Source organism: Cetorhinus maximus, chromosome 34, assembly GCF_964194155.1.
Source record: "Cetorhinus maximus chromosome 34, sCetMax3.hap1.1, whole genome shotgun sequence".
Classification (NCBI taxonomy): Eukaryota; Metazoa; Chordata; class Chondrichthyes; order Lamniformes; family Cetorhinidae; genus Cetorhinus; species Cetorhinus maximus.
Window position 1 is genome coordinate 8,430,062 of NC_135912.1, and position 72,089 is coordinate 8,502,150.

At 44.6% G+C, this 72,089-nt stretch overlaps 1 protein-coding gene and 1 non-coding gene across 2 annotated transcripts; both read right to left on the minus strand.

Moving 5' to 3' along the window:
- Window positions 1–20,064: 20,064 nt before the first annotated feature.
- On the minus strand, window positions 20,065–39,670 carry LOC144671734 (lysophosphatidic acid receptor 6-like). The gene is made up of 2 exons (XM_078533742.1): window positions 39,431–39,670; window positions 20,065–22,543 (listed from the first exon to the last, which is right to left on the minus strand). Exon 2 carries the CDS (start codon window positions 22,531–22,533, stop codon window positions 21,394–21,396), a length of 1,140 nt encoding a protein of 379 aa, XP_078389868.1. The 5' UTR covers window positions 22,534–22,543; window positions 39,431–39,670; the 3' UTR covers window positions 20,065–21,393.
- Window positions 39,671–59,988: 20,318 nt separating this feature from the next.
- On the minus strand, window positions 59,989–60,126 carry LOC144671867 (U11 spliceosomal RNA). The gene has a single exon (XR_013574036.1). It is a non-coding gene; the product is annotated as a U11 spliceosomal RNA (small nuclear RNA).
- Between the last annotated feature and the right edge of the window lie 11,963 nt (window positions 60,127–72,089).

Consider the following 72,089-nt stretch of genomic DNA (forward strand, 5'->3'; position numbering starts at 1 on the left):
AGGAGAAAACAGGTGACAAGTAACATTCGTGCCACATAAGTGCTAGGCAATGACCATCTCCAACATGAGAGAATCTAACCATCGCCCCTTTACATTCCATGACATTACCATCGCTGAATCCTCCACTCTCAAAATCCTGGGGGTTACCATTGACCAGAAACTGAACTGGACTAGCCATATAAATACTGTGGCTACAAAAGCAGGTCAAAGGCTAGGAATTTTGTGGAGATTATCTCACCTCCTGCCTCCCCAAAGCCTGTCCACCATCTACAAGGCACAAGTCAGGAGTGTGATGGAATGCTCTCCACTTGCTTGGATGAGAGCAGGTCCCACAACACTCAAGAAGCTTGACACCATCCAGGATAAAGCAGCCCCGCTTGATTGGCACCACATCCACAAATATTCACTCCCTCCACCACCGACGCACAGTAGCAGCAGTGTGTGTACCATCTACAAGATGCACTGCAGGAATTCACCAAGGCTCCTTCGACAACACCTTCCAAACTCAATACCTCTACGACCTCAAAGGAGAAAGGCACCAGTCACATGGAAATGTCAGAGTTCCCCTCCAAGTCACTCCCCATCCTGACTTGGAAATATATCGCCGTTCCTTCACTGTCACTGGGTCAAAATCACGGATCTCCCTCCCTAACAGCACTGTGGGTGTACCTACACCACAGGGGCTGCAGCGGTTCAAGAAGACAGCTCACCACCACCTTCTCAAGGGCAATAATAGCCTGTGATGCCCACACCCCATGAAAGAATAAAAAAACAGGCCCTAGATGGCTCTAAGGCAGATGCAGACAGCTCCTATACAAACTCAGACAGCTCCTGCACAGGGCCAAAACCACAAAGAACCTGAGATCTCCAGGCAGGTCAAACTAACACAGTTTGAGGTACGCCAAGTCAAATTCAGACAATTCCCCTCCCGACCCACACAACCCCTATGCAGACCTGGATGGATCCTACCAAGACCCAGACAGTTACTGCACTGAGGTGGAAACTTCCTATCAGAACAGACGTCATGATATCAGGACATTCTAAAGAACTCCACAGCCTATACGGCGCCTTTGAAGTGTAGCCACGGCATTCCACTCCCTCACAGTGAGCTCCCACAAAGAGCAAAGACTGGCCGAAGTGTGAGACTTTCCTCTGCAAATAGCCGCTGATGATAAGTAAATTCTTGCAGAAAAGCGCTATATAAATGCAAGTTGTTCTCTCCTGCTCAGGCAGCCCCTTCACAGTTACACGCAGATCCTACACTGAATGACCCAGCTCCTGTCCAACCTAAACTGCTTTACGCAGGCCCAAATCTGTCTTAGACAGGCCTCGGTTCTGGCACACACTTTGGCGACCTCTGCACAGGTTTAAGGAGCTGCAGCACAGGCCAGGAGAGCTCCTACTTCGTAAACGTGCAGCTCACACACAGATCTAGACAGTTCCTATATTGACATCAATATCTCCTAGCCAGGCCAGCAGAATTGTTACAGTGCAGAAGGAGGCCATTCAGCCCATTGTGTCAACGCTGACTGTCTGAATGAGCAATTCCCTTAGTGCCATTCTCCCACCTTCTGCCTGTAACCCTGCACATTCTTCCTTCTCAGATATCAGTCTAATTCCCCTTTCAAATGCTTCGATTGAACCTGCCTCTGCCACACTCCCAGGCAGTGCATTCCAGGCCTTAACCACTCGCTGCATGAAATAAAAGATTTTCTCATATCGCAAGTCTGTGCCCTCTCATTCGCGACCCTGGCACTCGTTGGAACAGTTTCTCCCGATCTACTCTGTATGCAACAGCTACTTATTACACGGAGATCACCCCTCCAACGAGAAAACCATTTCCTTCACAAATCCAAATGGGACAGAGAACCAGACAGTTCCTACGCAGACCCAGGCAGAGGTGGATCCCAAACTGGCACAGACAGAGGTGGCTCCTAAACTAACACAGAGAGGGGAACCTCCTGAACACAGACAGACAGAGGTGGCTCCTAAACTGACACAGACAGAGGTGGCTCATAAACTGACACAGACAGAGGTGGATCCCACACTGACATAGACAGAGGTTGAACCTAAACTGACACAGGCAGTTGTGGATCCTACACTTAAACAGACAGAGGTGGCTCCTACACTGTTACAGACATGGGTGAGTACTACAATGACACAGACAGAGGTGGATCCCACACTGACACACAGAGATGTGGCTCTGAAGCTGACACAGACAGAGGTTGCTCCTACACTGACACAGGCAGAGGTGGATCCTTTAATGACACAGGTAGAGGTGGTTCCTGCACAAACACAGGCAGAGGTGGCTCCTTTAATGACACAGGTAGAGGTGGCTCCTTTACTGTCACAGGCAGAGGTGGAAACTTCTCTGACACACACAGAGGTGGTTCCTTAACTGACACTGACAGAGGAGACTCCGAAACTGACACAAGGAGGTGAATCTACTAAATTGACACAGACAAAGGTGGCTCCTACAGTGATAATGAGAGAGGTGGCTACTAAACTGACACAGACAGAGGTGGCTCTACACTGACACAGGCAGAGGTGGATCATAAACTGGCACAGACAGAGGCTACAACACTGACAGAGGAGGCTCCCTAACTTACACAGGGAGAGGAATCTCCAAAACTGACAGACAGATGTTGATCCGACAGTGACCATGAGCGAGATGGCTGCTTCACTGACATAGACAGAGGTGGATGCTAAACTGACACAGACTGAGGTAGAGCCTACACTGACATAGACAGTGGTGGATGCTAAACTGACAGACAGAGGTGGATCATAAACTGATACAGACAGAGTTGGATCCTACACTGACACAGGCAGGGGTGGATTCTACACTGACACAGACAGAGTTGGATCCTACACTGATACAGACAGAGGTGGATGCTAAACTGACACAGACAGAGATGGATCCAACACTGACACAGACAGGGGTGGATTCTACACTGACACAGACAGAGGTGGATGCTAAACTGACATAGACAAAGGTGGATCCTACACTGAAACGGGCAGAGATTCATCCTGCACCGACACAGGAAAGTGTGTATCCTAAACTGACAAAGACCGAGGTGGATCATACACTGACAAATACAAAGGTGGATCCTAAAGTGACACAGACAGAGGTGGCTCCGACACTGAACCTAGCATAGTTGGTTCCTACACTGACACAGGCAGAGGTGGCTCCGACACTGAAACAGACAGAGGCGGATCCTAAACTGGCACAGACAGAGGTGGATCCAATACTGACAAAGGCAGAGGTGGATCCCACACTGAAAAAGACAGAGGTGGATCCTAAACATACACAGACTGAGGTAGATCCTACACTGATAAAGACAGAGGTGGAACCTAAACTGACAGACAGAGGTGGATCATAAACGGACACAGACAGAGGTGGATCCTACACTGACACAGGCACAGGTGGTTCCTGCACAAGCACAGGTAGATGTGGCTCCTACACTACCACAGGCAGAGGTGGAAAGTTCTCTGACACATACAGAGGTGGTTCCTTAACTGACACAAGGATGGGAATCTACTAAACTGACACAGACAGAGGTGGCTCCGACCCTGACACCGACAGATGTAGATCCTAAACTGACACAGGCAGAGGTGGATCATAAACTGACAAAGACAGAGGAGGCTCCAACACTGACACTGACAGAGGAAGCTCCTAAACTTACACAGGGAGAGGTATCTCCAAAACTGACACAGACAGAGGTGGATCCTACAGTGATAATGAGAGACGTGGCTACTAAACTGACACAGACAGAGGTGGCTCCGACACTGACACCGACAGATGTAGATCCTAAACTGACACAGGCAGATGTGGATCCTACACTGACACAGGCAGAGGTGGATCATAAACTGACACAGGCAGAGGTGGATCATAAACTGGCACAGACAGAGGAGGCTCCAACACTGACACTGACAGAGGAGGCTCCTAAACTTACACAGGGAGAGGTATCTCCAAAACTGACACAGACAGAGGTTGATCCAACAGTGATCATGAGCGAAGAGGCTGCTTCACTGATACAGACAGAGGTGGATCACACACTGACACAGACAGAGGTGGATCATAAACTGATAAAGATAGAGGTGGATGCTAAACTGACACGGGCAGAGGTTGGATCCAACATTGATACAGATAGAGGCGGATCTAACACTGACAAAGACAGAGGGGAATCCTACACTGACACAGGCAAAGGTTTATTCTACACTGACACAGGCAGATGTGTATCCTACACTGACACAGACTGAGATGGATCATACACTGACACAGACAGAGGTGGCTCTTACATTGACACAGACAGAGGTTGATCCGACACTGACACAGACAGAGGTTCATCCCACACTGACCCAGGCAGAGGTGTATCCTACAATGACACAGACCGAAGTGGATCATACACTGACAAAGACATAGGTGGCTCCTACACTGAAAAAGACAGAGGTGGATCATAAACTGACACAGACTGAGGTAGACCCTACACTGACATAGACAGTGGTGGATCCTAAACTGACAGACAGAGGTGGATCATAAACTGATACAGACAGAGGTGGATGCTAAACTGACACAGACAGAGTTGGATCCAACATTGACACAGACAGAGATAGATCCAACACTGACACAGACAGAGGTGGCTCCAACACTGACACAGACAGATGTGGATCCTACACTGACACAGGCAGAGGTTCATCCTGCACTGACACAGGCAGGTGTGTTTCCTAAACTGACACACACCGAGGTGGATCATACACTGACACAGACAGAGGTGGATCCTACACTGACACAGGCCGAGGTGGATCCTATACTGACACAGGCAGAGGTGGATCCTACACTGACACAGGCAGAGGTGCATCCTACACTGTCACTGGCTGAGATGAATCCTTCACTGACACATACAGAGGAGGCTCTGAAACTGATACAGGCAGAGCTGGCTTCCACACTGGCACAGGCAGATGTTGCTCTGAAACTAACACAGACAGGGGTGGCTCCTATTCAGACAGAGGCAGTGGTGGCTTCTACACTGACACAGACAGAGGTGGCACTTACACTGACACAGACAGATGTTGGTCTTACACCTGCAGTGACAGAGGTGGCTGCTATACTGTCACAGCCAGTTTCCTATGTGGAGTCTAGGTGTTCATTTGCGGAATCGCACAGCTCCTCAGCAGAACCCATTTGCTCTTACACAGACCAAGGCAACTCTTCCAAACAGTGGCACACGCAGACATTGACTGAGGACATGTAGAGCCACACAGGGCTCTGAAACAGTGATAGCAGCTCAACAAATCCAGCCATCTTCTGAGTAAAGCCAGTTGGCTCTTTTAGATATCCAGACAGCTGCTATCCAGACAGGAAACCATTATAAAAACAAAAAGCTAAAAGCTACTGCGGATGCTGGAAATCCAAAACAAAAACAGAATTACCTGGAAAAACTCAGCAGGTCTGGCAGCACCGGCGGAGAAGAAATCAGTTAACGTTTCGAGCCTTCATGGCCCTTCGGCAGAACTGAAGCATAGTTAGGAGAAGGGAGAAATATAAACTGGTTTAAGGTGGGGGGAGGGGGGCGGCGGGGGTGGAGGAGAGAAGTTGAGAGTGTGGTGATTGTGGAGATAAGCAGTGTTAGGAGCAGATAATCAAAAGATGTCACAGACAAAAGGATCAAAGAGGTGTTGAAGGTGGTGATATTTGTCTAAGAAAAGTGCTAATTAAGAATGGAAGACAGGATACTCAAAGTACAGCTCTAGTGGGGGTGGGGTGGACAGACTAACAAGGTTTTAGTTTTAGATTTAAAAATAATGGAAATAGGTGGGGAAGGAAGAATCTATATAAATTATTGAAAAAAAAGGGGGGTGGGGGGAGAAACGAGGTGGGGATGGGGGGAGGGGGAGTTTAAGATCTAAAGTTGTTGAATTCAATATTCAGCCCGGAAGGCTGTAAAGTGCCTAGTCGGAAGATGAGGTGCTGTTCCTCCAGTTTGCGTTGGGCTTCACTGGAACAATGCAGCAAGCCAAGGACAGAGTTGTGGGCAAGAGAACAGGGTGGAGTGTTAAAATGGCAAGCGACAGGGAGGTTTGGGTCTTTCTTGCGGACAGACCGCAGGTGTTCCGCAAAACGGTCGCCCAGTTTGCGTTTGGTCTCTCCAATGTAGAGGAGACCGCATTGGGAGCAACGAATGCAGTAGACTAAGTTAGGGGAAATGCAAGTGAAATGCTGCTTCACTTGAAAGGAGTGTTTGGGCCCTTGGACGGTGAGGAGAGAAGAAATGAAGGGGCAGGTGTTGCATCTTCTGCGTGGGCATGGGGAGGTGCCATAAGTGGGGGTTGAGGAGTAGGGGTGATGGAGGAGTGGACCAGAGTGTCCCGGAGGGAACGATCCCTACGGAATGCCGTCAGGGGGGGTGAAGGGAAGATGTGTTTGGTGGTGGCATCATGCTGGAGTTGGCGGAAATGGCGGAGGATGATCCTTTGAATGCGGAGGCTGGTGGGGTGATAAGTGAGGACAAGGGGGACCTTATCATGTTTCTGGGAAGGAGGAGAAGGCGTGAGGGAGGATGCGCGGGATATGGGCCGGACACGGTTGAGGGCCCTGTCAACGACCGTGGATGGAAAACCTCGGTTAAGGAAGAAGGAGGACATGTCAGAGGAGCTGTTTTTGAAGGTAGCGTCATCAGAACAGATGCGACGGAGGCGAAGGAACTGAGAGAATGGGATGGAGTCTTTACAGGAAGCGGGGTGTGAGGAGCTGTAGTCGAGGTAGCTGTGGGAGTCGGTAGGCTTGTAATGGATATTGGTGGACAGTCTATCATCAGAAATTGAGACAGAGAGGTCAAGGAAGGGAAGAGAAGTGTCAGAGATGGACCATGTGAAAATGATGGAGGGGTGGAGATTGGAAGCAAAATTAATAAATTTTTCCAGGTCCCGACGAGAGCATGAAGCAGCACCGAAGTAATCATCGATGTACCGGAGAAAGAGTTGTGGGAGGGGGCCGGAGTAGGAATGGAACAAGGAATGTTCCACATACCCCATAAAGAGACAGGCATAGCTGGGGCCCATGCGGGTACCCATAGCCACACCTTTTATTTGGAGGAAGTGAGAGGAGTTAAAGGAGAAATTGTTCAGTGTAAGAACAAGTTCAGCCAGACGGAGGAGAGTAGTGGTGGATGGGGATTGTTGGGGCCTCTGTTCAAGGAAGAAGCTAAGGGCCCTCAGACCATCCTGGTGGGGGATGGAGGTGTAGAGGGATTGGACATCCATGGTGAAGAGGAAGCGGTTGGGGCCAGGGAACTGGAAATTGTTGATGTGACGTAAGGTGTCAGAGGAATCACGGATGTAGGTGGGAAGGGACTGGACAAGGGGAGAGAGAAAACCATTATAGTTGTGATCTGGAATGCTCTGCCTTGAATTGTGGAGCATGCAAATTCAATATACTGGAAATCTGCAATATAAAAACAGAGAATGCTGGAAATTCTCAGCAGGGCCATGTCAGGAAGCATCTGTGGAGAGAGAAAAGGCATTAAAGTTTCAGGTCTGATGAAAGGTCCTAGGCATAAATAATTAACTCTCTTTTCTCTTTCTCTACACAAATGCTGCCTGCCTTTTACTTACTGATGACTTCCTGCATCTCTGTTTTTATCATGAAGGAACACAAAGCAAGTGAGCTCCTCCACGGACCTGCACACAGGCAGCTCCTACACAGGCCCAAAAATATCTGACAAAAAACACACTTAGCTCCTTCACAGGCCCAGTTAGCTCCTGCACAGGTCCAGCCCTCTAACTTCACTGATCAATGCAGCACAGTTCCAACTGCTTCCCATGCAAGCCGAACCGACTCATACCAATGTTCAGGTAGCACCCACACAGGCCTAGGTTGTACTGACAGAGACATAAATGCACTGACCCAAACTAATGCATTTCCTAAACTGCTCATGGCAGCCCCATGCAATGACCCGGAGGACTCTGATTCAGAGCAGAGTGTGAAGATACAGACCGAGACAGCTATGGTACAGAGACAGAGACAGAGTCACTTCCTATACTGACACAGCTGCCAACTCCTGCATACATGCACTAAGATGCTTTCACGAATACCCAGAAGTAGCCACCTCCTCCAAAGATGCAGAGACCAGATTCACAGATGCAGATAGCCTGTATGCTGACCTGGAAAGATTCTCCACAGGCCTAGGCAGTTTCTGTACAGACCAGTCACTCCACCCAGTCCTAGAAAGCTCCTACACAGATCCAAATCTGCCCCAGCCAGTTCGTGCACAGGTTGTGGTAGATTCCACTTCGATATGCACAGACACAGACAGCTCCAACCCAGAGTGTTTCTACATAGAGCTTGCCTTTATTAGCCGAGGCATAGAATAAAAGAGCAGGGAGGTTATGTCGGAGCTGTATAAAATGCTGGTTAGGTCACGTCTGGAGTACCGTTTGCATTTCTGGTTCCCACACTACGGGAAGGATGTGAGTGCATTGGAGACGGTGCAGAGGAGATTCACCAGGATGTTGCCTGGTCTGGAGTGTTTCAACTATGAAGAGAAACTAGATAGGCTGGCGTTGTTTTCCTTAGAACAGAGAAGGCTGAGGGGGGACTTAATTGAGGAATACAAAATTATGAGGGGTATAGATAGGGTAGATATGAAGAAACTTTTCCCCTTAGCGGAGGTGTCAATAACCAGGGGGCATTGATTTAAGGTAAGGTGCAGGAGGTTTAGAGGGGATTCACCCAGAGGGTGGTTGGAATCTGGAACTCACTGCCTGAGGGCTAGAGGCAGGAACCTTCACAACATTTAAGAAGTATTTAGATGAACACTTGAAATGCCATAGCTTACAGGGCTATGGGCTAAGTGCTGGAAAATAGGATTAGAATAGAAAGGTGCTTGATGGCCGGCACGGACATGATGGGCCGAAGGGCCTGTTTTTGTGCTGTATGACTCTGTGGCTCTATGGTGACAGACACTAACTGGAACCCACATGCACTGCAATATCGCAACTCTCTTACCCTCCGGCCCAGGAGCCTCCTGCCTCAACCAAGGCGGCTCCAAGGCAGACTCCGAGACAGTTCCTACCCATGTGCAGGGAAATATTTTACAGGCCCGAGCAGCTCTTACATAGACCTGGTCAGTCCTGCAGAGGCATACAGTCTCTGACACGTGATTATTTAGCAGCAACAAAGGCCCAATTAGCCAATAGACAGGTCAGGCCTGTATCATACAGGAGGGGCTGTACAATACCATACAACTCCGGCTCGGACCCAGATAGCTCCGAGATAGACTTGTACAGCTCTTGGACCTAAAACGTTCATCCACACACACGCACGCAGCTCACACACAGATCCAGACTGATCCTTTGCTGTACTAGACAGCTACTCCGGAATCAGATAGCTTTCCTATTAAATCTGGAGTCAGGCAGGGCTGTCCTCTCTCACCTGTTCTTCTCGTGTGTTGCATTGAACCTTGTGCTGAGTCCATCAGGAAGGATCCTGGCATAAGAGGAGTGATGATCCCAGGCAGTGGAGGCACTCAGGTAAAAGCCTCCCTGTACATGGACGATGTCGCCGTCTTCTGCTCGGATCCGCTGTCAGTGCGCAGACTGATCCACATCTGTGACCAGTTCGAACTGGCCTCGGGAGCCAAGGTAAATTGTGGGAAGAGCAAGGCCATGTTCTTCGGGACCTGGGCTGACCGATCCTTTGCCCCCTTCACCGTCAGGGCTGATGGCCTGAAGGTGCTGGGGATATGGTTCGGAGGGACTGGGGCATGCGTTAGAAACTGGAAGGAGCGAGTGTCTATGGTGAAAAGAAAACTGGGCATGTGGGAGCGATGCTCCCTCTCCATTGTGGGTGAGAACCTGATCATCAGGTGTGAGGCACTCTCGCTGTTGCTGTACGTGGCGCAGGTCTGGCCCATTCCACACTCCTGCGTGGTGGCGATCACCTGAGCCATCTTTCGCTTTATCTGGAGGTCGAAAATCGATCCTGTCCGCAGGGACGCGATGTACAAGCCTCTAGATAAAGGGGGAAAAAACGTGCCCAACATCGCCCTCATGCTGATGGCCACCTTTGTGTGTGGCTGCATCAAGCTGTGCATAGACCCTTGGTACGCAAACACCAAGTGTCACTACGTGCTGAGGTTCTACCTGTCCCCGGTGTTGCGAAGGATGGGTCTGGCCACGCTGCCGCGGAACGCTCCAAGTAGTTGGACCGTGCTGCACCACCTGTCCCTGGTGGAAAAATTTATGCAGAAAAACACCTTTGACCACAAGTCCATCAGGCAGTGGTCAGCACGTAACATCTTAGAGGCCCTGCGGGAAAAGGAGAGGGTGGATCCTGTGGGATGGTTCCCCGAGCAGACTGTCAAAGTCATTTGGCAGAATGCCTCATCGCCAGAACTTTCCAACAAGCACCAAGAGGTAACTTGGCTGGTGGTGAGAAAGGCCCTCCCCGCCAGATCCTTCCTACACGCCAGGAGTCTCACCCCCTCGGCACGTTGCCCTCGAGGTGGCTGTGGTGGGGACGAGACCGTTGTTCACCTCCTTGTGGATTGTGCCTTTGCAAAGAAGGTCTGGAGAGAGATGCAGTGGTTTCTGTCGAGGGTCATCCTGAGCAGTTCTGTGACACAGGACTCTGTGCTCTACGGACTGTTCCCAGGGACACACACCGAGACAAACATCAACTGCAGCTGGAGGATCATCAACTCGGTGAAAGACGCTCTTTGGTCTGCCCGAAACTTGTTGGTCTTGCAGTGCAAAGAGTTGTCCCCGACCGACTGCTGCAGACTGGCAGATTCCAAAGTCCAGGACTACATGCTAAGGGATGCACTAAAGCTTGGGGCAGCCGCTGCAAAGGCGCAATGGGGAAGGGTCGCTGTCTAAGACCTTTCTGCCTCAGTGCACCGAGGGACTGGGAAATGTATAGAGCCCCTCGGGCTGAACAGCTAAAAATGAATGTCTGCAAATGATTGTAATATTCATTGATTGTATTGATGCACCTCGTGATACATGTTGTAAAAGCTGAACCTGATTGTACTTTTGTGATGGTGACTTTGAAATGGGTTGGAACGTTCTTCCAGATATTTTATGAATAAAGTATATTTTCCCAAAAAAAAAAGACAGCTACTCCGCACCCAAGAAAGCTCAAACACATCCCCGGAAATGTTTTGCACAGACCCGTTCAGCTCCTAGTCAGACCCACGCAGCTTGTGCACAGACGCAAGCCGCTCTTAAGCAAAACCAAAAGAGTTCCCACGCAGATCCAGGTACTAGCTCACAGACCCACTCTCCTACACAGACCCTGACAGCTCCAGACTTGAAGCCCACACAGTTCACCAGGACCTTAAAAAGGCTCACTTGAACGCGACACATCGACCTGAGTGAATTCACTCGAACGTACCGAGATGCAAATTGAAGTCCGAAAGTTTCACTTGCCACATCCCCTCGAACTGGACAAGATTCGCAGTTATCACCCGAACCCGAGAGGATTCAGTGAACTGCAGGAGGCTGGCGCTAAACATAAGAAATTCAGCCGAAGCGCGCATCAGCCGACATACATCAGGGTGAGTTCAGGTATACCTGTGACTGAAGGTGTTTGCCTGTATGGGTGCAGACACACATTATTTGAACTATAAACAGAAAAGAACTGTTGGAAACACTCAGCAGGCCTGGCACTATCTGTGGAGAGAGAAACAGGGTTCACATTTCCAGTCCAATATAACTCACGTTAGTGAGCCGATCGGTGGTGCATCAGACAACAAACATCTCGCTATTTTGCCCGGACACCTGAATTTATTTGGAGCGTGTTCAGTGGTTGAGATTGGTAATAGTTTTTGACTTTATTTGTTGCAAGTAATAAGTAACACAGTGCGGTATATAGTAGCGGTTGACAATGTACAATTCAGGACTCTGTTACCCTCTTTGTCCTTTGGGTGGGAGCTGAGCCTCTCTCCCACGATTTCCTTGACGATTTCGTCCTCGCTCACTGGCCTGCTGTCCTCTGTTCCCCCATCTCCCCCGAGTAAGTTTCGAGTTGCCTTCTAACTCCCTGGAAGTTACTGCCCGCGCACCGGTCGCCCGAACACGTCCAATACCACAGAAAAAAACTCAGCAGGTCTGACAGCATCTGCGGAGAGGGACACAGTTAACGTTTCGAGTCCGTGTGACCCTTCATCAGAACTAAGGAAATGGAGAAATGAGGTGAAATATAGGCTGGGAGAGGGGGGGTGGGACAGGTAGAGCTGTGTAGGCGGCATTTTTTGTTTCGTAGTTCCAGCATCCTCAGTGTTTTGCTTTTATTTATGCCCAATGCCATGATTCCAGACTGTCAGAATGCTCCGCCCGCGCTTTCCCAGAGGCCGTGGGAATGATGGACAGGCAGCTCACCCTGGAAAGCTAAAAGCAAAATACTGCAGGTGCTGGAAATCTGAAACAAAAGTGGAAAATGCTGGAAAAGAAATCAGCAGGTCTAACAGCATCTGTGGAGAGAAAAACAGAGTTAACATTTCTACTTTCTTACCTTAATGCCGCTATCAGCACATCCTTTAGTCCTTACCACTACCTTTAATACCCCCTTTGTCCTTTCGTTCATGACATCTTTGTCAATCTCTCCTTTGTCCCCACTTATCGCTGGCCTTCTATCCAACTTCACCTGCTCCACCCTCCCTGAAACAGTATAAATTTTTATCACATTGAGTTCAACAACTTCAGATCATGAACTCTCTCAACCATCCCCACTCCCTTTCTGATCCCCCTTTTTCCAATAATTTATTATTTTTTAAATTTATTTTTCTTTTCCCACCTATTTCCATTATTTTTACATTTATTTCCGTCCATTGTTTTATCTCCGCCTTTTAGCCTATGTCGAACCCTTCCCCTCCCCACCCCCACTAGGGCCATCTGCTACTTGCTCATCCTGCTTTCTACCCTTAATGTCACCATTAGCACATTCCTTAGATAATATCACCACCGTCAACACCCCTTTGTCCTTTAGTCTATGACATCTTTGGCAATCTCTCCTTTGCCTCCACCTATCACTGGCCCTCTATCCAGCTCCACCTGTCCCACCCCCCTCAAACAGCTTATATTTCGCCTCATTTTTATATTTCCTTAGTTCTGATGAAGAGTCACACGGACTCGAAATGTTAACTGTATTCCTCTCAGCAGATGCTGTCAGACCTGCTGAGTTTTTCCAGATATTTTTGTTTCTATTTTAAATGTCATCACAATCCTACTTCTCTGTAGCTCTGAAGAACAGTCATGTGGACTCGAAATGTTAACTCTGTTTCTCCCTCCGCAGATGCTGTTAGACCTACCGAGCTTTTCCAGTTCATGATAAAAAAGCTCCTAGTTGTGACACCCTGGTGCAGATGACGAGCAACAAGACATTTATAATGGAAACAGTCTTCTAGACAGGCTTATGCCCTAATATATTCATGGCCTGCAAGTGCTTGCAATAACATGCTACATGTGACTACTGAAAGAATGTTTTCACTAGTACTTTAGGGTACAGCCACTGGTCTGGCCTTGTCCGGGCAACTTCACGTGGTTTTGATCTCAGGCACTCATGTTCGGGGTGTCACAACTTTTTAGCCCCGAGCTCTTCTGAATCTGCAACAATTTATCAAAAAGCAGTTTATTTTCGGAAGCAGGAGATCCAAACAAAGCTTTAGCTATTTAACCCTTTGGAGCCTTCGAGTCGAAGTTCCCGGGAAATTTATATTTCCGCCGTGTGTGTGTTAGTTAGGTGAGTCGATGTGTATGTGAGGGGGTCACAGACATGAAACTTGGTTCAAAAGTGATCGAAACTACATTAACTGGACACCAGCTGGACATTTTCCATAATTGTGTTCCATTTTAAAAAAGAATTGTTGCAGCATTTTGTTCGCTGGCTATTCAGACCTTGAACGAGAGGATGCCAATTCCCAGCACTTCCCAGGCACAACAGAGCAAGCCAGACTGTCCGCTGAGGGTCTCAGCAGTCTGTTCCAGCTCAACTCTTGTGATGGGTATCAGTGTGAGCACAGCAGTGGGGCTCAGTGTTACTGGGGTGCGGGAAGGTACACAAATCAGCCAAGGGTCCCTGAGAATATGTCTGAGAGAGGGCATATGCATGAAAGAGGAGGTCTTTCCGAATGTGTACAAGGGTATATATGTGTGTGTGTGTGTGTGGGTGTAAGCGCGAGCTTGTGTGAGTTGGGTATGTGATTGGTTGAGTATTAGCTGTGTGAGAGGGAATTTTGTATGTGGGCATATACATATGTGAGTGTACAAATAGTCCTCTGGTAGTACAGAACTTGAGTGTTGCTGAAAAAAGAGACATGTCGAAGCTTTTTGTCTGACTCATCAGGACACTTCTGAAGAATACCAATATAGGGCGAAGACAACAATTTATACCGTATGCGAAGAGAGTGCTGATTGGTTGGCAAGTGGACTCTGATAGGTAGAGGCATTCCATGGAGAATGGACCAGTGATAGTGACTGACAATTAACTGCCAAGCATTGCTGAAATTTAAACCAGGCAGCTTGACCTTAAATGGTCAAGGCATTGCCCTGAGGAATAAGTCAGCGAATGGCTGTCACTTATTTTGTTTAGCTGCAACAGGCGCAATGTGTGTACGTTCTTTCTGTCTGCAAAGAACAGGGCCCTGTGTGTACATGTCCTTGCAATCAATGCGTGCTTGCAAGACTCAAAAATGCAGTGTCCAGCATTAGATGTGGTTGTGTGATTGGTCAACAGTTGTTAAATAATCTTCCATGTGCTAAAAATGATGTTGACAACTGTTGTGGTAGCTTTGACCAATGGACCACAGGAGGCTCTGATACAGGTTACGATAGTTTATTCGAGCAGCTGCAAGGAGATATCCACCTGAAGCAGTTTGAGGTAGCACGCTGCCAAACTACAAGTGTACAGCTTATTTTATACACCACTGATCACGGACAAGAACAATGTTCAAATTCTAATCTTGTCAGCATATAGGTTACATCAGACATGCTCTTTTACGCCAGACCTCTCCCTCTACCTATGCTGGAAGCATCTGTCCTTTCCTTATCTGTTGAAGGGCACACTTAATCTATGTTGTTGTCATCCTCTGACTTCGGTCTGGCTCCCAAGGCCTTTCTGTTGTTTACAGGCCCTAAGGCTGTGCAAGGTTCATCTGGTAATTTTTAACTGTTAATGTGCTTGGTAGCACTGGCTGCCTGGAGAATTTAAGTAATTCATTCCCTTTCAATACATTTCTACTGTATTTCCCCTATTGGCCCTGGGCCTAGCCCACGGTAGCCGACTACAGTGATACTGTCCATCCCATTACGTACCGCCACCCATTGATACTGCCCAGGTATCCGGCTTTGGCACATAAAATGGTACTGGTCAGATCATCTGGCCCTTTAATTCAGGTCTCGGACTTGCTAAACCTCTTCTCCACCTGTTAAAACTCCCCCAGCGCCACCTGGTTTGTGACCTTTGGGTACTAAGAATCAAGTATATTAAATATATAATTAGTATCAGCTGAATCACAATCAGGGCATGGGAGATAACCCGAATCCACAGGTGTATTTGTACTTTTGAACCCCAATTCCTCAGATCCTGCCACCATGTGGAGGAATCTATTTGCTCGATATCCTCTTTCAAGGCTCTAACCTATTGCTGCAGTGTAGAGTAAGTTCTATACATCTGCTGAACCTGTCTCGAATCACAGTTAGGTGCTCTAGTCATAAGGGAATTTCATAGGAGAACTGGTTCAAATACTGCGTCAGATTATCCTTAAGGCTTTCCATGACCTGAATAGTAGCTACTCCTCTCTTGTATATTTGGACCAGTTCCGCCTTCCCCACCCTTGCCGGCACCTGCGGGTGTAGGCAGACTGAATGATTGTGGAGGGGGCACATCCGGTTGCTCCCTTACTGGGTCTTTTGCTGCCACGTGGTAATACAATATCTTCCATTCCCCAAATATGCAACATGGGTCAGTTCTTTTGCAGCCCATATAGTTTCCATTGTACAGTTTGCTGCTGCCTTAAACTCACACTTAGCTTCTTTGTCTCATATATTGGATGTGCACATACTACTGTGGTGGCCTCTATACTACACCCTTCTAATGTGGTGCTGACTATATTCCTTTCTATGTCTGCTGCATATGGTGGAATGTCATGGTACCTAATATAATAATCCCCCCATATCACCCCAATATTTTCTACTCCATATAATGTTCTGCCAGGTGTTGACATAGGTATAACAGGTATCACTAAGACAATGCCTTTTAGCATATTATTATTCACTATACATTCAAAATTCATTCTTTATACACGTGTTAAATCTCTGAGCTGGTAACAAGTCAAGTCATGATCCTGATGTTGTGAATGATTAAATAAATGTTAATTCGTTACCCATAAAGGAACTATTGCTTCATTAATCTGTCTTAAATTCTCTCCGGCTTGTTCCAGTGCCCAAGATCCATAGGTGCTGCAAACGTCATTTCTGCTCGCTTCATCTGAAATATTTTTCCCTATCCCGATCATTTTATTGATAGCCCCCGCATGACCTTCGAGCATGGTGGTCAGGTTTTGAATTAACCATATCATGTCCTGGTCTATGTTTAATTGGGTGTTGTGAATTCCCTGCCCCGTTCTAAAATTTCCTTAAGCTCAAGGTCCAGATCTTCTGGTCAACAGTTGCCAGGTCAATAGAATTAACCATTGATGTGCATGTCATATTCCTGACACTTCCATGCCCGATCTGAAGCAAACCCTTGCTACAATTCAAAACCACTTGCTTTTCTACTGTTACAGTTAGCATTCCCTGTTGTGTGTCGCCTTTGGCACTGCCCGTGCTGTACCAGAGTCCCTCCTGCGGTGCGGGGTGAGCCGTGATAACCCCAGACCTTGTTGCCAGTGTCGCCATGCCCACGAGCGTTGACATTGTGATTAACATTCTGTGAACTTCAGCAGATAACTGTCCCAGTCGTCAAAGGTCGGTTGTTGAGGTTAGTTCTCATATGGTCCCACCCACATGGGTGCAAACCCCATTCGTTCTGGGTTTATCTTAACCATCACCTTGGTCCCCCCACCGGTGGGGGTGGGTGGGGGGGTGGGGGGGTGGTCTGTTGTTGTCTTTCGGATTTATCTGTTTCCATGTCCTTAATCATCTGTCAATTCCTGACTTCATTCCTTAACTCATGTAATTGCTTACTATTTCCCTCACATAGTCTCACACCCTTCCTTTTAGTGGTCCAACATCTCCCCCTGCTACTACGATTCCCTCAAGTAACTGCATTGCTCTCCTTGTCATTAGTTCAAATGGGGTGAACCCGGTGGTCCTGCTTGGGGTAGCTCTAAGGCGCATCAGAATATTGGGCAATACTGTTGCCCAGCTGTTCACTGTCTCTTGAATTGCTTTTGCTACTGATTTTTAAAAAAGTTCAGTTCATCTTTTCCATCATCCCTGAGCTCTGTGGGTGGTAGGAAAAGTCGAACTCTGTTTAATACCCATAAATTTACACATTTCTCTAATAACCCCTCCTGTGAAATGAGTTCCCTGATCTGAATCCATTTGTGTAGGCACTCCCACTCCTCCCAGTCTCCTATTTTCTGCTGCTGTCCCATGTCAGACCTCAATTCCTTAAGCTGTCTACACAACTTTACACTGCACCTTGTTATCCTATCTTTCAATGGCTCATCTTCACTTCCAGTGGCAGTTCTCTCTGGGAGCCACTTAACCCTGTCTTTCATCATGATGTTAATCCTGTGGTATTACTTTTTGTAGCTTGCAGGCATATTAATATAGTGAGTAATCCATCTAATTCGCCTTTTCCAGCTTTCCCTTCACCTGTATCCATCTTGTGGTGAATTGTTGTTAAGTATTATTTCTCCTTACCCTTCAAATACCTCAACTACAGATTCCACATAATTTTACCTCTAAGTTTTTTTTCCTGATCATGATCATCCTAAGATTCTCTTGAGGTCAGTTTCTTTATTCTCTTGATAATTTTAAATGGTTCCTTACTCTTTGGGCCATATTAACTATTCCATTTCAACGGGGATCTCTGTCTCTAGATCTTTGCTTATCTCCCCCCGTGTGGTTCCAATGTCTTAGTTGATGGCTAGATTGTCAAATTCAGTTCCCTTAAAACAGTTTGTATATTGTGTCCTCTTTCCCTAACTCTTTCTCCTACTTTCCTCATACCATTGCACACATGCAAAAGCTACCATCTTGTCTTGTTCAGGTTGTCTGGAGAGACTTTACAGTCTAATAAAGTATTCTCATAACAGTTTTGGAACAGAAACCAGGCATTGACATGTCATGCTTCCTTATTTTCTTCTCAAACAACATCTTATTGTCTCAAAAATAACCCACTATTTTTTAGAATGATCCCAGATTCATTAGCTCGGCCAAAAATTGGATTTCTGCCAAACTTTGTCAAGGCCTTGAGCTTAACTTTATATTTTGGGAACAGACTGACAATTACAAAAAGCTTGCAGCATTTGAATTAGATCCAATTGTTGTCAAAAACCCTTTAAAATGTAAATTCCCTTTTGAGAACTTTATCAGAAACCAAATCTCAAATTTTTAAACTTGGTAAGAACTGTAATTTACACTATCAAAATGAAACTACTTCTTTCTCATGTGTATTGATTTGTATCCAGGTTAAAAGTCCCATATGTTTATCAACACATTCTTTATCTTGGATAGTATCCTAGTTATTCAGAAGTAACTCGTTAAATTACACTGTACTTTTCACCTCTCAAAATTGTCCCAGATTCAAATAACAGTATTGTTGGGATGCAGATTTTCTTTCATATTTAATTCATCTCTTCAAAAGAGACCCTTTTTATCCATTGGAACCACCTATGCCTTTTGGTTTTTCTAGAACCCTTTGAACTTCAGGTAATTTTTTCCCTCAGAATTTAGAATACCAACTCGTATGTATCAATCAGCTTGGAAGCTGGTGATACTAGTCTGCAAGGGGATAGTGCAAAGGTTGGTTCATCTAACCCTGTTTTAGCTTTACAATGCCTTCAAATTGCGATTTTTGCCAGAAATCTCAACTCAAGCCTTATACTCAAAACTTTGGAATGTTTGAGTATACTTTTCCTTTAATCTAACATGGGACTTTTGGCTCTAATGTGTTGAATTACATGCACAAATGACAATTTAGGGAAGAAAACACATTAAAGCTCACATACAAATGCTTCCTTGCACACAAACACATATATAAAGGTATGTATTTATATTCCATGAACTTAATGACTTAAAACTCTCGTACTCTAACCAAAATTTCAAGCAGCAGTGGGGGGAATAAAGGGATCTTGGAGGCTGTACCTATAGGGACAATCAAACTGACTGAAACTCACATTTCCTCTACTCCTGCATGTCACTGCTCACTAACGCCCCTGGGGTACCCCCCTTCTCTCTCTCTCTCTCCAGCACAACAGCTCTTGTAACTTAGATCAATTCATTTTATTAAGCTATAGAAAATTCAGTAGGGGACCTTTCTGGTTCCAATCATCCTCCCACATTTTCTTGATTAATTTTGACCGTTGTTCCGCTATGAACCTCGTGATGGAGTCCATGGCTCCCCAGTCGAGTTCCATAGCACTTTCCTGTTTTCCTGATGGCATTCCATTCTTCTATTCCTGTCTGTCTCTGCACAGTTAGTTCGTGCAGCTTTGACAACTTAGTTAATCGTGGTACGTGCGGTCTACTTATTTCACCAGGGGTCTGGCTTCCCTCCGCAGCTTCAGCTATGGTTTATTTCAAACCGCAACCCGCCAGCACTGCTCTGCCTCCTATCTGTGGTAGTGGTCTGGCCTCCCTGAAGGGCTTCGGCACCACTAGCCGGCTAGTGTGGCTCTGCCTCCTACCCCAGCGCCTCCTATCCTGAGCCCTCCTCCCGATTCTTTTGATACTCGACCGGATTGTTCTCGTGTAGGCTTATTGCACTAACTATGGGTGGTATCTAAAGTATACTCACCAACTTTGCAGAGCTGTCCCGAGGATCCGATCTTAATATCCTGCCGACTATGCCAAACTGTTGTGGTACCTTTGACAAACGGACCACAGGAGGCTCAGGTACAGGTTACGATCGTTTATTCAAGCAATTGCAAGGAGAGATCCACCTCAAGCAGCTTGAGATAGCACACTGCCAGACTACAAGCATACAGCATATTTTATTTATTTTATACACTACTGATCATGTACAAGGAAAATGTTCAAATTCCAATCTTGTTAGCATATAGGCTACATCATCCATGCTCTTTCACTCTGGCAGTGACCTCTCCATCTATCTAGGCTGGGGCCATCTGTCCTTTCCTTATCTGTTGAAGAGCACACTTAATCTATGTTGTTGCCATCCGCTGACTCCAGTCAGGCTCCCAAGGCCTTTCTGTTGTTTGCAGGCCCTAAAAGTGTGCATGGTTCATCTGGTAATCTTTAACTGTTAATGTGCTAGGTAGCACCGGCTGCCTGGAGATTTTAAGTAATTCATTCCCTTTCAATAAATTCTTACTGTAACACAACCAATTTAAGATTGTCAGTTGGGCTCATAGTGTGGTGCATTTGCATGTACTGGAAGCTACATATATTAATACACAGATCCCTGTTCTTCACAGACAGGAAGAAGATGTACACATATTGTGCTTGTTTCAGCTAAACAAAATAAGTGACATCCATTTGCTAACTCATTCCTTAGGACATTGCATTGACGAAGCAGGGTCAAGTTGCTGGGTTTAAATTTCAAACAATGCTTGACAGTTAACTGCCCATCACCATTGCTGGTGCATTCTCCATGGAAACGCCTCTACCAATCAGAGTCCACTTGCCAACCAATCAGCACTCTGTTCGCAGACAGTATAAATTGCTGTCTTCCCTCCCTAAATTGGTATTCTTGCGGTGTCCTGAAAAGTGCAAGACGAAAATCTTTGACATGTCTGTTTTTTCAGCAATATGTGAGTGTCTGAGAAGGGAAAGAATATTGTGTGTGTGGGTGTGTAAGAGAAAGCTTGAGTGAAATGAATCATGTTTGAGAGAAAGTGTGAGTCTGTGTCTGCCAGAGAAATATTTTGTATGTTGCGTGTGTGTGTGTAAGAGAGAGAGAGAGAGAATGTTTGTATGAGTGTGTGTCTGCTAGATAAATTGTGTGAGTGTTGGTGTAAATGTTTGTATGTTATAGAAACCATGTAAGTGCCAGTGTGGAAATAATTTGATAATGATGTAATTACAATCTCCCATCACTGGAGGTGCTGCAACGCCTGTTGCGAATCAGTAACCACCATGGACCTCCAACCCTTTCCCTCATTCCCCCATCCCTTCCACACCCCAACAGCATTCCCACCCCCCATCATTAAACGTTCTTCAGCATCGGCACGGCCAGGGCACCGAGAAGGAAGAGGCCATCCTGGGGTCTCAGTGACGAGACGCTTGAACGACTGATGTTCCAGTTCTTCTCTCCGGCGTGTCTTTTGATCGAAAGGTGGCGTTAAATAGAGGCTTCTCTCCACAGCACAACCTTCTCCACTTGAAGGTGTCACTGGCGAATGAATAGATCAAGGGGTCCAGGCAGCTGTTGAGGCTGGTCAGGGCCATGGTGACTCGCCGGGCCGAGTAGGTGAACTGGATGAGTTTGCAGGTGGATAGCAACTTGATGCGCCTGAGGGTGTGGACGAGTTGGATGAGGTGATAAGGGACAAAGCAAATGATGAAGACCACCAGCACCAGTAGCACCATACGGAGGGCTTTCCTCTTCACCATATGCACCGTGTCTATGCCGGTTTTGTGTTCCAGTAGCTTTCTGGCAATGAGGGGGTAGCAGATTATGATCACCGCTAAGGGGATGAAGAACCCAATGACTGCAGCGGCGATGCTGATCCCAGAGATGCGCCGATTCCAGGACCTTGAAGAGAAATTCTCCAGGCAGGCGGTCTTGCCATTGGGAAACTTGCTGGTCAGAGGCCCTTTGATGGTCAAGTAGAGAAGGCTGGCGGCCAGAAGCAGCCAGATGAGGCAGCAAATGACGATGCGATAGCGAGGCCTACGGAGGTGCAGTGATTTGATGGGATGGACCACGGCGATGTACCGATCCACGCAGATGCAAGTGAGGAACAAAGTGCTGCCGTACATGTTGGCAAAGAATAGGGAGCCGGTGATTTTACACGCCAGCTCCCCGAAGACCCAGTCATTCTCCAAGACATGATAGGCAACTTTGAATGGAAGAGTTGTGGCAAAGATGAGGTCTATCACGGCCAGGTTGACCATGAACACATCAGAGGGAGAGAAAGCGCCCTTCTTCCTGAAGAGATACCAGAGCACACAGCAGTTGGACACTGTGCCAAAGATGAACACAACACTGTAAACCACGGGAAACATGATGTACTGGAAGTTGGCACTGACTTTGCAGTCACGTGTGTTGTTGGCATCTGTGAGGTTGGCACTGCCTGAAGATTCAATGCTGGGTGGAACCGATATGTAGGAACTCCATCCCGAGGACCAGCCCCTCTGTGTAAGAGTGAAGTCAACTTCAGGTGTCAATCCTGTCGGGTCGACCATGGTGAAGAATCTGAAATTGTAACAAGATGTAGTGATGGGGGGGTTAGAATGTTTGGGTTTGCGGTTTATTCCACCAACACTTCTTTCTCAGGCTGCTAGATGGCATTGGCCTCAGTCTACATGCTGCATTTTTAGAATCTTTACATTATCAGAGCTGTCTTCCATTTGGAATGGAAAACTAGCCTCTTTAAACAATATCCTTAGTAAATAAGAGTCCTTTTGATGCAACATTAGAAACAGGAAATGCTGGAATTGCCCAACAGACTGTCCAGAGAGCAGACCATTTAGCGGTGTGGATTCTGTGTCAAGTTTTCGACAGAATAATTCGCCCACAGCCTATCTGGGCTCATATGGATGGCCCAAGAGTGGGATTGATGCGTGTTTATTAGGTCAGGATATTTAGGGATAAGAAGTAACTTCAGTTAAATGTTGTAGGGTTTCTTTTTCTCTCTCTCTCTTCACACACAAACGCTAAGGATCAAGCTGTAGTTATTTTCTAATGCATCCTTGATGGGCTGTTATTTAAATTTTTCAAATCAGATGGTGAACATAATATCATTTTTGTGTTGCATTAATTTATTGTGCTAAAGGCTTTTGAATCAGTTCCTTAGCCCTTGTTTCTTATCAATGTATTTGTCAGCACTATGCTCACAAAGAAATCGCAGAAATGGTGTAAGTTAGAAATTGGTGACAGTGGGTATTCAGGGCTAGAGGAAAGAGGGATGTTTCTTTGCCTCTACTAATGTTTCCTGTAATCTTCAGACTGTACTGTTCTCCAGCGTTTCTGTGTTTATTGCAAGTTAATATGTAGAAAGCAACAATCTCAAAAGTATTAATAAACTACATAAAACATTGGTTCAACTAGGGTGTTATGCCCAGTTCAGAGCACCATACTTTTGGAAGGATGTGAATGCATGACAGAGAGTGCAGAAAAGATTCATGAGATTGGTTCCAAGAATGAGGAACTTGAGTTACGTGGACAAGCTGGGGCAGTTTTCATTGGACAATTGAAGATTAAGAGGGTATTTGACAGAAGTGATTACAATCATGAGGGGTCTGGACAGAGTAGATAGGCAGAAACTATTCCTGCTGCCGAAAGGGTCTAGAACCAGAGGACACTTATTCAAGGCGATTTGCAAAAGAAGCAATGATGACATGAACACAAATGTTGTTATACCACAAATAATTAGGATCCGCAATGCTTTGCCTGAGAGTGTGGTGGAAGCAGATTTAAATGGAATTGGATAACTACCTTAAGAGAATCAAAAAGACAGAGCCGGGTTAAGAGGCAAATGCACAAAAGTGGGACTCGGTGAGTTGTTCCCGCAGAGGGTCAACATGTACACAACGGCTGAATGGCCTCCTTCAGGCTGTAACCATTCCATGCACCTATGATACTATACAAATATTCTGCACTCAGATATGGCAGAGCAGGTTGTGTATGTTTACAGACAGAGTAATACTGGACAGAGTGAATACGTCTGCAGTAGAGGGCTCCATCTTGAATCTCTCCAGCTCAGAGTCATTAAACTACAGTGTGAGTTGGAGACAGCCTGAACACCTAGGGTAGGGATATAAGCACCTGGACAGTGTTCTCCAACTCTCAGACATGCCTCACAGAGCGGCGCAGTATCAGGACAGAGTTGGTGTGGCCATTAGTGTAAAGAGTACGGGAAGCTCAAGTTACATCGAGAACGAGCATCCACAGAAACCAATCATATCCAACATATACAACGTGCTTCCTACCTGTGAGAATATGGGTAAAGCAATCAGGACAACCATAATGAGGACTATGGTACCTTGGAGCAGGATATTGTCCAAACGTGGTAGCAGGAGGAACAAGAGGAAGAATTGAAGAGTAATATGGTAGCTATTGGAGATACAATGAGGGGATGGATAGCGTCTTTTGTAAGCAGGATTGAGAGCCTCACATTGTATGTTGTCTACTTGGCGCCAGAGTGAGGGACATCTCTGACCGAGATGAAAAGATATTGAAGAGGGAAAGGGAGGTTTAGCAGTTGTGAGCAATGTGAGAAGCGACAACATAGGGGAGAATAGGCAAGAGGTGTTGCTGGGAGAGTGGAGCGGCTAAAATTGGGGATGCACAAGAGACCAGGCTTAGAGGAGCGCAGATATCTTGGAGGTTCATAGGGCTAGAGAAGCTCACAGAGATAGGGAAGAGCGAAAATGTGAAAATGGATGAACATTTTAAAACCAATGCACTGTCAGAGCTGGAGAAAGTGCAGGTCAACACAGGAGTGAACAGTGAAAGGGTCTCGCTGCGAGTTAGGATAGGGGCAGCAGAGTTTTCCACCCACCGTCACCGGCCTTCCCGTCATCCGCCTAATTCTGAAGTTTTGGGATTCCCTCCCTAACCCTCTCTTTCTAATTCTAAGACCATTTAAGAACAGGGGAGTGGAACTAATTGGACTGCTGTTTTAAAATTCCAGAATAGGCAAGTGAAACCATTTGGTTTCGTTTTGATATGTGCATATCTATGAATTCCACCTCCTTTTGGTCACCTGTCCAAATGTACCTTTCGTGGATTGGTGTCAATTTGTTTTCCTAATTACCCTCCTGCGGGGTACGTGGAGCAATTTACTAGGTTGAAGTTGGTTTATATGAATTGTCAAACAGCACTCACTGGCAGGACTCAGCTCACAGTCAGAAGGCCTGATATCGATGCACCACTCCTGAGATTTGTACTGATGCTGCCACCTTGGGGGCAGAATCAGACAATCACGCAATCTCAGAATTTTTACAGCGCCGAAGGAGGCCATTCGGCCCATCCACTCTTCACTGGCTATGTGGGAGTGCCGAGGGAGGGAATGGAAGAAGGACCTTGCATACGCTTGCGAACTCTGAAAGCATCCCAAACACACTCCACAGCCAGTGCAGTATCACTAACGTGTGTCACTGTTGTAATGTAGAAAAAAAATAGTAGCAGTCATTTCGCACACAGCAAGATCCCACAAACCGCAATGAATCAAACCGCTTTTAGGCATTGGTTGAAAGATACACATTGGTCAGGGGATTGGGAGAGGTTAGCTCAGTGACAGTGCAGGATGAAAAGGCACATGGTAGTTATGGAAGGCCCGTGATTCGGACCTCTCCTCTACCGGAGTAATTGAGCCATGGAGTCAGAGTATAATACAGCGCAGACGGAGACCATTCGACCCATCAATTCTGTGCCGGCTTTTTGGAAAAGCTGGTTCCACTCTCCACCCCCACCCTCCCCACCCCTCTTTCCACATGATCCTACATTTATTTTTCCGGTTCAGGTATTTATCCAATTTCTTTCTGAAAGCTACAGATTAAATCTGTACCCACCACCATATCAGACAGTGCATTCGAAGCACCAGATGTGAAAGGCTTGCTTGGAGTGTCATTCAGGGATATTTCGCGCCTACCTTCTATCAGCAACAGCCTTCTTAAAACTCACTTGCTAAGGTTTGTGCTTGACGATGAGGCTCGACTGCATTGGAAGAGGTTCAATGTTGGGGTGGGGCTTCCCTGGAAATTTGAGCTACAGGCCTGGGTTATACCACAGAATGGGTGACGAGCGGGGTGGTTAAACACCGAGGAGGGGCTAAAATTCCAGGCGGGGATGGTGGGAGCAGGGTGGTGGGGTGGTCAATCTCCCAGGACGGGGGTAATCTAATAGCAGCGGTCAGTGTCGAGGGAACAATTATTATCCCAGTTGGATTAATTCTACAATTGCAGCTAATGATTCAGGAAGCATTCCAAACTGCGGGGAACATGCTGCCCCAGAGCAAGTAAATGTCCCAGCATGGGTAGGGTCCCAGGAAATGCGAATACGTAAGGAGGGGTGCTAAAATCCCAGAAAGAGTTACTGTCACCGGACAGTATAGGAGTTCATTCCTTCAGGGGAGTTGGTGACCCAGGAGGGGTGCGTGTTTCGGGAACTATTCATGTGAAGGGGCATTTAGTGCCCCAGTTTGTGTAAATGATCTAGGGGAGGTTCGTGTTCCGCAAGGGGGCACTGTCCCCAACAGTTGTTAATGTTGCAGGAGGGGTTAGTGTCCCTGGGGGAATTAACATGACAGAAATGCTTAGCTTCCGAGGAAAGGGTAATTCCCTGAAGCTGTGCCAGTGCCCCAGGACAGGCTCGGGATGAATATCCAGGAAGTACCAACGTCACAACAAATGATCCAGAAGAGGTTTGCACCCCAGTGACCAGGCTAATGTTGGGATGCTCCAGATATGGGTAATAATTTTGGAAAAACTGATGCCCCAGTGAGAGTTTAATGCCTGGGGCTGGATGAGCGTGCCAGGAATTTTAGTATCCCGCCAGGGGTCAGTGTCGCAGGAGTGTTCAATGTTCCAAAGGGAGTTAACGCAACAATGAGTTGAGTGTCCCAGAAGTGCGAATGGCCGAGAAGAGTTGGTGCCTGAGCGAGTTGGTGTCTCTGGGCGAGATATGTTTAAGGTTTAGGGATGGGTTAATTTCCGAGGGGGATCAGGTTCCAGGAGGAATTAATGGAATTTGAGGGGTTAATGTCCCAGCAGGGTTTGGTATCACAACTGACCTTGAAACCTCAAAGGGGGATAATGTCTTTGCAGGGGTTAGTGTCTAAGACGTGGAATTATGAAGTCATAAAACGATACACTACTGCAAGTGACCATTCAGTTTTTCGTGCTTGCATTGTCTCTTTGGTTGTTATCCAATAAATCTTACTCTCCTGTTTTTCACTATATCTCGGCGTTTTTCCCTTCTTATGTTTATAGAATTCCATTTTTATGTTCTATAGAATCTGTTTCGACCATTCTTGGAGGCAGTGCATTCCAGATCACATTGGCATGTAATCCCTGTTTACCGACAAACCCGCCATTGGAAACAGTTTCTCCTCAGTTAGTCTACTTAAACCATCCATGCTTTTGGATACATCCATTAGGTCCCTTGTTAACTTTCTCTTGCTCAAAGGACAGCAGCCTCAGATTCGCCAAATCCCCATGTGTTAGTGTCCCGGGAAGGGTTAACATCCCAGGAGGGATTAATAGTGGCTCGTGCCCCAGGGAGCGTTAAAGTCTTGAAAGTTGTTAACATCCCAGCAAGTGTTACTATTCCCGAAAAGAATTAACCTTCCAGAACAGGTTAATGTTCCAGGAGGGGAGTGAAGTTCCGGGGATGTGGACGGGCCAAAGACACAGAAGGGATTAATGTTCCCGAGACGTTATTGTCCTAAGAGGGGTTTATATTTCAGGGGGGCTCAATGTCCAACAATGAGATAATGCTAGGAGAGGAGTTAATGTTCTAAGAGAGGTTAGTGATGTGGAGGGTTAATATCCGGGGATGGGCTCATGTCTGAGGAGAGCTGGTACCTTGCGAGTGATCAATGTCCTGTGTAAACTTACCAGCTCTCAGTATCACAGGTGGAGAGTATTTCACGAGTGGTTCTTGTCCCAGGCGGAGTTAGTGTTTCCGGGTGTGGCGTGGCTTAATATTCTCGGGATAGCCCCGAGAAGTGTTAATATCCTGGAAAACCCCTCCCTGGGTTAGGTAACCCACGGGTCTGGTAATTTATTAAAGTCCCAACAGCGATTAACGCCCCTGAGGTGTGACTGTCCCGGGGAGGCTCAGGTCTGAGGAAGAGTTAATCCCATCGTAGGGTTTGCTCCTGAGAAGGCTGAGTGCCCTGAGATGAGGCAATTCCTGTGCGCTGGGCGTCAAGGTGGAGAGATTGTCCATCCTCTGGATTGCCAGTATCGGTTCGGCAGAGACACGCAGAAAGGTAGAGTTGTGCAGCCAAAGCAGACTCCGATACCTGAAATTTCCCGGCCCCTCTCAGGGATCTTTCAACCGCGCTCTTCATACTCCGTGTATTCTAACTAATATATTTCTTAACATATTTATTAATTATTATAATTACATTATCTTAATTAATATATTTATTAATATATCATAACGGAAACGAGAATACAAGGATTGCCCCGTAATCGGGAAGAATTCGGTGGAGATGAACCCGGCCCTTGTAACTCAGATCCATTCGCTCACATACCACAGGACAGCTCCAAGCCTATTCTTTCAATCTCTCTCTCTCTCTCTGTGTGTCTCTCTTTCCCTGTATCTTTGTCCTCCCCTTGTCTCTTTCTGTTCCTTTTTCTGTTTTTTTCCCGCTTTCTCTCTGTTTCAGTTTTTTCTCTGTCGTTATCTCTCTTTCTGCTACCTCTCCCTCTCTCCACCTCTTTCTCTTTCTCTATTTCTTTCCCTCTCTTTTCTTCAGCGTGCCTCACGCCCTATTTCTTCCTCCATGGCTTATCTCTCTCCTTATTCCACTTTCTGTCCTCTCTCTTTGTCTCTCATCTTGCTCTCATTTTTATTTGTTCTCTATCTTTCTCTCTATGTATTCTTTTTCTATCTATACCTTTTCCCTCTTGCTTCCTCTCTCTGTCTCTTTCCCTTTATCCCTGTAAATATGTCCTTCTCTCCCTTCTCTTCATTACACCTCATACAGCCATAGAGTGCTGAGGGCACAGAAGGAGGCCATTCACCTCATCGAGTCCACGTTGATCCTCTGCAGAACAATCCAGTCCGCCAAGTTTCCGTGCTTTATCTCCTCAGCCCCCTACGAGTTTATTTCCCTCAAGTAGCCATCCATTTTCCTATTGAAATAATTGATCATCTCCGCTTCCAAAATCCTCACAGGTAGCGAATTCCAGGGCATTACCTGGGAAAAGATTTATCCCACATCGGTCCTGCATCACTCACCCAAAACGTGAAAATCTATGTCCACAAGCCCCTGTACGATAAACTAATTGGACCAGCTTATCTTCGCCTTCCTTATCTAGACCTATCATAATCTTGTCCGCCTGTACCAAAGCTCTCCTCAACCTCCATAAGACCATAAGACCATAAGACATAGGAGCAGAAATTAGGCCATTTGGCCCATCATGTCTGCTCCGCCATTCAATCATGGCTAATAAGTTTCTCAACCCCATTCTCCCGCCTTCTCCCCGTAACCTTTGATCCCCTTACCAGTCAAGAACCTATCTATCTTGGTCTTAAATGCACTCAATGACCTGGCCTCCACAGCCTTCAGTGACAATGAGTTCCATAGATTCACCACTCTCTGGCGAAGGAAGTCTCTCCTCATCTCTGTTCTAAAAGGTCTTCCCTTTACTCTGAGGCTGTGCCCTCGGGTCCTAGTTTCTCCTACTAATGGAAACATCTTCCCCACGTCCACTCTATCCAGGCCCTTCAGTATTCTGTAAGTTTCAATCAGATCCCCCCGCATCCTTCTAAACTTCATCGTGTATAGACCCAGAGTCCTCAAATGTTCCTCATATGTTAAGCGTTTCATTCCTGGGATCGTTCTCGTGAACCTCCTCTGGACCCTCTCCAGGGCCAGAACATCCTTCCTGAGATACGGGGCCCAAAATTGCTCACAATATTCTAAATTGGTCTGACCAGAGCCTTATTAAAGCCTCAGCAGCACATTCCTGCTTTTATTTGCTCCAAAGAGAACAGCAGCTACTCCAACCTAACCTCGCAGCTAAAATCCTGCATGCCCGAAATCTTTCTGCTCAGTTACCTCTCAAGAAACCTCACAGGCTTCCGAAAGTGTGGTGACCAGAACTAGACACATTACTCTAGTTCTGGCCTAGCCAGAGCTTTACAAATGTTCAGCAATAACTTCACTGGTACTTTTGTACTCAACATTTAAAATTATGAAGCCCCCACCCAAAATGTTTTGCTGACTACTCCCTCAATATGTCCTGACACCATCAAGGATCTGTACGCATGAACCTCCAGGCCTCTCTGTTCCACAGTCTTCAAAAGTGTGTCATTAACATTAGATTGCCTCTCAATTTCTCTTCTGTCAGAATACATCACAACCCTGTTTTCTATATTAAATTCCATTTGCCACTTGTCCGTCCATTCTGCCAGCCTATGTCCTGTTTCAGTGGATTGATATCATCCTCACTGTTTGCCACATCACCACGTTTGCTGTCAGCAGCACATTTTGGAATTTTGCTCTATTCCAAAACCCAAGTCTTTTATACATATCCAAAAAGAATTGAATCTAGAAATGACCCTAAAGCAAAACCACTGTCTATCACCCTCCTGTATGAAAAAGAACCATTTAGCATGACTCACTCTTATCTGTCCTTCACCCATTCTTTTTATCAAAGATGACACTGACCCTCCTATGTCATGAGCCTCGATTTTGTTAATCTCACTTTTATGTGGCGCTTTGTGAAAAGCTTTCTTAAGATCCATTTGGAAAACATTCATTACATTCCCTTCATCAACCTTCCCCATTACTTCCTAAAAATGCCAAGCATGATCTGGCTTTTACAAATCTGTGCTGCTTTTTCTTAATAAACCCAAACCTCTAAGTATTTATCGATTTTTTCTTATTCATTCTTGGGTTGTGGGTGTCCCTGGCACGCCAGCATTTATTGCCCATCCCTAATTTCCCTTGAGAAGATGGTGGTCCGCTGCCTTCTTGAACTGCTGCAGTCCATGCAGTGTAGGTACACCCACAGTGCTGTTAGGGAGGGAATTCCAGGATTTTGACCCAGCGACAGTGAAGTAATGGCGATATAGCTGCACCATCAGCATGGTGTGTGGCTTGAATGGTGACTTGTGGGTGGTGGTGTTTCCAGGCGTCTGCTTCTCTTACCCTTCTAGACAATAGAGTTTACAGGTTTGGAAAGTGCTGTTGAAGGAGCCTTTGTGAGTTCCTGCAGTGCACCTTGTAGATGGTACATGCTGCTACTACTGTGCATTGGTGGTGGAGGGAGTGAATGTTTTCATCGGCCGATGGGGTGCTGAACAAACAGGCTGCTTGGTCCTGAATGGTGTCGAGCTTCTTGAGTGTTGTTGGAGCTGCATTCATCCAGGCAAGTGGGAAATATTCCATCACTCCTGACTTGTGCCTTGTAGATGGCGTTTTGGGAGTCAGGAGGTGAGTTCCTCGCCTCAGGATAGCCAGCCTTTGACCTGCTCTTGTAGCCATGCCATTTACATCGCCTTGCAGTTCAGTTTCTGGTCAATGGTAACCCCCAGGATGTTGATATTGGGAGATTCAGTGACGGTAATGCCATTGAATGTCAATTATTTTTCTCATTATTGTTCTTAAAATCTATTTTTTCATGCAGAAAGCTGGCATGGGCCTCAGAATCTCCTTCTTTGTTGTAAACATTCTATGATACTGTGTTTCTATGAAACCTTGGAGCTCCGCTATTATTCTGGTGAAATGCTGATGCACCCTTCCAAGGCCATTATATCCCTTTGAATGTCTATATGCATAACATCCAACGTCCATCGACCTCTCCATTTCTTCAAAAAACTTCATCAAAAAACTCAGCCAAGCTGATCAAACATGCTTTGAGTCCAAGATCTTTCATTGATTAGCACACATTTTATCAAGTGAAAATTAATTCTGTATCATAATATTGTCTTTAAAAGTGTTCCCACAACAGACCTTAGGCTGGCTGGCCTGTGGTATCCAGGTTAATCTCTGTCCCCTTTTTCGCAAAGCTGTGTAACTTTTGCAACCCTCCAGCACTTTTTACCACCCCGATAGCTAAGGAGGATTGTAAGACTGTGGCCAGAGCTTCAACTATCTCCATATTTACTTTTGTCAGTAAATTAGAATGCATTCCTCCACCATTTCCGCCAACTGCAGCATGATGCCACCATCAAACACATCTTTCCCTTCCCTCCCCTGTCAGCATTCTGGAGGGATCGTTCCCTCCAAGATACCTGGCCCACTCCTCTATCACCCCCAACACCTCATCCCCTTCCCACTGCACCTTTCCATGCGCTCTCCGGATGTTACAGCCCACCCCTTTACCTCCTCCCTCCTCACTATCCAAAGCCCCAAACACTCCTTCCAGGTGAAGCAGCAATTTACTTGTGCTTATTCCAATTTAGTATACGATATTCTCTGCTCACAACACGGCCTCCTCTTCTTTGGGAAGACCAAGCGCAGAATGGATGAGCTGCTTTGTGGAACACTTTCACTCAGTCTGCAAGCATGACTCAGACCCTGGTCACTTGCCATTTCAATTCACCATTTTTCTCTCATGCCCACATTTCTTCCTTGGCCTGCTACGATATTCCAGTGAAACCCACGCAAACTGGAGAAACAGCACCTCATCTTCCAATTAGGCATTGTATGGACTTTCGGACTCAACATAGAATCACAGAAGTGTTAAAGTATAGGAGGAGGCCACTCGGCCCTTCACATCTGCATCGGCTCTCTGAGCATTTTAACTTAGTGCTAATCTCCTGCTTTTTCCCCGTAACCCTGCACATTGTTTCTATTCAAATAATCATTCAATGTCCTCTTGAATGCCTCAATTGAACCTGCCTCCACCACACTTCCAGGCAGTGCATTCCAAACCCTTACTGCTCGCTGCATGAAAAAGTTTTTTCTCACCTTGCATTTGCTTCTTTTGCAAAACACTTTAAAACTGTGCCCTATGGTTACCAATCCGTTTAGGAGCGGGGACAATTTCTCCCTCTCTACTCTGTCCAGACCCCTCATGATTTTGAAAACTTCTATCAAGTCTTCTATCAGCCTTCTTTTCTCCAAGGAAAGCAATCCCAACTCCTCCAATCTTTCCTCATAACAGAAGTGTCTCATCCCTGGAACCATTCTCGTAAACCTCTTCTGCACTCTCTCCAACGTGTTCACATCCTTCTTATAGTGTGGCACCCAGCACTGTACACAATAGTTCAGCTGAGGTATAACAAGTGTCTTATGTAAGTTCATCATAACCTGAAGCCTAGAATACTGTATGCTTTAGAAACAGCTCTCCCTACCTGCCCTGCCATATTTAATGACTTATGTACATATACACCCAGGACTTTCTGCTCCTGCACATCCTTTAGAATATTATCCTTTATTTTATACTGTCTCTCCATGTTCTTTGTACCAAAGTGTATCACCTCACACTTCTCTGCATTGAACTTCATCTGCCACCTATCTGCCCACTCCACCAATGTGTCAATGTCCTTTTGAAGTTCTCACAGTTTACAATTCTCCCAAGTTTTGTGTCGTCTGCAAACTTTAAAATTGACCTCTGCACATCAAGATCTAGACCATTTATATATATCAGGAAAAGTAAGGGCCCCAATTCTGACCCCTGGGGAACCCCACTACAAACCTTCTTCCAGCCAGAAAAATACCCATTAACCATTACTCTCTGTTTCCTATCCCTCAGCCACTTTTGTATCCACATTGCTACTGCCCCTTTTATTCCATGAACTATAAATATCCTCACAAGTGTGGCGCAGTATCAAAATGCCTTTGGAAAGTCCATAATACACATCAACTGCCTTGCCCTCATCAACTATCTCTGTTACCTCTTCAAAAAACTCTAGAAAGTTAGTTAGACACGATTTTCCCTTAACAAATCCATGCTGACTCTTCCGAATCAATCCACATTTTTCCATGTCACTATTAATTCTATTTCGAATAATTGTTTCTAGAAGTTTCCCCACCGCCGAAGTTAAAGCGACTGCTCTGTAATTGAAAGGCAGATCATTGCAACCATTTTTGAACAAGGGTGTAATGTTTGCAATTCTCCAGTCCTCAGGCACCTCCCCTGAACATTGAAAGGTTATTGCCAGTGCATCTGCAATTTCCACTCTCACGTCCCTCAATATTCTTTGATGCATCTCATCCGGTCCCAGTGCCTTATCAACTTTAAGTACCGACTGCTTATCCAATATCTCCTCCTTATCAATTTTAAACACTTCTAGTGACTAAGTTTCCTCCTCTGTCACCATGGCCTGGGCAGCATCTGCCTCGTAGGTAAAGACAGATGAAAAGTATTTATTTAACATCTCAGCCATGCCTCTTGCCTCTATGCATAAATTTCCTTTATGGTCCCTAATCGGACTTATTCCTCCTTTTACCATCCTTTCACTACTGATGTGCTTATAAAATACTTTGAATTTCCTTTTATGTTAGCTGCCAGTCTTTTTTCATAATCTCTCTTTGCTTCTCATGCATGCTTTTTCACATCTCTTCAGCTTGGTTCTCAATTGTATTTGCTGTCTGACACCTGTCATAAGCACACTTTTTCTTCTTTAACTTAATTTCTATCTCCTTTGTCACCCAGGGAGCTCTGGATTTGTTTGTCCTACCCTTCCCTTTTGAGGGAACATACCTTGACTGTGCCCAAACCATCTCTTCTTTGCAGGTAGCCCATTGTTCAGCTACTGTTTTTCTCACCAACCTTTGGTTCCAGTCTATCCGGCCCAGCTCTGTTCTTGCCCATTGAAGTCTGTTCTCTGCCAGTTGATTATTCTTACTCTGGATTGACCAATGTCATTTTCCACCATCATCCTAAACCTTATGATACAATGATCACTGTCCCCTAAATATTTCCACACTATCACTTGATTTACTTGGTCCACCTCATTCTCAACGACCAGGTCTAGCAGTGCCTCCTTTCTTGTTGGCCTGGGCACATACTGCTGTAGGAAATTCTCCTGAGCACAATTTATGAATGCTTATCCCTCACTGCCCCTTACACTACCACTAGTCCAGTCTATATACGGGTAATTAAAGTCCCCTATTATAACTAGTCAATGATGTTTACACCTCTCTGTAAGTTCCTTGCAGATTTGTTCCTCTATATCCTTTCCACTGCCTCAAGGTCTATATATTACATCGAGCAATGTAATTGCACCTTCTTATTCCTTAGATACAGCCAAATCAATTCTGTCCTTGAACCGTCTGACGCCTCTTTCTCCAGTACTGCAATACTCTCCTTAACCTCCTCCTTTTTTCCCTTTCTTTTCTTTTCTGAACATTGAGTTCAACAACTTCAGACCATGAACATTGTCCTCCATTTTATTTTTTGCAACTGCCAGTTTGTAACTTGTTTTCATGCTTTTACTTGCAGACAGCGCTGACGTTTATTCTGCTATTAACACCTACTTTGGATTAATACTTTGTTTCCTTACTACTACCATTATCACTCCCTCTGCCTTGTGTTCAATGACATCTTTGCCATTTAATCTCCCCCAACTTCTAACCTATGCCCAACGTTCTCTTTTGCTGCACCAAACCCCTCCCATTTTTTAAAAACAGGATCAAACCCATCACATTTCTACCTCTTCAGTTCGGAAGAGCAGCCAGTGGGTTTGAAACGTTAACTCTGTTTCCCTCTTCACAGATGCTGCCAGACTTGCTAAGCTTTTCCAGCACTTTCTGCTTTTATTTCAGATCTCAAGCATCCGCAGTATTTTTGCTTTTATATGAGAGCGTATTCCATCCAGCCTAAGTGACTTTTTTACTTTAAACGTTACCAGCCGTTTAAGTATTTCCCCTCTATCTATTGTCAGCCTATCCAATTTCTCTCCCGCCTTTTCAATTGTGACAGTGGTGGCACCATCTTCCTTAATGAAGGCAAATGCAAAGCATTCATTTAGAACCCCAGCCACCCTGGCTCCAGCCACGCTCTCTGCCTCCAGCCACCCTGGCTCCAGCCACTCTGCCTCCAGCCACCCTGGCTCCAGCCACGCTCTCTGCCTCCAGCCACCCTGGCTCCAGCCACGCTCTCTGCCTCCAGCCACCCTGGCTCCAGCCACTCTGCCTCCAGCCACCCTGGCTCCAGCCACGCTCTCTGCCTCCAGCCACCCTGGCTCCAGCCACGCTCTCTGCCTCCAGCCACCCTGGCTCCAGCCACTCTGCCTCCAGCCACGCTCTCTTCCTCCAGCCACGCCCTCTGCATCCCGCCACGCACTCTGCCTCCCCCACGCCCTCTGCCATCAGCCATGCCCTCTGCTCCCAGCCGCGCCCTCTGCTTCCAGCCACGCCCTCTGACTCTAGCCACGCCCTCTGCCTCCAGCCACGCCCTCTGCCTCCAGCCACGCCCTCTTCCTCCAGCCACGCCCTCTGCCTCCAGCCACGCCCTCTGCCTCCAGCCACGCCCTCTTCCTCCAGCCACGCCCTCTGCCTCCAGCCACGCCCTCTGCATCCCGCCACGCACTCTGCCTCCCCCACGCCCTCTGCCATCAGCCACGCCCTCTGCCATCAGCCACATCCTCTGCCATCAGCCGCGCCCTCTGCCATCAGCCACGCCCTCTGCCATCAGCCGCGCCCTCTGCCATCAGCCACGCCCTCTGCCATCAGCTGCGCCCTCTGCCATCAGCCACGCCCTCTGCCATCAGCCGCGCCCACTGCCATCAGCCGCGCCCTCTGCCATCAGCCGCGCCCTCTGCCATCAGCCGCGCCCACTGCCATCAGCCGCACCCTCTGCCATCAGCCGCGCCCTCTGCCATCAGCCGTGCCCCCTGCCGTCAGCCGCGCCCTCTGCCATCAGCCGCACCCTCTGCCTCCAGCCACGCCTCCTGGCTCCATGGGGAGTTTTCCTGTTTTGGTCCGAGTTCAGTTCCACCCGTTAAACCTTTTGCTTTATTTTTATGTAACCCACCGATTTAGTCTCATACCCTCTGTGCCTCTTGTTCATGTTCTCTCTTCTGTACCTTTTGTATTCAGCTTGAGTTTTTTTTTGCCGTTTTGCGAAAGTGACCTTCATTGAGGGCGTCCTTCACTGTTAGAGTTTGGTATAGTTCACTCTCTCTATCTTTGGTCATCCAGGGAACTCGAATTTTGGATTCGCTTCCTCTTCCTCTGGTGATCGTTTGTCTCACCTGAGCTCGGACTGTTTCTCCTTCCCCTCTGCTCATCTACCATTAATCCCGTCAATATGTAATTCATCTCCACCTGGGCCACATTCATTTTCAACTCTCTGAAAATAGATTCTGGTCCTGTCTGTCACTCAAACAGCCAGAAACCGGCCACCCCTTCACAATTCCATTAAGTTTATTCTTGAAAGACCCTTGCTTCAAAAAAATACTGTAAAAACTGCAGACCAAAAATGAATAAAGAGAAGGGATAATAAAACAAACAATATTGTGTACAAGATTATGAGGGGCACGGACAGGGTGGATAGGGAACAGCTGTTTCCCTTAGCTGAAGGGTCAGTCACGAGGGGACATAAGTTCGAGATGAGGGGCAGGAGCTTTAGGGGGGATGTGAGGAAAATCTTTTTTACCCAGAGGGTGGTGAGGGTCTGGAATGCACTGCCTGGGAGGGTGGTGGAGGCGGGTTGCCTCACATTCTTTAAAAAGTACCTGGATGAGCACTTGGCACGCCAGGGCATTCAAGGCTATTGGTCAATTGCTGGTAAATGGGACTAGTTAGGTAAGTCAGGTGTTTCTCACGTGTAGGTGTGGACTCGATGGGCCGAAGGGCCTCTTCTGCACTGTGATTCTGTGAATAAACCAACTGGCTGTAGTCAGCACCTGGTCAGGAGCGGAACGAGTGGGTTATCTTATGAGGAAAGGTTGGTCAGACTGGGCTTGTTTGCACTGGAGTTTCGAGAGTGAGGGGTGACTTGACTGAAGCATATAAGATCCTGAATGGCCCTGACAAGGTGGACGTGGAAAGCATGTTCATCTGGTGGGTGAGTTCAGAGCTAGGTGTGGGGGACTGTTTTAAAATTAGGGGTCACCCTTTTAGGACAGAGATGAGGAGAAATTTATTCTCTCAGAGAGTTGTGCTACTTTGGAACCCTCTGCCTCAGAAGGTGGTGGAGGCGAAATCATTGGATATTTTTAAAGCAGAGGTAGATAGATTCTTGTTAGGCAAGGGAATCAAAGGGGAGATGGGAATGTGGAATTCGAAACACAAACAGATCAGCCATGATCTTAATCAATGGCGGAACAGGCTTGAGGGACCGAATGACCTACTTCTACTCCTAGTCCTTATGTTTCTTATCTTTAAAATCTTGTGCGGGAGTTTTGAGCTGAAAGGCTGCTGTATAACTTGGTGATATCGTTTCCTTGCAGTTGCTGACTGATTTGTTGGGAACTGGTGCTGTTGCAGTCAGAATTGCTAAACTATTATTGGGGGTGACGCAGTCATTCTGAATGTTCATGATATATTTTTCAGCTTATTTCTATAACATCTTCGTAATACCAATCATGTGGCAAACAGCTAGTCACCACTTCCCGTTTCCTAATTTTGGCATTTGCAATTTTGACAACGAATGAATTACGGGAAGGTCAGTTACCCCTGACAGTGAGATTGATTTAACTTAGTTGCATCATTCTGAAACTGGAGGATAACATCTAATTGAGCCACCCATGCAGGGCCCAAGTTTTATGGGGGTGGGGGTGGGGGAGGGGCGGGGGCATTCCTTACATTTATTCGTGAACGTTTCTGGTTTAAAACTTTCCCCCAAAAAACCGTACTGGAAAGGTGAGCTGCTCGCGGTCGGACAAGGTGTTGCCCACTACCAAGCGGACACGTTCGTGAACAATGGGGAAAATTGCTCTCCTAAACCAATCATCCACTGGTATCTTGGGGAGGCAGTGGTATTGTCACTGCACTGGTAATACAGAGACCCAGGGTAATACTCTGGGGACCCGGGTTTGAATCCCACCACGGCAGATGGTGGAACTTCAATTGAATTAAAAAAATCTGGAATTAACAGTCTGAGGATGACCATGAAACCATTGCTGATTGTCGTAAAAACCCATTTGAATGACTAATGTCCTTTGGGGAAGGACATCTGCTGTCCTTACCTGGTCTGGCCTACATGGGACTCCAGACCCACAGCAATGTGGTTGACTCTCAAATGCCCTCTGAACAAGGGCAATTACAGATGGGCAATAAATGCTGGCCCAGCCAGCGACCTCCTCATCTCATGGACATGTAAAAAAAAAACCTTCCAGAACTTTCTTCAGGCAATTTAGTGTTTTTCCAAGTTCTGCTCCCTTTCCAAGTGGCACAGTAAATTGTGCACAGCAAGCTCCCACAAAAAGCAACGACATAATGACGAGAGTCATTTATCTTATAGTGAGGTTGGACATATGAGACACTAAAATAGATTTACTGACCTGGAACCCGGAGGTTTCAGTTCTTGACCCTGCTCAGTTGATTTGATTGTTGAATCTCTGAAGTCTTTTCCTCTCTTCGTCTATCTGTCTGACTGTGTTTTTGGCTGTGCCTCTGTCCAACTCTCTCTCTCTCTCTTTTCTCTTTCTAACTGCCTTGCTCACTATTATTTTCTCTGTCTCTCAATCTCTCTGTATCCACCTCTCCCGGGCTCTCTCTCTCTCTCTGTGCCTCTGTCTGCTTTTTATAAGAGTTCCTGTGTTTGAACTTCCTGCTACATAATTGAATAATTGTCCCAGTTGAGCAAGTTCCTGTTCTGTAAAGCTTCCACCCCTAATTGCTCTTGAGAGGCTGGTGGTGAATCTTCTTTTTGAGTAGATTGAGTTGCTTGTTGCTTGTTAGACCATTTCAGATTAATTCCAACTCACACTGCCATGGTCTGGAGAAACGTATAAGCCAGGCTGGGTAAAGACAACATCTTTCCTTTGCTAAATAATATAAGGGAATACGACGGAACTTTTACAGAAGTCCACTAGTTATACTGTTACTCTTACTGTTACTAGATTTTTAGTTCCGATTTATTTCATTAACTGAATGCAAATTCCCCAAATGCCGTCTTGGGATTTGAACTAATGTCTCCAAATCATTCATCCAAGCCTGTCGATTGCTAGTCCAGTAACATTACCAACATCACAGTATCACAGTATCTTTACAGTGCAGATAGTGGCCATTCGGCCCATTGAGTTTGCACTGGCTCAGTGAAAGAACACCCCACCTAGTCCCACTCCCTTGCCTCATCCCCGTAACTTTTTGCACATTCTCTCTTTTCAGGAAGCAATCCAATTCCCTTTTGAATATCTTGATCGAACCTGACTCCACCGCCCTTTCAGGAAGTTTGTTCCAGACTCCAACCACCCTCTGGGTGAAGATGTTGCCTCACATCACATTTACTCATTTTGCCAATTATTTGGAATCTGTGCGCTTTAGTTCTTGATGTTCTCTTGAGTGGGAACAGTTTCTCACTATTTACCCTGTCCATACCCCTCAGGAGCTTGAATACCTCTACCAAGTCTCCTCTCAGCCTTCTTTTCTCCAAGGAAAATGGTTCCAACCCGTGGCCAATCTATCCTCATAGTTACAGCTCTTTATCTCTGGAATCATTCTTGTGAATCTCCTCTGTACTCTCACCAATGCCTTCTCATCCTTCCTCAAGTATGGCACCCAGAACTGGATGCAGTACTCCAGATGAGGCCTAACTAGTGTTTTATACAAGTTCAACATGACCTCCTTATTCTTGTACTCAATGTCCCATTAATAAAGCCTAAGATATTATTTGCTTTTTTAACTGCTGTTTCAACATAACCTGCCGACTTCAATGCCTTAAATACATATACACCGAGGTCCCTTTGTCCCTGCACCTCCTTTAGAATCTCTTCCTTTATTTTATACTGTCTCACCCTATGTTCCTGCCAAAATGAATCACCTCAAACTTCTCTACATTGAACTTAATCTGCCACTTGTCTGCTCAATCCTCTAACATGTCTATGTCCTTTTGAAGTTCAAGATTATCCCCATCGCAGCTGACAACATTTCCAATCTTCGTATTGTCTGCAAATTTTGAAATCTTGCCCTGCACACCACAGCCTAGGACATTAATATATATCAGGAAGAGCAAGGGTTCCAACACTGACCCCTGAGGAACTCCACTACATAACTTCCTCCAATCTGATAAACAGCCATTTATCACTACTCTCTGTTTCCTGTCACTCAGCCAATTTCTTATCCAAGTGCCTACTTTACCTTTTATTCTATGACTTAGAATTTTGCTCTCAAGTCTGTTGTGTGGCACTGTATCAAATGACTTTTGAAAATCCATATAGGCCACATCACCAGTGTTTCCCTTCTCTGTTACCTCCTCAAAAAAATCCAGCAAATCAGTTACACATGATTTCCCCTTAATGAATCCACACTGGCTTTCCTTAATTATCCTGCAATTGTCTAAGTGATTATTGATTTTATCCCATACTATAGTTTCCAGGAGTTTCCCTGCCACGGGGTTCAGACTGACTGGCTTGTAGTTGCCAGCTTTATCCTTGCACTCCTTTTTGAACAAGAGTGCAACATTCGCAGTTCTCCAGCCCTCTGACACCTCCCCTGTGTCTAAGGAAGACTAAAAGATTATCACTAGTGCCATTGCAATTTCCACTCTCACTTCCCTCAGTGCAGTTGGATGTATCTCATCTGGTCCTGGTATCTTACATATTTAAGTAAAGATAGCTTTTCCAACACCTCCTTCCTCTCGATTGTAAGTTTGATAATATGTCGCAATGCGTCCAGAATTAGTTGGAGGCATTTCTAAGGAGTCTTTTATGTCTTTCACGGGATGTGGGCATTGATGGCTGGGCCAGCATTTTTCTTACCCATCCTTAATTGCTCTTGAGAAGGTGGTGGTGAGCTCCCTTCTTGAACCGCTGCTGTCCACGTGGTATAGTTACATCCACAGTGCTGTCAGGGAGGGAGTTCCAGGATTTTGACCCAGCGACAGTGAAGGAACGGCGGTATATTTCCAAGTCAGGATGGTGAGTGACTTGGAGGGGAACTTTCAGGTGGTGGTGTTTCCACCTACCTGCTGCCCTTGTCCTTCTAGGTGGCAGAAGTCGCATGTTAGGAAGGTGCTGTCAAAGGATTCTTGGTCAGTTGCTTCAAGGCATCTTGTAGATCGTATCTACTGCTGCCAATGTGTAATGGTGGTGGAGGGGATGGGTGCTGAAGGTGGATGGGGGGTGGGGGGGTGTGGGGCGGTGGTGGTGGCATGCCAATCAAGTGGGCTTCTTTGTCCTCGACGGTGTCAAGCTTCTTGAGCGTTGATGGCGCTGCACTCATCGAGGCAAGTGGAGTGTATTCCATCACACTCCTGACTATTAGTGGATAGGACAAGATACATGAGGTTTAGGGAGGGAATTGCAGAGCCTAAGCCTCTGAAGGCCCAGCTGCTAATGGTGGAGCAAAGAAAATCGGGGACATTCATGAACCAGATGGCTTATTTAAAACAATATACTTGCTGCATAATCAATATTACAGATGCCAGCTTCCTGTTCCAGATGTATTGCATTAATTGAATTTCAATTCCAAGCTAACATGGTGGGCATTTGAGGTTATACCACCGAGTCATTCGTCCAGTTCTCTGGGCTACTAGTCTAGTAACATAAATACTATGCTTCCACGCACCCTGAACTTAGTCCAATATATACATTCAAGGAGAAAATTAGAGTGAATTGCTGAGATTAGGGCACAGCCAATTGAGGGAACGGGCGCCTATAACGGAACAAGGAAAATTGGGGACGCACAAGATGCCAGAGTTGGAGAACAACATCAGTAGTGCAGGGCTTTCGAGTTGGAGGAGGTTACAGAGATAGGGAGAGGAGAGGTCACAGGGAGATTTGAAAACAAGGATGGTAATTTTAAAATCGTGGCCTTGTCAGGCCATCAGCCAGTGCACAACAAAGGGCTGATATTTGACTGACGCCCATTTCCAGTCAACATGCATCCGTTTGGTGTTTTAGGTGATAGTCAGAGGAATTGGTCATGGAAGAATAAATGTAATGTGCTTTACAACTAGTGAAGTATCACTGAAGTGTGGTTCGCGTTGTAATGTAGGAAAACACAGCAGCTTATATGCACGCGGTAAAATGTCACAAACCAAAATAAGGTATTTTTAGCTGTGTGTTGAAAAATATTTAATGGCCATAACACCAGGGTTGACGCAGATCAGTGATGATGCACCGGAACTCTGGTACATTATGATGAAATGGCGGAATGTGACCCTGGCCTACCTATGATTCATACCCATGCTGATTCAGGGTAATGATTTGCTGAGATGCAATTTCGAAACACTGAGATTTTCTCTGCTATCCTCAACTGCCATTCCAAGCCTTAGTCACTGAGATTTGAGGTTGGTAGTTCCACTGGGTACCATGCACCGAAGTTAAATGGTGGCGTTGGGCCTTCACACAAAATTTGACCCACGTCTGTGGGTTACTGCGCTCGGAGTGGTTAATGTTAATTTCCCTGGAAAGGTTGTAATGTCGCGTGGACACGCAATGTTTCAGTATCCGGGCAGCTGCGAATGTAACTGATCACTGCAATCACCAGCCAACATCCCAGCTCCTGGCCTTCCGATGAAATGAACGTCATCGATGAAGGAGCCGTAGATGGTTGGGCATGGGGCACCATCATGAAAATAAATACTCGTACAGCCACGTGCTGGGGCTGAGATGATTGGCCTCCAACAAATATAACTATCATTGTGCTTATACAGTAGTAGAGGGAGATTTCTTTTCTTCATTCGTTCGTGGGACGCAGGCGTCACTGGTTAGGCCAGCATTTATTGCACTTGTTCAGAGGGCAGTCAACCACATTGCTGTGGGTCTGGAGTCACATGTAGGCCAGGCCAGGTGAGGATGGCAGGTTACCCTCCCTGAAGTGCATTAGTGAACCAGATGTGCTTTTACGGTAGTTGGCAATGGTTTAATGGTCATCATCAGACTTTTAAATCCAGATTTTCATTTGCCATAGTGGCATTGAAACCGGGTCCCCAGAGAATTACCCTGGAACTCTGGAATACCACTATTCCACTGCCTCCCAATTGCATCGTACTCTAATATTAACTGGAGTAGAATTAGTGCGTATGGTACAGGGGATCAGCATTATTAAATGCATTCAAGAGAAATGTTCCAGCCAGTTCGTCGCAACGAGAGAGCCCTTGACTTAGTTTTAGGAAGTGAAGTTGAGTGGGTAGAAGAGCGATCACTTGGAGAAAATAATGGCAGAAGTGTTAATAACATCATTATATTTAGGGCAGTTATGGAAAAGGACATAGATAGATCAGGAAAAGGAGTTCTCAACTGGGGAAATCTAATTTTAATAAACTAAGATGATTTTTGCTAAAGTGGACTGCTACTCACAGGTAAATCAGTGTCAGATCAGCAGGGGACATGTAGAGAAGAGATAGTGGAGGGCCAGAACAACTCAGTTCCCTTAAATAAAGCATTTTGGAGCTAAGAAATCCAGAGCTCCCCGGATGTCAACAAGCTTAAAGGAGAGGATAAAGAAAAATAAGGAAGATTATGACAGCTACGAAGGGCTCAGCTCTTGATAAAACATAAAGGAGTAGAAAACGCGTTGGGGTGAAATTATGACAAAATAAATCAGGCAAGTAAAGCCTGAACATGAAAAAAAATTGGTATTTAAATACAAGGAAAATCCAAAGTTTTTTTCTATCAATGCATAAAGTGCAAAAGCATAAGTTAAGAAAGGGTAGGACACGTTAGGGACTGTAAGAGTAATGTATGGAATAATCTGTGTCTGGAGGCAGATGACATTTACATGGTTCTTAATGAAGAGTTGAGTCCGTTTTCACAAAAAAAGAGGGACTATGCAGACATTGCAATCAGGAGGGAGGAGTGTGAAATATTAGATTTAATTAGTATAATTACAAGAAGCATTAAAGGTTTTAATATCCTTGAATGTGGATCAATCGCCAGTCCTGCAAGAAATGTATCCAAATGTCTGTCCGCAAGAAAGACCCAAACCTCCCTGTCGCTTGCCATTTTAACACTCCACCCTGTTCCCTTGCCAACATGTCTGTCCTTGGCTTGCTGCATTGTTCCAGTGAAGCCCAACGCAAACTGGAGGAACAGCACCTCATCTTCCGACTAGGCACTTTACAGCCCTCTGGGCTGAATATTGAATTCAACAACTTTAGATCTTGAACTCCCCCTCCCCCCATCCCCACCCCGTTTCTTTTCCCCCTCCACCCGCTTTTTTTTCAATAATTTATATAGATTCTTCTTTCCCCACCTATTTCCATTATTTTTAAATCTAAAACTAAAACCTTTAGTCTTTCCACCCCACCCCCACCAGAGCTGTACTTTGAATATCCTGTTTTCCATTCTTAATTAGCACTTTTCTCAGACAAAGACCACCACCTTCAACACCTCTTTGACCCTTTTGTCTGTGACATCTTTTGATTATTATCTGCTCACACCACACCCTCAATGTGTCTCTTCCACCCCCCCACCCCACCCACCTTAAACCAATTCATATTTCTCCCTTGTTGAAACTATGCTGCAGTTCTGCCGAAGGGCCATGAAGGCTCGAAACGTTGACTGATTTCTTCTCCGCCGATGCTGCCAGACTTGCTGAGTTTTTCCAGGTAATTCTGTTTTTGTTTTGTTTTGGATTTCCAGCATCCGCAGTAGCTTTTAGCTTTTTGTTTTTATAGAAATGTATCCTAGGCTGTTAAGGGAAGCAATAAAGAAATGGCAGACAACTTGACTATCATTTCCCAATCCTATCTGGCTACATGTGTAGTAGCAGAGGGCTGGATGACAGCTAACGTTGTATTGTTGTTTAAAATGGAGAAAGGGATAGATCGAGGAATATAGGCCAGTCAGCCTAACCTCAATGATGGGAAAATTATTGGACGAAAGTGCGATGAACAGGATGAATCTTCATCTCGAAAGGCATGGATTAATCAAAAGCGGATTTCTTAAGGGAAAGCAGTGCCTGACTAATATGATGGAAGGAGGTAACAAGGGGAGTCGATGAGGATAGTGGGTTTGATGTAGCCTAGATGATTTTAGCAATGTTTTTGACAAGGTCCCAGTTCACAGATTAGTCAAGAAAGCAAGAGGCCTGGAAATCCAAGACAAAGTGGTAAATTGGATCCAAGATTGGCTCAGAGGCAGGGAGCAACGGTCGAAACAGGTTTTGAAGGAATTGGAGGAGTAATTGCTTCACCAAAAGGATGCCTGTGATCCGGAGCTCATTGCCTGAAAGAGGGGTAGACGCATTAACCCTCAATCCATTTAAAAAGTAATTAGATACGCCCTTAATGCAGGGAAACTTACAAGGCTATGGACAAGTGCTGTAAAGTACTATTAGGCTGGACAGCTGCTTGTTCACCTGCACAGGTGATGCATCGAAATAGCCTCCTCGCAGGTTGTAAAAACCTTTGATTCTACGATTCTGCACTCCTGTAAGTGAAGCTTTTCAACAATTCCAAGCTAATTCAATTTTTCTCAGGCTCCTTGTTCGCACAGTCAGTCAGCTATTGCTTTGATCTCAAAGGCCACCATGTACGTCACCTTTGCAATTCCGCTCTTTTATCCATGTTCGTACCAAAGCTGTCATGAGATACGAGCCGATGGGGCTCTGGCAGAACCCAAACTGAGTAGCAGTTAGCCAGTTATTGCTGGGTGAGTGCCACCTGATAGCACCGTTGATGACACCATCCATTACTTAACTTACAGTTTATAGGTGCTGGATAGAATTAAGATCTTGGGCCCTGACAACATTCATGTTGTAGTACTGAAGACTTCTGCTCTAGAACCAGCTGTGCCCCCAACCAATCTGTTCCAGTGCAACTACAATACTGGCATCTAACCGAAAATGTGGAAAGCTGCCCAGATGTCTTTTGTCCAATCCAACCCAGCCAATTACCGTCCCATCTTCCTAATTAAGAGTGCTGCTTTGCTCTGAATTGTGTGGAATATCTTGAGTGTTGATGGAGCTGCACTCAACCAGGCAACTCGAGATTATTCCATCACACTCTTGACTTGTGCCTCGTAGATTGTGGACAGCCCAGGATGTTTATGGTGGGGTATTCAGCGATGGCAATGACATTGAATGTCAAGGGGAGATGGTTAGATTCTCTCTGGTTGCGGATAGTCATTTCCTGGCACGTGTGTGACATGAATGTTACTTACAACTTATAAGACCAAGTTGGGATATTGTCCAGGTCTGGCTGCATGTGGATCTGCTTCAGTATCTGAGGAGTCGCGAATGGTGCTGAACCTTGTGCAATCATCAGCGAACATCCCCACTTCTGACCTTATGATGGAAGGAAGGTCATTGATGAAGCAGCTGAAGATGGTTGGCCCTAGTACACTACCCTGAGGAATTCCTGCAGTGATGCCCTGGGACTGCAACAACCACAGCCATCTTCTTTTGTGCTAGGTATGACTCCAACCAGTGGAGAGATTTCCCCTTGATTCCCATGGACTTCAGTTTTGCTGGGTTGTGTAAAACAATTTCCTCTGGTGGGCAATTATCTGCTAAAACCATTATTGCAGTGAACGCGTTTCACGGTTCTGCCCTTGACAAAAAATGGCCACAAGGCACAGAAATATGGCATTAATTAACCAGATTAGACCAGTTTTCAAAGTATCTCAGAAAACATAAAGAATTAAAGAATTTCACAGGACTACATGATAATGTTAGAAAGGGCGAGTTCTTATCATCAACTTAATTTGGCCATCATTGCAAAGGGATATTTTACTCAATTCCCCAACTCCTGTCTGAATTTCCTCTGGGTCACTGCATAAATAAAAGTGTTTGTGCAACAACTCAGAAGCTGGAGCATTGAACCAATTTCCCGGACAAATGTGGGCAAATAAACAGAATATTGCAAGTAATCCAATCGTCTCAATATAGAACAAACCATGAACACCATCCACAGCACTATGAAATTCCCTGATATAACAAACAATAAAATCATGGATTTCCTTCGGTTCCCCATCACTGTGAGTCTTCTCATTGCTTTGACACTGCAGTCGCCCGCGGGCTCTGCTGGTCACTAATATGTGCCTGACCGTTAATGCATTGAAGAGTAGAATCAAAAGAAATGGAAAAAATGGCGTTAAAATATAATGAATTAATTCAACGATGGCCCAGACCACTGAATGGGATACACTGAGGGCCACGTGGCAAAACCAAGAGCTGTTAGAAAGCCAATATTCACTTGTGTACATAAAATACCAAAAAATGTTTTTTTAAAATGCTCAACACCATCACACTTCCGAGGACCATAGCTGCAACTTTTTCAGTGCAATATTTAGATATCAGCTTCTGGCAAGAAATGGCCACAAATCGATCGAATGTGAAAGTGACAATAAACCATACAGAACAGTCAGTGGCAGCATAAAGCAGTACGGCGTGGATATTACATAAAGGGATTATTCGCACAATGCTAAATTGTTCCCAATAAACAATAGGAATTTGCCTGAATATCAGATCTATGATAACGACCAGTAGATCCCCTGCTGACATGGACACCAGGTAGTGAGTAACACATTTAGAGAGTCCACACTTTCCCCGAGACAGGATCACAATAGTTACCACGTTAACTGTAAATAAGAATAAGATATAGAAATTATTCAGCAAGCATGGGCAAGTGACAGAAATTTCAAAGTTTCCCTACAATAACAGAATAGGCTACATAAAAGGGATAGTATTTTAATTCTCTCCTCTGATGTGGGCGTCACTGGCAAGGCCAGTGTGTGGTTTCCTTCCCCAATTGCCCTTGTGAAGGTGGTGGTGAACTGCCTTCTTGAACTGCTGCAGTCCATGTCGGGAAGCTACACCCACAGTGCTGCTGGGAGGGTAGTTCCAGGATTATGATCCCACAGCAATGAATAACCAGTGATATTGTTTCAATTTAACATGGTCTGTGGCTTAGAGAGGATTGTGCAGGTCGTGGTGATCCAATGTATCTGCTGCCCATGTCCTTCTAGGTAGTGGAGGTCATGGGTTGGAAGGTACTGTCGAAGGAGCCATGGTAAATTGCTGTAGAGCATTTTGATGGGACACACTGCTGCCATTGTTCATCAGTGATGGAGGGACTGTATGTTTATGTTGGTGGATGGGGTCTCAATGAAGCGGGCTACATTGCCCTGGATGGTATCAAGCTTCTTTAGTCCTGTTGGTACTGCACTTGTCTAGCAAGTGGTGAGCATTCCATCACACACTATTTTTGTGCCTTTAGATGGTTGGCAGGATTTGGGAATTCAGGAGGTGATTTACTCGCCACAGAATTCCCCCTGAAATGTTGTTTCAATAGGACTGGCCACCAAAATGTTTTTTTTCTGGATTGCTTTTTATTTTACCCCTTTCAAACACAGATCATTTCTCTTTGTCCTTCTGTTCTGCTTAAGCTTGTCATGTTCTACATTATCTAGTATGGATATAATTTTCCACCTTTCTAATTCTGGCCCAAAATAGAAGACAGAATTTCTGTTTGTTTTTGATCCAGTGGCCAATCATTGCATGAGCTGAGTTAAATAAATGCTGCATTCGACTTAAGGTATTTGGACATTCAGGGCCATATGCTGATGGTGTAGACGAGAAAAGGATATAGATATCTTCTAGTTATCCATCTGTCCGTCCGTCCGTCCATCCATCCATCCATCCATCCATCCATCCATCCATCGACCTACCTACATACCTAGCTACAAATAAATACATAAAGAAGGAAAGAGAGGAAGGAGGGAGGAAGGAAGGGAGAAAGAGAAAGAAATAAAGAAAGAAAGAAAGAGAGAAAGATAGAAAAGAAGAAAGAAATAAAAAGAAAGAGAAAGAAAGAAAGAGAGGGAGGAAGGAAGGGATGAAGAAAGAGACAGAAAGAAAGAGAAATAAAGAAAGAGAGAAAAAGAGAGAGAGGAAGAAAGAAAAAGAAAGAAATAAAGAAAGGAAAGAATGACAATGAGAGAGAAAGAGAGAAAAAGAAAAAGAGAAAGAAAGAACAAAAGATAGAAAGAAAGAACGAAAGAGAGAAAGAAAGAAAGAACGGAAGGAAGAACAAATATGAAGAATGAGAAAGCAGGAAAGAAATAAAGAAAGAAAGCAAGAAGGAGAAAAAGTAAGAGGGAAAAAGGAAAGAGAAAGAAAGAGTGAGAGAAAGACAAAGAGAAATAAAAATTGAAAGCGAGAGAGAGAAAGAGATAGCGGGATACAGAAAGTGTGAGAGAAAGGGATAGGGAGAAAGAGAGGGTGAAAGAGAGAGAGAGAGAAAAAGAGTGAGAGAGAAAGAGAGAGAAAGCGAGAGAGAGAAAGAGATAGAGAGAAAGAAATCAAGAAAGCAAGAGGTAAAGAAAGAAAGAGAAAGAAGGAAAGAGAGAAAGAGAGAAATATAAAAGAGAGAAAGAGAAAGAAAGAAAGAAAGAAAGAAAAAAGAGAGAGAAGGAAAAGAAAGAAAGGAAATAAGAAAGGAAGGAAAGAAAGACAGAAAGAGAGAGAAAGAGAGAAAAAGAAAGAGAGAAGGAAAGAACAAAAGAGAGAAAGAAAGAACGAAAGGGAGAAAGAAAGCAAGAAATATAGGAACAAAGAAAGAAAAAGATAGATAGATAGAAAGAATATGAAGAACGAGTGAAAAAAGGATAGAAATAATGAAATGAAATGAATGAGATGCAGAAATAAAAATGAAGAAATGAGAAAGGGAATGAAGAAGGAAATAATAAAAGAAAGAAAGGAAGAAATAAAGAGACAAAGAAAGAGAGAGGGAAAGAGAGAGATAAAGAGAGAGGGGAACACAGAGGAAAAGAGAAAGAGAGGGGCAAGGAGAGAAAGAAAGAGGGGAAGGAAGAGTGAAAAAAGGAAAGAAAGAGAAAGAAAGAAAGAAAGCACAGCAGAAAGAGAAAAAAAGATCCAAAGAGAGAAAGAGAGATGAAGAGAGTTCATCGCAAAGCTCTTTGCAACCAAGGCAACTTTTCCGAAGTGTGCTTACTGTTATGACTTAATGAACATAATTAAACAAAGAACTGCACATGCAACCTATCATGTGACATGTTGTTAATCTTAGGTTACTGATCTACCAGAAGCAGGCAATTACTTAACATGAACACCAACCACAGCTAAGACAGGAAAGTAAATCTTTTGTATATTGTAAAGCGCCCATAGAATCTGGAGCTTAATCATAAACCCAAGAGACATTAATGTCTTTACGATAAGAAAAGGTGATTGAAAGTTTCGTCCTGATGCTCAGAGCAATTCTCGTTGATGCATTGAAATGGTTTGTCTTAATAATGGCGAGCAAGTTCAACCAGTTGGAAAATCAGGTCCCATGCTGCCTCAGCTTAATTACAGTCAGAAAACAAACAAATGAGGTCAGTAACTTTCACTCCAAGAGTTCTGACAAGAAGAGTAGAATTTCCAATCAGACAATGGCACGGATATCAGGTTACAAGGGGCAACTACATACATTCATACCAGATGGTTAACGTTGAGTCTCACAATCCTAACAGATGTTTACACAGTTGCTGTCTGACCTGAGAAAATGTTCTGCTTTTAAGGACATAAGATATGGGATCAAGAGTAGGCTAGTTGGTCCCTCCAGGCTGTTCCACCAATCATTAAGGTCATGGTTGATCCGATTGCGGCCTTAATTCCACTTTGCAGTTGGCCACCATTAGCATTTGACTCTTCTGTAGAATCATATTTCCAGCAAATGCAGTTTGGGCTATGGCTTTAAGAATGTATTAACCACATTCAGAGCATTTGTTCTGCGTTCCCTCAATAATAAAACAAACTTCCCATAACGGGACATCCATTTGCTGACGGCTGTCATAATATTTATGTCATGAAGGACGAGAGAAAAAAAGGGAAAGGGACAGTTAGAAAAAAATGAATGAGATGCAGAAAAAAAAAACTGAAGAAAGGAATGAAGAAGGGGAAAAAATGAAGTAAAAGGAAGAAAGAGAAAAACAAAGAGAGAAAAGAGAGGGGAAGAGAGAAAGAAATATTGTAAGAAAGAATGAAAAAAGGAGAGAAGGAAAAAGAAAAAGAAACAAAGGGAGAAAGACAGGAAGGGAGAAAAAACGAGACAAAGCAAAAGAAAGAGACGAAGAGAAGGAAAGAAAGAGAGAAAGAGAGAAAGAAAGAAAGAAAAAGAAAGAAAGAAAGAATGAAAGAAGGAAAGAAAGAAAGAATGGTGGAGAGAAAGAGAGAAATAAAGACCGAGGGAGCGAAATGGAGTAACTAGCGAGTGAAAGAAATCAATTGAGAAAAAATGAAAGAGAAGCAGAAAGAAAAACAATGAAGGAGTGACGAAAGGGTGAAGAGAGGAATGAACAAGGAAAGAAAGCATGAAAGAAACAAAGGAAGAAATCAAGAATCGCAGAATCACAGTGCAGAAGGTGCCCTTCGGCCCATCGAGTCTGCATCGACACGTGAGAAACAACTGACCTGCCTACCTAATCCCATTTACTAGCACTTGGCCCATAGCCTTGAATGTTATGACGTGCCAAGTGCTCATTCAGGTACTTTTTAAAGGATGTGAGGCAACCCGCCTCCACCACCATCCCAGGCAGTGCATTCCAGACCGTCACCACCCTCTGGGTAAAAAAGTTTTTCCTCACATCCCCCCTAAACCTCCTGCCCCTCACCATGAACTTATGTCCCCACGAGACTGACCGTTCAACCAAGGGGAACAGCTGCTCCCTATCCACCCTGTCCATACCCCTCTTAATTTTGTACACCTCGATCAGGTTACCCCTCAATCCTATCTGCTCCAACGGAAACAACCCAAGTCTATCCAACCTATCTTCATAACTTAAATGTTTCATCCCAGGCAACATTCTGGTGAATCTCCTCTGCACCCTCTCCAGTGCAATCACATCCTTCCTATAATGTAGCGACCAGAACTACACACAGTACTCCAGCTGTGGCCTCACCAAGGTTCTATACAACTCCAACATGACCTCCCTACTTTTGTAATCTATGCCTCGATTGATAAAGGCAAGTGTCCCATATGCCTTTTTCACCACCCCTCTAACATGCCCCTCTGCCTTCAGAGATCTATGGACACATACGCCAAGGTCCCTTTGTTCCTCAGAACTTCCTGGTGTCATGCCATTCATTAAATACTTCCTTGTCAAATTTCTCCTTCCAAAGTGTATCACCTCACACTTTTCAGGGTTAAATTCCATCTGCCACTTATCTGCCCATTTAACCATCCCGTCTATATCTTCCTGTAGCCCAGTACACTCAACCTCACTGTTAACTACCCGGCCAATTTTTGTGTCATCCACAAATTTACTAATCCTAACCCCCACATAGTCATCTATGTCGTTTATATAAATGATGAATAATAGGGGACCCAGCACAGATCCCTGTGGTACACCACTGGACACTGGTTTCCAGTCACTAAAGCATCCTTCTGTCATCACCCTCTGTCTCCTACAACTAAGCCAATTTTGAACCCACCTTATCAAATTACCCTGTATCCCATGTGCATTTGCCTTCTTTATAAGTATCCCATGTGGGACCTTGTCAAAGGCTTTGCTGAAATCCATATAAACAACATCAACTGCACTACCCTCATCTACACTCCTAGTCACCTCCTCAAAAAATTCAATCAAACTTGTTATGCATGACCTCCCTCTGACAAAGCCATGCTGACTATCCCTGATCAAACCTTGCTTCTCCAATTGGAGATAGATTCTCTCCTTCAGAATTTTCTCCAATAATTTCCCTACCATGGACGTGAGACTCACTGGCCTGTTGTTCCCTGGCTTCTCTCTACAACCCTTCTTAAATAGAAAGAAAGTAAGAAAGAGAGAGAAAAGGAAAGAGAAAGAGTGAGAGAAAGACAAAGAGAAAGAGAGAATGAAGGAGAGAGAAACAGAGAGAGAATGAAAGAAAGAGAGAGGAAGAGAAAGAGAGAAAGAAAGCTGAAACGAAAGAAAGAAGGAAAGTAAGAAAGAAAGAGTCAAGGAAAAAGAGAAAGAAAGAGTGAGTGAAAGAAAGACAGAAAAAAAGAGAAATTGAAAGAGAAAGAGAAAGAGAGAGAACGGAAAAGAAAGACAGAGATACAGAAATTGTGAAAGAGATAGGTAGAAAGAGTGAGAGAAGCAGAGAGGGAAAGGGAGTGTGAAAGAGAGAGGGAGAAAGGGAGAGAGAGAGAGAAAGAGAGAAAGAAAGGAAGAGATAAATAAAAAGTTAGAGAGAGAAAGAGAGAGAGAGATTAAGAGAGAGAGAGAAAGCAATCAAGAAAGCAAGAGGTAAAGAAAGAAAGAGGGAGAAGGAAAGAGAGTAAGAACGGAAGAAAGAAAGAAAAAGAAAGAAAAGAAGGAAGAAAGAAAAAGAAAGAAAGATACACAACACTTGCACATTGCCTTTCACAACCTGAGGACGCCCCACAGTCAAAGAAATGTGGCCACTGCTGTTAAGTAGGCAACATGGTTACAATGATGAACAGCGATCGTGAATTGGTTCTTTATCGATCATATGGCCACAGCTCGACCCCTTTACTGACTGGAGGGAAATACTTGTTGGTACATTGGAAGTGACTCCAACATCCTTTCAGTACTCTGACCAATTATGACACGCCTAACGCTATTTCCATACCCCTGTGTTCACCGCAATGTCCTGTAGCAATTCAGCAATGTGCCTAGCAGTGAGACATGCTCCATCTAGCCCTCCGTTTCACTTAATCGTATTAACTCATCTATTGATCTGAGATGTATCCATTTCAATCGAATTGCCACGTCACTGAAAAGCACGATTTCAACTTTTGAATGCATTACTGGCCACCGCACTAGGAATTTCACCACGGTAGGCTTGAGAGGGGGCTACGACTGGGGTGTGAGGTGTCTGGCGGCGAGCTCGAGCAAGGCCTTAAAACGTCTGAATCAAAGCTGGGTCCCAGATTGGCTGCTGATCGTAGTCATCGCTGTTAGGCAAGAAATACAGGTTGATGATCCAAATTGCCGTCGAAGCAGCCGATGCAAAAGCTGTTGGTCTCAGTTATGCCTGACCAAGCCGATATTTAGGCTTGTGATCCCACTAACCCCAACTGTACATTGCCGTAGAAACAGGTGATCCCAGCAATCACTGGTTAATTCAAATGTACGGGCTATCAACCCTCCAATTTGTTGTGACATTTTTCTGCAGCCAAGAAGTTGCTAAATCACATTCTTTCCACCGCGTAAGATGCAAAATCATTATTACTTTCAGCTTTTGTACTTTGTTTTATATTCGTTCATGGGGCGTGGGCGTCTCTGGCTAGACCAGCATTTATTGCCCATCCCTAATTGTGTTTGAGGGTATTTTGTTTTAGAGTCAACCACCTGGTATACACCCCATCTCTTCTCCGTTAAGTTCAATGGATGCAGTCTTAAACGCCTTTACCAAATAATCGCTTTAATAATCCACTAACAGGTAAGGCTGGACTTGGAATCCTTAGCGGGCCTTACTCGCCACAGAGCTAAGTCAGGCCATGACACAAAGATCATCCATGGAACACCGCCATAGTTATTATGTCACTGGACTAGCAATCCAGAGAATTGAATAATATTCCAGTGACATGGCTTCAAATACCAAGGCGAGGGACCCAGGATATAAATTCCGTTAATGTAATAATAACAATCCATTTCCCTCACTAATGTCTTAAGGGAAGTAAATCTGAATTAATGATCCTGCCTGGCCTTATTGTGACTCCAGACCTACAGCAATGACCCAAATGACCCAGCAAGTAACTAAGTTTTATAAACCTGTCGCGAAAAGAATTCGAGCAAGAATGAAACTGATCCATGCGGCATTGAAGTAGGCACTGGAAGCAACATAAGCAATAAATGAACTGATAACACAAATAGAAATAAGTAAATATTGAATGTTCAATATTCAGGTCTCAATTTATGTCATTCTGTAGCCATGTCTCTCAAATGGCTATCAGGTCATACTTTTTCATTCCAATTTGCACAATCAGTTCATCTGTTCATTTAGATACAAAGTCTTTCGTTTTGCCCTTTTATTGTTTTTGTAGAATCTATCCTTAGCTACTGATGTACTCAGATTTGTACTTCTCTGTCCCTTCCTGTCACGGTCTGTTTACCATTTCCAATATTAACACCTTACAGTGTTGATAAATTATCAGTGGACTTATCTGACGTGCAGTACTGGATAAACACAAATCTCCTTCAATTAAACAGTGGGAAGATTGAAGCAATTGTCCTCTTTCTCCATTCGGAACTTCATTGCATAGCTATCAACTCTATCCCTCTCCTCAGTAATGGCCTGAGATTTAGCCAGGCTTTTCATCACCTTGTTATCATATATGGCCCAAAACTCAGGTTTTAATCAGAGGAATATACGAACATAAGAGCAGCAGTATTCGATCCCTTGAACCTGCTCCACCATTTAACGAGATCATGGCTGATCTACTACCTCAATGCCATCTTCTTGCTCTATCCTCATAGCGTTTAATGTCATTGGTATCTAGAAATCTATCGACGCCTGCTTTGAGCATACTCAATGACTGAGCCTCTACAGCTCTCTGGGGTAGAGAATTCCAAAGATTCGCCGCCATCTGAGTGAAGAAGTTCATCGTCCCCTTGGCCCCCAATAGCCTACCTCTTATTCTGAGACTGTGCTCCCTGGCTCTAGGTCCCTCCAGCCAGGAAAGGAAACATCCTTCCTGCATCTCCACTGTCGAACCCTGTAATAATTTTGTGCACTTTAGTGAGGTCACCTCCCATTCTTCTAAACTCTAGAGAATATAGGCCCAGTCTCCTCAATCTCTCCTGATTGAACAATCCCGCTAACCCCAGTATTAATCTGTTGAATGATCACTGTACTCTCTCTATGACCAGCATATCTTTCCTTATGTAAGGAGACCAAAAGCATACACAATACTCCAGGTGTAGTCTCACCATGTCTCTTTATAACTGCAGCAAGACTCCCTTACTCCTATACTCAAATACCGTTGCAATGAAGGCTGACATATCATGCAGCTTCCTAATTCATGTTGCATTTACATGTTAGCTTTCAGTGTCTAATGAACAAGAACACCCAGGTCTCTTTGGAAATCAACATCTCCCAATCTCTCCCCACGTAAGAAATACTCTGCATTTCTGTTTTGTCCAACCAAAGTGGATAATGTTCCATTTTTTCCACATTATGCTCCATCTGCCATGTTCCTGCCCACTCAATTAATATGTCTAAATCTCCTTGCAGCCTCTTTGCCCCCTCCTCACAACTGACATTCCCACCAAGTTTTGTGTCATCAGCAAACTTGGAAATGTTACTTTTGGTCCAGATATCCAAATCGTTGATATCATAACATTTAAGAAGTATTTGGACGTGCAATTGCGATGCTATGGCATACAAGGCTATGGGCCTAGTGCTGGAAAATGGGAGTAGAATAGTTAGGAACTTGTTTGACCAGTGCAGGCTCTTTTTCTGTGCTGTAGACCTCTATGACTCTATGACTCATTTGTGAATAGCCGGTGCACAAGCACCTATCATGTCCCTGCAACATGGCTAAAACACCATTGTCAATAACATAAAATCGCCAAAACCATCATCAGCTTTTTGGCACCCCCAGAACTGACCGTTTCAATGCACTCCTGGCTGGAGTCCCACATTCTGCCTTACATGGACCTTTCACCGCCAAATCTTGTTGAACCACTCAATGCAAATTGGATCCTGCTCTCGTGTGCAACAATATTTTACTATTTCAGGGTCTTACTACTCTGGAATGCAAAGCTAAACCACAGCTTCTACTTACCATTGCAAGTCATCTTTTTCAAATGCTTTTTCCGTCTTCACTACCCTCACTTTCAATGGTAAGTGTAAGGAACTCATGGATTTCTTTCTCAGCAAGATTAAGACCACCCCATCAGCTGCCTCTGCCACTTCCCTCCCTTTCCTTCAGCCTCCTTTAAGGCTGTCCCACTGCCATAGCCCAGAGTTTGCCCCTTTCCCCAGTTTGTCTCCTATCACCCCTCATGCGCGTTTATGAGCTCATTTTGCACATGAGACTCAGCTCGTTCTCCATTGATCCTATTCCCACAAATCACTGACTACCCACCTTTCTTTCGTTGTCCCCATATTGCTCGTATTTGAACTATACTCTTTTCTCAGGTTCTTTCCTGCTAACCTTCAAACCTGCCATCATCACACATCCTCTCAAATATAAATAACAGTTAACCCCTCGGCTATCACAGCAACTTCCTCTCCCAAGTCCATGAACTTGTTGCCACCTCTCAAATCGGTGTCCATTTTCCTGCAGTTCCGGGCTTGAATATATTCAAATCAGCTTCCCATCCCCTGCCACAGTAACAACATGGCTCTTTTCTTATATTAAAGTCACAAATTGAACCCTTTGTGTCTGTGACAATGGTGAACTATTCACTTCCGCCCTTCTTGACCTGTCTGCGGCCATTGACATAGTGGATCATACCATTCTCCTGAAATGCCACTCCACTGTTGTCCAACTTAATGGGACTTTACTCGCCTGGTTCCAAGGTTATTTATCTAACTGTAGCAAGACAATCACCACCAATAGCTTTTCTTTCCATTCTGTATGGTTACCTCAGATGACCCCAGTAACCTACCCTAAGACTGTTCCAATTTCACATCCACATGTTGCTCCTCAATAACATCATTTGGAAGTGGCAGTTTCCCCATTTTCACTGACGAATCCCAGTGTTATCTCATCACCAACTCTATCAAATCCCCCCACTATCAGTAATTGTTAGGCTGCTTGTCGAACATCGAATATTGGATAAACTAAAATTTGCCCTGATTAAATATTGGAAAGACTGAAATCATTGCCTTCATTCCCTGTGACAAACTTTGTATCGACTCTGTCCATATCGCTGGCAAATGCCTGAGGCTTACTAAGAATGATCACATCACCGGTGGACTATGTGGCCTTAGATGAATTTCAATCATATATTTGCACCGTCAGTTAGATGGCCTATTTCCACTTCTGTAATCTCACCTGACTTCACGCCTGCCTAAGTTAACATACTACTGAAGTCCTCATTCATTCCTTTGCTATCACCAGCCTTGGCTACTCTAACAGACTCCTAGAGGGCCCCCCATACTCTGCTCTCTGAAACCTTGAGGTCACCTGCCGCCATGTCCTAAATTGTATCCAATCCAGTTCACCCATCACACCTGGGCCTGAATTTTTCAGTCAGCGGGTGGTCTTGGTGGGAGTGGGTGGGGGCGGTCGTGGAGCTGACCACCGCCTGCGATTGGCTCAGTGCTGCCACTTTACGCGGGAGGACCAGTTGAGGCCCATCCAGAGTAAGACACAGCCAGTAGCACTGAGCATGCGCCGGAAAGAATGTTTCAATCTCCCTGAGGCACGGAGCTGCCTCATGGTGATTGAAGGGCTTTTGAAATTATTAAATAAATGGATTATAAATGTAATGAGACATGTCCCTTCTCGTGTGGCTGTGTCAAATGAGGTGGGGCATGTTTTCATATTTCAGAAAAATGATTTATTTAATTAAGAAAAGTTTGAGGAAACCCCATCCCACTGGTGGATGAGCTTTCCTAAAAAATGTGAATGCCTTAACGCCTGCTCGACAATCGAAAGGTTGGACGGGGCAGCGTTAACAATTACATTAATTACTTCCTTAATGGCCTTAATAGGCGGTTTAAATATGGGCGGTGGCCGCCCAACCAAAGATCCCAAGACAGCGCAGTGACATCGGACGCACCCTGGCATCATCGCGTTACGCGTCGGCGTGCTGTGCCTGCCCCCATACGCCCACTGAAAACTGCTGCCCCTATGCTCATTGACCGACACTGGCTTAAGCAATGTTCCAGTTTTACAAGGCCCATTCGTGTTTTCAAATGCCTCCTTGACCTGGTCCCTCTTATTCACTGTTATCTCATTCAAGTTTTCAAACCGTTGACAAACCTTCACTCATCTAATTCTAGGCTCTTAAGCATACCTGATTTTAATCGTTCCACTAATTTTTTTTTTTGGAGTGCCGAGACCAACGATCAGCAGCAGCTCCAGGAAAAAAAAAACTTGTTCTTCCGAAATCTCTTGATATCGATTCCGCACCGATAAGGCCCCAGCGCCTCGTCCGTGTGCTATTCACAGCGGAATGGCCACTCCTTCAGCTTTCCAGGCCCAATGTTCTGGAATTCCCCCCCTAAACCTCCACCACACCGCTCTACTTCGCTTTTCCCATTTAAGAAGCTCCTTCAATTCTACTGTTTGACCATACTTTTGGTTAACTGGCCTAATATCTCTTTATGTCACTCACTGTCTAATTTTGCTCTATATTGGTTCTGCAAAATGTTTTGGTACATTTTGCTCCACGGAATGCGTTATATAAATACAAACTAGTGTTGCTTTTGTCCTTGTGGTACCTAGAATCTCGGACATTTTTTTTTAACCAAAGTACTCCAGAATCATACAGCCTAAACTAAGTTTAACTAGACATTCTCCAGAAGCATAAGAAGTCAGCTACAGTTGAGAATATAAATCCCAGAGTATAAGTCTCCACATCTCTGAATAGCAAATCATGAACCTGCCTTGTTACACTGTCTCATGAAATAGGGTAAAAAAAACAATGTGTTTGACAGAAAAGCCCACTGTGTAACGGGCTCGTAGTTATGATATAGATTTTAGGAAAAATCCTAATCTTCCTTTTCTTTAAATGGACACAAGTAACCCTCAAAATGACTGTCAAAATTCACTTGATCTTTTCAAATGCAATGTAGTGAAACTCCCTGGCAGCTTTAAGTGCATTGCAGGCAGACATGCCCAGAGATGAAAAGACTTTTGGCATTCAATGATTTCTCAATCAGAAAATGGTTTTTCCCGAAGACATGAAAATCTTGGCCTCTTTTGAACACTGCACTCATTAGGGGACTTCCCATTGCTAAATGGGATTACTTTATTTGAAAGATGACTTGGCATTTTGTCCATATCACATGACAGCAGCTATTTTGAGAGATTGACTTGTTTAAAGGCAGGCTGTGAACAGGAATTTTGTGTGCAGAGCCCTAGGAAGATCAACGGGAGTGAGTCACTATTTACAGCTCGTGTCACAGGTGCCATCGATTTCGGGGAAATGACATCTCACAAGCCTTTATTTCCTGATATCTTCGAGACTGGGTCAATCATTCAAGCGCGAATCTAGTTGTTTGGTCAATCTTTACAGGTTGTGTAATGAATTCAGTCGGTATTTTCATGATGTCATTAGCGGATTAGGTTGTGATATTAGTTCCAGAGAAATCATTTGTACTTAAACATATTTAGGTAGTGCGAAATGGCATTAATATTTAGGGGCAAATCGGAGAATGGCCAAATATTTTCTGAGATTGTTGGTTGCTTTGCATTATTCAGAAGTGTCTCTGAAAACATGCCATAATGCCCTAGAATATTTGCAAAAGATCCCAGGAATTGAGAAATGAAAATAGTTAAAATAAAGTGATTAAAATAATGCCAAAAACACATACCCGTGTAATTAAGAAATGGAAAGACTTTAATTGTTATTGTGGGTGGCAATAACATTCAATAAACAAAGCAAATTGTATTATATATAGTAATTATTCCAAATGAGCTAATAAAATAATTAAAATAAATTAGTAAATTAGAATTAATTTGTAAATAAATACTGTAATAAACGCTTTATATAACGTTTAAAGTACGTCAGTGCGGCTCGGCCATGCAGAATGTGTATCTTACGGGATGTGGGAAGTTGTGCAATCACAAAGTGCGCTCGATGACTACATCTGCAGGAAGTGTCACCAGCTGCAGAAACTTGAGGTCGGAGTGCAGAGATTGAGTGGCGGCTGGAGTCACTGCGGTGCATCCACAAGGCTGAATATTACGTGGATAGCACGTTTAGAGAGATGATCACACCACAGCTAAGAAGTACACAGGCATAAAGGGAATGGGTGACTGCCAGAGTATCTAAGAGAAACAGGCAGGCAGTGCAGGAATCCCCTGGGGCTATCTCTCTCTCTAGCCGCTTTTCCATTTTTGATACTGGCGAGTGAGATGGTTCCTCAGAGGACTAGAACAACAGCCAAATCCCTGGCACCACGGATGGTTCAGCTGCACAGGGGAGGAGCAGGAAGAGTGGAAGTACAATAGTAGTAGGGGATTCCATACTTAGAGAAGCAGACAGGCGTTTCTACTGCTGTAGTCGTGATTCCAGGATGGTATGTTGCCTCCCTGGTGCCATGGTCAATGGTGACACAGAGCAGCTGCAGGACATTCTTTTGAACAGCCAGAGGTTGTGGTCCACATTGGGACCAATTGCATAGGTAGGAAAAGGAGTGAGGTCCTGAAATCAGATTTTAGGGAGTTAGGAAGAGAATTTAAAATCAGGACCTCAAGAACAGTAATCTCAGGATTACTCCCAGTGCCATGTGCTAGTGAGCATAAGAATAGGAAGAGCGAACAGTTAAACACGTGGCTGGAGAAATAGAATAGGAGGAAAGACTTTAGATTACTGAGGCATTGGGATCAGTTCTGGGGCATGTGGGACCTGTGTAAGAAGGATGGGTTACGCCTTAACAGGGCTGGGAAATTGTCCTCCCTGGGATATTTTCTAGTGTTGTTGGGGAAGGTTTAAACTAGATTAGCAGATGGATGGGAATCTGATGGGAAATTTAGAGTGGAGTGGAGAAAAACAGGCAGTGATAACTAGTGAAATATCAACTGATAACGAGGATATATCAGAGAGTAGTATCAAGGTAGATAGAATACTTGGAGAGTTTGATAGAATTAGAGTAGGCAATATCAAGTCATTAGATAAGGCCAGAATAAGGGGGAAAGTAAACAAAAGCCTAAACCAAGGCTAATGTGCATGTATGTGAATGCAGGGAGTGTGCTTAATAAGATTGGTGAGCTACAGGCACAGGTTGACAAATGAAATTGTGACATTATTGCTATAACAGAGACCTGGCTCAAAGAAGAGCAAGACTGGGCGTTAAATATTGCTTGGTACAAGGTGTTTAGGACAGACAGGAAAGGAAATATAAGTTTGAAGGGGATGGGGGGGGGGGGGGGGGGGGGGGTGGTGGTGGGGGCGGGGGGTGGGAATCGAGAAGCAATATTAATGAAAGATATCCTTACAGTACTGGAGAGAAAGGATGTTCCAGAGGAGTCAAGGACGGAATCTCTCTGGCTAGAAGTAAGGAATGAAAAAGGTGCAATAACATTGATTGTTGTAGTATATAGACCACCAACTAGTGAAAGGGATGTGGAGAAGCAAGTTTGCAAAGAAATTATGGAGAGGTGCAGGAAGCATAGAGTTATCATAATGGGAGACTTCAATTATCCAAATATAGACTGGGATAGGAATGATACAAAGGGAGAAGCTGAGTGAGAGTTCCTGGAATGTGTTCAAGATAATTTTCTACAGCAGTATGTTTCCAGTCCAATGAGGCGACATATACTTTTGGACCTGGTTCTGGGGAAAGAGTTGGCACAAGTGGATCAAATATCAATGGGAGAGCCTCGAGGGGACAGTGCCCATTGTATCATAAAGTTTAGGTTAATCATGGAAATGGACAAGGAACAATCCAGAGCAGGGATAATTAATTGGGGGAAAGCCAACTTCGATGGGATGAGAATGCATCTGAGTCGAGTGAGTTGGAATAAAATGTTGGAATAAAAGACGGTGGCTGAAAAATGGGCCACCTTCAAAGAAAAGGTATTGCAGGCATTGCCACGGTATATTCCCTTGAAGAGGAAAGGTAAGACAAACAAATACAGAGCGCCCCGGATGACGAGAGATGTAGAGGTAAAGATGAAAAGGAATAAATGAGCATATGACAGATGCCAGGTGGAAATACAATGGAGGATCAGGCTGAATATAGAGAGCCCAGAGGGGATATAATGAAACTAATAAGAAAAGCAAGGAGAGAGCATGAAAAGAGGCTAGCAGCGAATATAAAAGAGAATCCTAAGGTCTTCCTTAAGTATGTAAACAATAAAACGCTGGTTAAATAGAGTATGTCAGATTAGGGACAAAAAACGGCACTTGCATGTGGAAGCTGGTGAAGTAGTGGAGGTTTTGAACAAATACATTGCATCTTTCTTTACAAAGGGAGAGGATCCAAACCAGGCCAAGGTGAGAGAGGAGGTAACTGGTACATTAGAAGGGCTTACGATCGAGAAGGATGAGGTGTCAGAAAGGCTATTTTACTTAAAATAGATAAGGTATCAGGACCGGATGAGATGCTGAGGTGCTGAGGGAGTTGAGTGTGGAAATTACAGAGGAACTAGTGATAACCTTTCGATGTTGCTTAGACAAAGGGGAGGTGCCAGAGGACTGGAGAATTGCGAATGTTACACCCTTGTTCAAAGAGGGGTACAAGGATAAAACTTACAACTAAAGGCCAATAATTTTGACTTCAGATGTAGGGGAACTTCTGGAAACTATAGTACTGGATAAAATTATTAATTACTTAGACAGGTGCAGGATAATTGCAGGATAATTAAGTAAAGCCAGTGTGGATTCATTAAGGAAAAATCATGGGTAACTAACTTGCTGGATTTTTTTGAGGAGGTAACAAAGAAGGTTGATAAAGGAAACGCTGTTAATATGGTATGTCTGGATTTTCAAAAACCATTTGATACAGTGCCACACAACAGATATGTGAGCAATATTCTAGGCCACTCAATAGAAGGGAAAGTAGGCATTTGAATAAGAAATTGGCTGAGTGACAGAAAACAGAGAGTAGTGATAAATGGTTGTTTTTCAGATTGAAGGAAGATTTGTAGTGGCGTTCCCCAGGGGTCAGTGTTGTGACCCTTGCTCTTCCTGATACATATTAAAGGCCTAGGCTGTGGTGTGCAGGGCATGATGTTAAAACTTCGAGATGATACGAAGATTGAAAATGTTGTCAACTGTGATGGGGATAGTCTTTGACTTCAAAAGGTCATAGGCATGTTGGTAGATTGGGCAGACGAGTGGCCGATGAAGTTCAATGCAGAGAAGTGTGAGGTGATTCATTCTGGTGGGAATAATGTGGCGAGACAGTTTTATATAAAGGGAGAACCTCTAAAGGAGGAGCAGAAACAGAGGGACTTTGGTGTATACATATATAGGCCATTGAAGTTGGGAGGACAGTTAATAAAGCATATAGTATCTTAGGCTTTATTAATAGGGGCATTGAATACAAGAGTAAGGATGTCATGTTGAACTTGTATGAGACACTAGTTAGGCCTCATCTGGAGTACTGGGACAAGTTCTGGGCGCCATACTTGAGGAAGCATGTGAAGAGCATTGGAGAGAGCACAGAGGAGATTCACAAAAATGATTCCATGGATAAAGAGCTGTAGCTATAAGGATAGATTAGAAATGTTAGGACTCTTCTCCTTGGGGAAAAGAAGGCTGAGAGGAGATAAAAGCAAAATATTGCAGATGCTGGAAATGTGAAATAAAAACAGAAAATGCTGGAAAAACTCAGCATTTCTGAAAACATTTGTGTACAGAAAAACAGAGTTAACGTTTCGAGTCCTTATGACTATTCTTCAGAGACTGTGAGAGCAATTTGATAGAGGTATTCAGGCTCCTGAGGGGTACGGACAGGGTAAATAGTGAGAAACTGTTCCCAATCACGAGAATATCAAGAACTAGAGGGCACAGATCCAAAATAATTGGCAAAATGAGTAAATGTGATCTGAGGAAACATTTTCACCCAGAGGGTGTTTGGAGACTGGAACAAACATCCTGAAAGGGTGGCGGAGGCAGGTTCGATCGAGTTACTCAAAAGGGAAATGGACTGCTACCTGAAAAGGGAAACTGTGCAAGGTTACAAGGATAAGGAGCAAGAATGGGGCTAGGTGGAATGCTCCTTCAGAGAGCCAGTGCAGACTCGATGGGCCGAATGGCGGCCTTCTGTACTGTAATGATACTGTGATTTCTTTAATTCATTCATGGGGTGTTGGCATCGCTGGCTAGGCCAACATTTATTGCCCATCCCTAATTCAGAGGGCTTTTTTTTTAAGAGTCAACCACGTTGTTGTGGGTCTGGAGTCACAGGTAAGGACAGCAGATTTCCTTTTTAACAACAATCTACAATGGGTTTGCGGTCATTTTCACACTTTTTCCAAATTTGAATTGAAATTTCACCACCTGCCGTGGAGGGATTCGAACCCTGCCTTAGAGCATTACCCTGGGCCTCTGGGATACTAGTCCAGTGACAATACCACTGGTTTGGAGTTCACGAGTAAACAATGACAAGTACACAGGTGCCCTCTCACTTGATTTCTTCATTGCAAGGCACCAAGTTTCACATTCCCCTTTGTCCCCAAGAAGTATTCGAACATTATTCTGGGTTCTGATGGTTTTCACTGACTTTAGGCTAAGACGTGGTAAATGTACCTTGTTCAAAACAACGTGCCTATTTGCAAGAGAGAAAATCACTTTTTTTAATGACTGTAATTAATTGAAATCTCCATGGATCAACGCTGGCTCACAAGAGGGTACCCAGTGTTATAAATAAATGGGTTCATCTTGCAGTGTCAGTGATTCTGTGTTTCTCATAGACAGTGGAGTATGGAAGAGAGCATAATGCTGGATTTTCACAGATCGTCAGCTCTAACACAAAGTGAAAGGGCGGGATTGTCCTTTTTTACGTTAATGAAAGTATATTTGTCTTTTCTGAGTATCCAGAGAATTTACTATGCCATCCTTGCTGTGTTTGGTGTCCTCTGTAAGTAACTCTTTCGAGATATTATTGGTGTAACTCATGCTACAATGTAGATACATGATTGCCATTTACTAACTCAGCCTTTCTGCTGGCGGCAAACTAGATAATTTCCTTCGTCCGGTTGTAATTTGCGTATAGTAGGTGCAAATGAAAGGCTGATCTTATCAAGTGTTACCCTACTTTCGTAGCTGCTAATGCACCAGAAAATTCACTGTACCCAGCTATTAGTCATAAACTTCCTTATACTTTTTTCATGTCGCCGGGGTCATTTTTGTTATGGGACCAGATGTTACCTGAATTGAGCGCATTCAACCTGTTTTATGAACCAGCATGCCCCTGTGCCACAGACAAGAGACCGTCCATTCGCGTATTCATTGGTTTTAACTTAGCAACTTAACTCTTCAGTAAGAGTTTAATGTGCTACAGCCTTGTTACGTTTTGGGCATTTGTTCCGCCTGTTACATCATTACAGTGTTGAATGATTCTTTGTGTTGAGTAGATTGTATTATCTGTCTAAATTGTCCAGTACTTGCAGGACATTCATCTTATCTGCAGAGATACTGTGCTACGGGGAGTTGAATAAGGGGCCCGGAAAAGCAGAAATTCAGCGCATTTTGAAGTAATTAAACACCAGTCAAGTGACTCACTGTCCCTCTTGCACCAATTCGTATTAGCGTCATTAATGTGAATGGATAGTTTATGATTTCTTTAAATGATGCTCAATAACGTCAGCGATTTAAAAAAATAGATCATATAATCATGCATTATGCGTGTAATCAAGTTATTGCATTATTGCCAGTGTGTGTTACGTCGCTAAATTGTGCTTTAATTCATCGCGATATATCCGCTTCCTATTCTCTATTAATTCAACCTGTTACACTTCATCTAATTGAAAAACAGATCCTCCTTCTGGTTTCAGTTCAATAAATGATACACCTTTACTTTGAATTATTGAGATCAGATCAAAGGTTTACATTGAAATCTTTGCCAGAAATCACAGATCATCCAACCGCCGCCAGTCTGCTAACTTTTGACCGCTCACATGTGCTGCCACTGTCACCTGCTTCTGCCAATTCGGAAGAGGCTTACAATTATAGATTTCGTTCAGGCAAACGCCTAATCAATTATACATCAGTGGTCTGACCGCCCATCATTGTTTCGACATGGAACCGTATGGTCTTATCCCATAATTAACCGATTCTTCACAGAGGTTCACTGTGTCAGCTGTGGCTCAGTTCATAGCACCCTCGCCTTTGAATCAGAGTGGTTGTGGGTTCATGTCCCACTTCCGGAAACCAAGAACTGTGATTGTACTCGGAAGAGTTGCAATCTGTGACTGTTGGTAACTCGAAAGAGTTTCATCTTCTATCATCACCTGGTCTATTTTAGTGTAAAAGCTCGTTGTGTCTTGAGTTTTATTAAATTTTTATTTTTATGGTCTTGTTCTAATGGGAGTTCACTCATTACTCAACGATAGGTTAAAAACCCGCTGTATCGCGCAATTCAAATCCTACTCAGGACAGTTATTCTTACTTGCTTTCAACTTCAACTCCTCCATCATCCTGCACCACTCCACGCCCCTCCTCTATCCCCGCCACAACCGGACTGTAAGAACTGGCCGGAATAGGTTTTTGCTTGCTCTCTGAAAAAACCGGGTTGCCATCATAATCTGAATTCTCCGCTTTTCCGACCCTCCTCTGTCAATCACTTCTCACGATCGTCTGTGAATCTGGATCTCACTTAATCTTGTCAATTCTTATTTTCCTGTTTCAATTTCAGCTGGGCCTGTTAACGCTGCTCAAGGTAGAGAGACCAGCAAAATTAGAGTTGTTTGGCTAAGAGCAGAGAATATTACTCAGTTGTACAGAAGCGTGAAATATGCTGACGGATAAATCAGCAGCAACGGTATTCATTGGCTGAAATTCCTGTTGCGCGAATGTCAGGTGGTTGACAAAGAAGCGAAGGCGAGGGCGAGGAGCACTTTTGAATGACTCGAGTTCTTATGATCTGAAGTGTACTCTCTGAACGGATGTTGGGCTCAGATGTAATCGACACCATCAAAAGGGAATTGGATAGATATATGAAAATGTAATAATTTAGTATGCATAGGGAAATTGAAAAGCCGTTTGACTACCTTATGGAGCTCCTTGAAAGTACTGGCGCAGGCAAATGAGTCGAATGGCATCTTTCGGTGCTGTAAAATTCTCTAATTTAAGGTGTTTGCTCTTGCTAGCGATTGGTTGCTCAGTTTGCAACTTCAGAGTCCCTATTCTGTAAAGTGCGAGACTTACTTGAGTTTGAAGAAGCTCATTACGGCTGAATAGATCCATTTCTCACATGTTAATTAAAAGACCGATTCAGCATGTTGACAGCAGGGAGAACGGGCCATTCGGCCCAACGCGTTCATTTCAGTCTTTGTGTTCCATACGAGTTTGCTGCCAACTTTTTTCGGTTAACATGTCATTTTCCCACCATCCCCTTCATGCAGCTGAAACTGACATCCATCTATGTTATTTGGTTCACCTACCCCTTGTAGCAGGAGGTGTCAGCTGTGGCTCAGTTCATAGCACACCTCGCCTTTGAATCAGAAGGTTGTGGGTTCATGTCCCACTCCCGGAAACCAAGAACTGTGAATGTACTCGAAAGAGTTACATGCGATCTGTTGATAACTCGAAAGAGTTACCCCTTGTAGCAGGTTGCACTGCAGTGTGAGCACCAGCTGGTGGTGCTTTTCTCCCGACTTCCCTAGTAGATTTATCCGCAGCGATGTTATCTTTAAGGCTTCGAATCCGGGGTTGCCTTAATGGAAAATATCCGGTCTGCAATTATCCTGGCACAGCCTTTCGTAAACCTTTTTCAGACAACCTTTTTGTCCTCTCTTTGCTGGTCCAAATTTCAGGGAAAGATGTTGTAAAGTTACTGAACTAGAAATCAAGAGGCCCTGGTTAATGGTGTGCGGACATGGCTTCAAATCTCACCTTGGAAGCTGATAGAATCTAAATTCAACGAATAAATCAAGAATTTGAATCTAGTCACAGTAATGGTGACCGTGAAACTATCACCGCTTGTTATAATAAAGAATGCGGTTGAACCTTAATTGCCCTTTGAAATGATCTAGAAAACCATTTAGCTCAAGGTAAATTAAGGATGGACAAGAAACTCCAGCCTTGCTAGTGACGTCCACATTCCATGAAATAATAAAGAGGGAAAAATTATTGTGAGCAGCAAATTCAATAGACTATATTGAAATAAGTACATGTAAATTGACGTTTCACCTGGATGGAGTGACTGGAGCCCTGGGCGGTGAGGAGAGGAGGTAAAAGGGCAGATGTTACATCTGATTTTGCAAGGAAAAGTGACGTGGAAGGGCGATGGGGTGTTGAGGTAACTGATCAGTGGACAGCGGTATTACAGAGGGAACGGTACTTTTGGATGCCTAAAGGGAAGTGAAGGTGTGACTAGTGGTGGCATAACACTCAAGGTGGTTTAAATGTCAGAAAATGATCATTAACTCTGGGGTCTGGGCGGTGGACAAACGGAATCCTATCGGGGCTCTGGAAGGGAGGGGAAGGGCTGAAAGCAGAAAGCAGGAAATGTGGCAGATAAGGTCAAGGTCCCGGTCAACTGTGGTGGTTTGGGATGGGGTGGTGGGTAGAAACCTTGGTTGAGGAAATAAGAAGACATCTCTGAAAGGGTTGTGGGAAATTGCATGATCAGGAGAGATGCTTTGGGATCAGAGAGTTTTGGAAAATGGAATGCAGTCCTTATTGAAGGTCGGGGTATAGGGTGTGAGGAAGTATTGTTGAAGTAGCTGTGGGAGCATGTGGGCTTATAATGAATATTAGTTCATAACCTATAGCCAGAAAGGGAGCAAGAGGGCCAAAGTTTATACTGGTTATGGATCTTGAGAAAGAGGTTTCATACATCATCCTGCCCCTGCTGCCCCTCACTCTCTGTCCAGGTACATCAAACTGCCCCACCCTGCCATACTCACCTGCCTATGTACAGATGTATGGTTTTGGGGAACTATGTGGTGAGAAGCTGTGGAGTGAGGATCACCAGAGGAAATGAGGTCAGTGACTGTTCCTTAAATGATGGCTTGTTGTTCTGTGGTGGGTTCATGTTCCCAGCAGAGGTAGGAGAGTTGGCATTCAGCACCATCAAGATATTAACATATCAATATTCCTTTAAAGATATCATCAGTTCCATCATACATATGCCCTTGCTCTGATTATGTTTCTTTTCCTTTTAAAACTTCACAGTTAATCTGATGACGATTGTGATACTATCTCGGAGGAAGTGCGGTCTCTCTGAATGTGTTTCTCATTACATCGAGGCCATGGCATTGGCGGATCTAATGGTTATCATAATCGATCTGATACTGAGGCATATTCCTGTAGCTTACCATGTAGAGTTTGACTTCGTGAGGCGGATTCCATTGTGCAATATCCATGCCATCTTTCTTTATGCAGTCACAGACTGTTCCGTTTGGTTCACAGTCAGTTTCACTTTTGACCGATATATAGCCATTTGCTGTCAGAAGCTGAAACCTAAATACTGCGTGAAGAAAACAGCAAACATAGTTATAACAACAATTACCGTGTTTTTCTCTTTAAAAAATATATACTGGTACTTTATGTACACGAGTAAATATTTGTTAGTTAATCAATCCTGGTTTTGTGTGACAAAGCAAAGCATTACAATGTCAAATGTTTGGGGTACAGTTGAATTCTTACATTACATTTTAAATCCATGTATTCCATTTGTTTTGGTACTGTTGTTCAATACTTTAACTGTCAGGTACATTTTAATGACTAACAGAGCCCGCAGCAGACTCCGGAGTTCCGGCACTGGTCAGTGCCACATCGACCCAGAGATTGAGACACGCAGGAAATCAATGATTATACTTTGTTCAGTATCAGGGAATTTCATACTATTATGGGCGCTGTATTTGCTTTATAGTATTTATTGGCGAATGGCTTACCTTGGCTATAAGAATGTGTATCTACCCGTGTTCATACGGGAGTTAGGTTTCATGTTGCAACTCACTGGTTGCTGCACAAACACCTGCATTTATGCAGCGACACAGCATAAATTCAGAGATGAGCTGAAGGATCTTTTAAAATTTCCTTTACGTGTAATTGCTAAATTAATTACAAAATAGGACAGCTGACACAAATACCCAACCTCGTAATCATTAAAAAAAAAATCCATTATTTACAATCTCATTGAGTGGGGCATCAGCAAGATTTTCAATGGCTGACACCAATTTTTGAACCCCCGACATCATTATTCCGGGAGTTGTCAGTGATGAGAAACTTAACTGTGCCGTATGCATAAATACTATTCCTACAAGTGCAAGGCAGAGATTGGGAATTCTACCGTAATCATCTTACT

Coding starts and splice junctions, on each gene's coding strand:
- LOC144671734 (XM_078533742.1), bottom strand. CDS start 22,533: ATGGTCGACCCGACAGGATTGACACCTGAAGTTGACTTCACTCTTACA.